Source organism: Eptesicus fuscus, chromosome 10, assembly GCF_027574615.1.
Source record: "Eptesicus fuscus isolate TK198812 chromosome 10, DD_ASM_mEF_20220401, whole genome shotgun sequence".
Classification (NCBI taxonomy): Eukaryota; Metazoa; Chordata; class Mammalia; order Chiroptera; family Vespertilionidae; genus Eptesicus; species Eptesicus fuscus.
Window position 1 is genome coordinate 18,978,416 of NC_072482.1, and position 72,089 is coordinate 19,050,504.

Consider the following 72,089-nt stretch of genomic DNA (forward strand, 5'->3'; position numbering starts at 1 on the left):
TCTCTTCTCTATTTAGGCCATTTTGCATTAATTTTCCATATATTTCAACTAAAATATTTCTGAATAATAGAGCACATAAGCCTTAAATGGATGAGTCAGGAGGTGTCAAGAAAATGATTAATGATAGCAAGGGCAAGAAAAAAGAACAAAATAACACACAAGAATTATCAATAGCAAAGTAAAACCTATTTTAAATTATATGAGCATAGAATAAAATACAGAAGGACAAATATCTGTCACTAAGGTAAGATCTCCATCAGGAGTTGGAGACAATAGGTAAAAGGACAGACAAGAGGGGAGATAAAAATTTTAGCATATTATAAAGAAAATATAATAAAAATAATAAATTAATTGTATTAAAGTTAATAAGGGTCCTGTTTTAAGAAATAAAAATTCATTTGAAGTGTCATTCTAAAGCTAAAGTCATAGTCAAGTGCAATATTATAAAAGTGAACCTTATCAAAGTCAAACTTGCTCTTTCCACACCTTATATCTTTCTCTTTTTTTCTTCTGCAAGAAGAAAAATTATTTTGGTTAAGTCAAAAAGTTTCAAATTTAGGGAGGGGTCCTTAGTTAGCAAGAAGTTCCTCATCAAGTAATTAAATACTACACAATGAGGTAAGTCCCAATGTAATTGATGAATATAAATTTTATTTAACAATTAATCAGTAACTATTTAGTGTCTGTAATATGAAGACCATTGGAGGAGAAACATTACCTTCTACCTTCCTTTCAGGAGTTATAGACAATCTGAGAGATATAATAGAATATAGAGTTTTACCCTCCTCATGCCCAGAGCATGTGATGCATAAATATATGCTAGTTAAATGCATAGATATAAAAATTCTTCTATATCTTACATTTCTATGGTATTGTGTCCAAAGACATTTTTTTTTCAGAAAAAAATAAAATAAAAAGAGGATAGGAGGAGGAATCATCCCAATATAAGAAAACAATTTCATATACTAGGACTTGAGACACACAGAGGGCACTAAAGAGACTCACATACTGATCATTCAACTTTAAAAATTTTAATACAATTCAGGATTTAACACTTGCTCATATCATAGAGGAGACAGAAGTCTGATCCATGCAATCATCCATCTATGTTTCTGGCATCTTGTGGGATCCTAGCTTTCTCACTGGATCATCCACATCTAGCCAGCAGTCAAGGAAGAAAGAGCATTAAAGGGGGTACCAGAAGGTTTCAGGCTCTGAACTGGCCTGGTAGTGGTATATATCAGTTCTTCCCACATCCCACTCACCAGAACTCAATCACATGGCCCCACTTAGATGCCAAGGGGCTAGGAATTAGGTGGGCAATTTGATCAGGAAAAGGAGAGCCCGAATTTCCATGCCTTTAACTCTCCAAAATGACCATTCAATTTCAACAATTGTTATGAATCAGTTCTTGGACACTTACTACTCTGCAAAATAAAAAACAGCAATCTCCTCTCACAGTACTTTTTGATTTGGAGAGACTCCTGTTGAGGTTATAGTATAACCGTTATACTAACCTCACAAGGAAGCAAAGTATTTTCTTCTAAGTTGCTGTTATCTATGCAATCATTTGTGGGGCACAGACCCTTCACAAAGTGAGAAGTGTCTTCATGGCAGTCAATCCCCATCCAGCCTGAAAGAGAGAGATATTTCATTTTCTCCTTCTGACCCATATACTACTCACAAATCCACAAATAAAAATATAAACACTTACCTGATAGGAGAGGGGAAATTACCTTTAAATCCTTTTCTTGATTACTAGTAGATTGCTCCACTTAAAAATCAATGACAACAACAAAAGTTCATTTCTATACTAATTTATGAATAAGCTCTACTGCTGTGTATTCATTCAAGGACACCATGTTCAAGGCCCTAGAGTACAATGGTGAACTAGACTATGGAAGACTTGACTTTCACAGAGCTAAAGACCTAGTGTGAATGACAGGTAAATAAATAAATAAATAACCACTGTAACAACTTTGACAATTTCATATGCTTGCTCCTTGACCTTGGTTATCTCACCCACTCATTTCCAACTAAAATGAGTAATCAAGTTCATATCTATTTTTACCATGTATTTCTTTCCTGAACATGGCATTGTCAATTTCAACTGATTGTTGAATGCCTACATAGGTATGTTCATCTTCTATGATATCACAGTAATCCAACACTGATCCAGTCATTTCCCTAGACAAACTGAGTTTTCTCGTGCCATTCCTTTAAACTCAGTTAACCATATTAACTCCCTTCTAAGTCTGTATAGGGTCATGTTAACAGGTAAGTTAATAGCTATTGACTCTTCTTGCTCTAAGACTCCACTGAGCAGTCATTTCTCAAATGTGTTATTCCTTATGAAGACTAAAGAAACTAAACAAAGGTATTTAATCCCAAATTCACTCCCAGTCCTTAGGAAATAATTTGAAAATATTTTTCTTGCTAATCAGAGGATTTGTGGTATCATCTTTGCACATGATGGATAACAAATTAATATTAGTTTACACATGTATTCCATGTTGGGACCACTTTGTCTTTTTTGAGTGATTGTTTAATACACACACACACACACACACACACACACACACACACACACTTGCTCACCCCACATTTTACTCAAGTATTTATTATTATCTTCTGTTCAGGCATCATATCTGAGAATTCTGACCTTATTTCTTAATATTGAAGAACTGAAAAGTAAGAATAAAGGAAAGTCAAATCAAGTGGTTGGTATGTGTTTTTTAGTAATTTTATTATTGCTTTCTTAAAGTTGTCCATGTACAATCTTGAACTTAGCAGGCATAGTAGTTATCAGGCAAAGGAGTTGGCATATCTTCCAGTCTTATTCAGATGCTAGTTTGCAATAATTTTCTGAAATCCACAGGGGATGTTTTGGAGAGAAGCTGTGAGACAGTAATCAGAAAAAGATATTCTAATGTTTAGTTATATGACAGTGTAGGAGAGGCTCCTGGGGGATATGGCAGAAGCCCCATTGGTTGATTCATTTTAACAGGGTTGAATAAAGCAGAGAAAACAACTATCAAAGGAAATCTCACACTGATAATTCTTGAAATGAGCTCAAACATGTGTTTTCTAATTTCTGTGTTCATTTTTTCAAGAATTTACTTTTATTTTACTTTCTCATGCTTTTATTCTCTTTAGTTTTATATTTCATATCTATCAGCTTCTAAGATTTACTTAATTTTTACTATGAGTACTGAAACAAAGGATACAGAGACATTCAAAAAGCACAAGTTTAAAAGAAAACAATTCCTGATGAATTCCTTAATTATCCTTATTTGCTTTCTAGATGTAAATAGATTACATGTATATAGTATGCATTGTTTTTGGAACATAACAAACCAGAATGTTGCCATAGCAACTTCAGCCATCTCCATGAGAAATGAATTCCCAATGGGTATGGAGTCCTTGGCAGTTTACACAGCACTTTCAAGCCATAAGTGCACTCATTATTTATTATAATCATGTAATTAAGTAAGGCTGTTAAATGAACTTTGTTTTCAAATGACAAACTTCAACTTAAAGAGGTTAGAAGACTTGTCCAGGGTCATGTTAACAGGTAAGTGACAGGTTCAAAACTGAAAGTCATGTCTTCTGAAGCTAAGAATCATGCATTTACTAGAGTCAGCCTAATTACTAAAAATAAGAATATGTCTCTAGTTGGACTAAATATTTTTAACTGTGGGAGTTATAAAATGATCTGGCTGAACATTCTCTTATTCTTGGTTTTGTTAAGGTAAAGTTAAGATCTAAAATCTGTAGGTATGGGGCTTCAAGTCCTTCCTTGATAGCTATGATTTGAGCAATTAGCTGTGGTGACTTCATTAATAGATAATCCTTTCAGAGTCAGTGATCTAAACCAGTCACAGCTTGTCAGTTACTCTAGTCCAATCTCTGAATTGGGGCTTTCTCTGAGAAAAGGAAAATACAGCATCTCCTCCAAGATGGAGACATGAAAAAACAAAATTTTACAAGAAGGATGAACATGTGAGAGAAGATAAGTGGTCTACCTATGAATTAAGAATGGTATCATTAGAATCCACATATAAGTGAGATCATGTAATATTTGTCTGGGAGGGGCAGGAGCAGGATGGAGGGAGTCAACAGGGGGGAAAATAGGACATCTGTAATACTTTCAACAATAACAATAAAAAAAAGAGTGGCATCAATGAATGAAGCAATATCTATAAATCAGTGGTTCTCAATTGCAGGTTTGTTTTGCCATTCATGGGGCATTGGGCAATATCTGGAGATAGATTTGGTTGTCACACTGGGGGATGTTACTTGCATCAGGGGGGCTGAGGTCAGGGATGCTGTTAAATATCTCACAATGCACAGCACAGCCCCACAACAAAGAATTATTTTGTCCAAAATGTCAATAGTTAAACTGTTGAGAAATCCTGCTATAAGCAATACAAATAATTTAATTTTTATTCATTTGACTATCTTATAAATGTAGTTCTTGCAATTGGCTTGTTTAGAGTTTACAATTAAAAACATTTTTTAAAGAAATTATTAAACATTCCATGGCCACCATAGAAAAATTTGAAAATACAAAGTGGCATAAGGAGAAAAAAATCAAGTCATCTTAAATCTCACTATCTATATATATAAAAGGCTAATATGCTAAGTGTCCTTCCCATTGTCTGACTGGTCGCTATGATGCACACTGACCATCAGGGGGCAGATGCTCAACACAGGAGCTGCCAAGCTTCAGTGACTTGGCAGTGGCAGTTGTCGGGTGATGCACCCTGAAACCAGAGAGGAGAGAGCGAGATTCCACCTTCAGCTTTGGGTTATGTTGTGGCTGGGGCACTGTCAGCCCTGAATCTGGTTTACTGCACACTTGCGTTCTACACCCTGTATGACAACAACTTTGCAGAGTGCCCTCTCTCACTCCAGGACCCCTCAGGGGATGTCAGAGACCTGGTTTTGGCCCGATCCTCACAGACCAGGCTGAGGGACCCCACCTGCCGGAGCTCAATCCACAGATGCTTTTTGAGCCACGGTGCCACCCCAGGTGTGGCTGGCCTGGGAGGGACCACGGGAGGTTGGCTCCAGAGCATGTCTGGCCCGTCTTGCCCAGTCCCACCCCTCCCACCACCTACTAATTAATTTCCTTTCAATGTGCACGAATTCATGCACTGGGCCATTAGTCTAGTAATAAATACTTTCTAGGGTCTCTTCTTATAGACTCTACATTACACAAATATTCACATATATACTGACACTCTGGGACAAAAATCAATCATATTATATTTTCCTATAATTTACCAATATATTGTCAATAATCCACTATGTCTAATAAATCAAGATTTACCTAATTTTTTAAATATGTTTTTATGGATTTTAGAGAGAGAGAGAAAGGGAAAAGGATAGAGAGATAGACATTGATTGGCTGCCTCCTGCATGCCTCCTACTGGGGATCAAGCCCAAAGCTCAGGCATGTACCCTGATCTAGAATCGAACTGTGACCTCCTGGTTCATAGGTTGACGCTCAACTGTGCCATGCCGACTCATGCTACCTAATTGTTTTTAAAGACTGACTAGTATTCAATGTATGGATATAACCAATTATATTATCTCTTTTTATTAGCTATTTAGATTAACTTCATTATTTCTTGCTGTTATAGGCAATATTGTCATGAATATTCTTATGCATAAATTTTGGTATACTTGTCTGATTGTTTTTAGCATTTCCCAGAAACAATATTTTCAGGTCAAGGGAGATGTACAGTTTTATTTGGTACACTTTGCTAAATTTCACCATATAAAGGTTACATTAACTAACAAATTCATAATTAGTGTCCATTGTAAATACATTTAATGGCATGTTGAAAATCATTTCCTTCAACTTCTATGCTAACATACAAATAGAAAAACTCTCATGATGCATGTATGCATATATGGGTGAATGGTCAGAGTCTATGATCTTCAGCAAGATCATAATCCTCAATTTGTGGAGCTAAATAAGAGGTTTTTAAATTGCTCTAATCCCCAATTTGTGTTATTTCAAGTCAATAAAGTTTTAAAAATGGCTGAATTCAATGTATATGTCCATTTGGGTGCTTTTATAAAAGGAGAGACATGACTGAGATCAGGATTCAGCACAAGCAGAATTCATGGCAGAAATTGAATAGAAAAAAATGTAATACCTCAAACATCCCTCCCAAATATTGGGAATTGTGATGATTTTTCTATTGTTGTGAGAACATTTTTAAAAATTAATAAAAGGGAAGCCTGTCCCTGTTGTGCTGGAAGATTTGGGCACACCCAGACCACTGGCATTTGGGTTACTCATAAAAAAAATATTCAACGGGAGAGAATAAATTTAAGGAAAATGTCAAGGCTTATGCATTACTGTTTGTTTTCCAAAGCCAGAGGGGAAAATGCCACTGTGGGGCAAGAAAAATGTTTTGCTATTCCCCTCTTCCATTTGCTATAAAAAAGAAATTTATTTTAAAAATTTAGTACATTTGCTAAAAATTAACACGGAGGTGGGTTTTCAGCTAATTAACCTACTCTCAAAAAAAGGCAGTAGGGAAATACTTGTTAATGCTTAAGCCATAAGATATACAAAAATGCAGGCAATATTTCATTGTGACACCCAGGAGACCTGTGTGTGACACAATATAGAGTCTATGTGTATCTCACTCTCCACAGGAATTAATTTTGAAGCACCAGAATGCTGTGAATTGGCTGTAAAACAATGTTGAAGAAACTCAACATAGAACAGAAGGCACACTTTCCTTAGGAAGAATGCTGATAAAATTTTAATGAACTAACATGTTGTCATGGGGATTTGTTGCTATTCATTAATTCATTGTGCAGTTCCTCTATAGTTTTGCTGAAGTTGAGTGACAAATTGTCAAGTAGCTGTTCTGGTGGTTTACATTGCCTCATTGATACCATAAATTTAGGGGGTAAATTCTTTTAGAGATTTACCCCATTGCATGTGGGGGTAACATTTTTCAGCACCATGTGCACTCACTTGTATTTCAAATGAAATTCCATCTCTAGGGTAGGCCTTTGACTCTGCAAAACAGTGGAAATAATCACAAAATGATTGACAGCTCTGGTCACAGATGGGGACTACCATAGGAGCCAGGGCTGGGGAAGTCTCTACCATACAAAATAGTCAACTGGCTGCCTATGTGTTAGAGTAAAATTCTCAGTGTAAAAGAATAATTCAATCATAAAATCAAAGAATGCCAGAGCTTGGAGGGATCTCAAAATTAGTCTAATGAACCAGTTGGGTTCATTATTCATATGAGAAAAATGAGGAGGCCCTGAGTGATAAAAACTTGTAGAAGATGTGATAGGCAGAGAAAGGATTAGAAACTAAGTATTTTGATTTACATCTATTTTTTTTTTTTTTTTACCAAAGGGCCTCCTTAGGTTTCTTCTCTTGTTCTTTTCACTTCCAATAGCCTTCATGTTTTCTCCTTGAAATGAGCCTTAATGGCAAAATAATGTGAAACAATTCCCTGGGGTCTAGGGATATAGCCAGAGATGGCTTATCATCAGCTCTCATATTGTTTTTTTAAATGCATACTAATGTTATGTTATAAAGAACTAAGTTTGTAGAATTCCCCAAGTCTTTGAGTAAAATGGATGCTTTATGAAGATTTGGAAAACTTATCTAATACTTTATATTCCCCTTGGCTACATAGCCAGTCTATGATAACCAGGTGAGGATGATAGACAAAAAGCAGTCAGAGCACAGCTTTTTAAAAAAATTTTTTATTGTTGAGAGTATTACAGATGTCCCCTTTTTTTCCCTCATTGATCCCCTCCGCCCTGCTCCCACACCCTCCCCAGGCCTTCACCGCACTATTGTCTGTTTCCATGGGTTATACATATATGCATATAAATTCTTTGGTTAATCTCTGAGATTCATCAGTCTGTTGCATGCTTCCATGTCTCTGGATCTATTTTGTTTCTCAGTTTATTTTGTTCATTAGATTCCACATATGAGTGAGATCAAGTGATACTTGTCTTTCTCTGACTGGCTTATTTCTCTTAGCATAACACTCTCCAGGTCCTCACCGAGTGTGTCCTTACCCTGGTCACCATTAAACAACATTGAAGGGACTCGATTCCTGCCTCTGTGCCCCGGTGGAGGCCAGACGAAGGGACAAGCACACACCATTCTGTGGTGAGGGTGGCACTGGGAAACAGCCAGTTGTGAAAACACCCACCACCTGGCTCCAAACAATCATATTTGCAGAGACAGCCAAAACTGAGGATGGAGAGGTTTTTGTTTTTGTTTTTATCCTATCTTCCCCCCCCCCCCGACCTGTGAATTGTTTGAGGGTATTAGTTTTACATAAATTTGTTGACTTCCCACTTCTGCAGAACACTGAGGAGACTCAAATTCATAATATGCAAATGCACTAAATGCCCAAAGCAAAATGCTAGAGAAGAAAAAATTTTTCAAAATATTTAAGAACTTGGTATTAAACTCCAATAGCTTCATTTTTTATTCTACATATTTGCTACTCAATGTAGCCATTGGACCGTCAACATCACTTGGGATCTGCTAGAAATACAGCATCGCAGGGCCCACCCCAAACTTAACGAAATCAGAATCTGCCTTTTAATAAGATCCCCAGATGATTCATATGCACATTAAAGTTTGAGAAGCTCTGGGCTACATAATACCAGTGGAGCATCCTTACATGTAGAGCTAATAACATACATAACATATAACCCAAAAAGTGACACTTACTAGTATCTTACCTCTCTGTTGTTCCCAGCAGGCAAGAATAATTACTACTCTATTGCATTCTACTTTTTAAAAGAAGTTTCTATTGCTACATTTAAAAGCTTGTTTAACCTGTATTGTGTATATAACAAAAATATTTGCTATTTTTTACTTCCTCACAAGAAATGCAATGCTTGTAAAATACCAATACAACTTTCTTTGCTAATGGCTATATTCAATTAATAGCAGCTGCTAACATTCACTGGGGGCTCTTTACGTGCCAGGCACTGCACAACATAGATTACGTACATTACCCCAATTCATCTTCTCCACAACCCAAAGATGTGGGCAAAAATAGCATCTTCATTTTATAGGAGGAGAATTTAAAGCACAGAGGTTAAGTAATCTGAGAACACAGCAAGTAAAAGTGAAATATAAACCCACAAAAGTGGGATCTGCCATACATCATACTAGTTTTGGGTTAAGCCACTAGAACTGGAAAACAATGCCTAGACCAAAATATAATAAGTATTTCTTCATCCTAATATCAGTCTTCAACCATGACATGTTTTTATTTTTTAGAAACCCTAATGACTAATAATAACATGTCTGCTATACCTTTAACAGGTTTTTTAAAAAGAGTGATTAGTGCCTGGCCAAAATGGCTCAGTAGTTGAGCATCAACCTATGAACCAGGAAGGCACGGTTCGATTCCTCTGTCAGGACACATGCCCAGGTTGCAGGCTTCATCCCTCGTGCGGGGCATTCAGGAGACAGCTGATCAATGATTCTCTCTTATCACTGATGTTTCTATTTTCTTCTCCCTTCTCTCTAAAATCAATTTTAAAATATTTTTTTAAAAACTATATTAAGCAGTTAAGAAGATTTATAATGCTCATCATTAACTTTAAGATTTGAAGGCTTCAAAGACGATAAAAATTATTGATTCCCTTTTTGACTTAGTAATTTTATCTGAAGCAACTCCATTCTAGAATAAAAAGCAGAAATAAATCAGAAATAAGAGTTATTTCTCACAGTCATTTATGTCTTTTCAAATTTAACTAATATGAACTCCAACATTAGAGTATTACATAAGTGAATCATGGTGTATTCATATATTAAAATATAAAGTTATATTTGCAAAGAATTTGCTATGATATGGAAATTTAGTTCATTAAATAAAAAAAGGTTGGGTACTATCTACATAAAATGTGATATATTTTTCTCTGATATATATTCTAAAAGTAATTACCTATGAATGTTGATGTTACGTTTATATTGTTCTTTATTCTTTATGTTTTTGTGTATTGCCCAAAATACATAGGCATTATTCTATAAGTAACTTTATAATTTTTCAAACCAGGAAGATTACGTTCTCTATTCATTAAGTGCCAAGAGTCAGTTTGACTATTTCTTAAAATTTTACAAAATACATTTAAATTTCAAACATTTTGCACTTTACACAGCAGAAACGTTGGCTCATTCAACATTTTCCTGAGTGAACACATGCAAGTAAAAGGCCTCGTTTGGATAGAGCCAGCAAGCACTTATTCGAAGATCCCAGGCTTGCATATTGTTAATTATGGGCTGCCCTTTAGTTTATGTACATAGTAGATATTTGACTTGATACATAAAACACAGAGAGACTATGAAGTAGAGCAGAATAAAGCCTGCGTAGATTTTAGCTGATGTCACTGGAGAGTTCTATTGGGCCCTATTTGCAAGCAGTTAGAGATTTAAAGCCTCATTATCATTTTCTCATTTCAAGACAGAAATTATTGCCATTAAACGTCCTCTTTATTTCTTCTCTTAAACTATTAATGCTCATGAGTGGTTCAAAACAAATTTCCCTTTGAAATTCTCAGTTCTGAGTGCATTGTTTGTCATACACAAGGCCCAATTTCACTCCCCATATTTAGGTCCATTTCCCTGTCAGTGGGGCTCCTAGTAACTTCCCAAATAATTTCCGTGAGCACACACATAGTTCCCAAGTGCATTTTTTCCCCTACAGAGATTACTATAAACATCAGGCAGGTGGGGAAAAATAAAAAGTTAACTAACAATCAAATTAAATTCGGGTGATCTAGCTATTTTCAGCACAGAGCTATGTTCCAGAACCCTATGTTAGCAAAACTTACATGAGCAGTCAAATCCTTGCTTTTTAAATGTAGACACAAAAGAATGTCCAAAGCAATGGATGACATGCCATCATGTGATCCCCAGTAATTAATTTGTTACAAGCCCCACAAATAAAGTAAATGCTGAATAATACACCGACCTCTGTTGTCAGAAGCATCCCCCATCTCGTTCCTGCCTCTCTGGCTCCTGACATTATTTTTTGGTTACTGGTTGACAGTTCAGTGCCTTGAATGTTGCTCTCGCTGTAGGGTTAGCAGGATAATTGACAGACCACAGGGATCCGATCCCTGGATTAGGATGACCGGACTGTCAAAACAACCATGACATACTCTCACATCTGCTGCAGCTGCAAGTCAGGGCTGTGAGGAAAGCATTTACCTTGGCAGGGCCAGATGGGAAGTATTTCGTTTAAAATGCTTCCCACTGTAAAGTATATTTCCGCAAGGAACAGGAACAATGTAATATCATTTTTAAATATAATTCATGAAAAGATATAATGCATTGAAAAATATAATTCACAGAAAAAATTCACCATTGTCAAAATGAATTCAAGAATGTATTATAGCCCTAACTGGTTTGGCTCAGTGGATAGAGCATCGACCTGCAGACTAAAGGGCCCCGGGTTTGATTCCAGTCAAGGGCACATGCTGGGGTTGTGGGCTTCATCTCTCTCTCCCTCTCCCTTCCTTTCTGAAATCAAGAAAAAAAAATGTTTTTTTAAAAAAAGAATGTACTATAAATAAACATCCTAGAGTTTTATTTTATTTACCAAAACATGTCATTTGAATTTCATAAGATGTCTTTAACTTTTATTTGGAGAATGACATGTATTTGGGAGAACTCTATCTATAATGAAAGAATATGTTTATGAGATAATATGTATGTATGTGTATATTATGTATGCACACAATCAAGGAGGAGTGTGTTAACAATCCATTTTTATGCTGCAAGTATAATTTTGTTTAAAAACTATCTCGTAAACTTTAAATAAAATTGATGCATATATGCAATTCATGTTAATGAGCAGCATGCCACAAGTTGTGATGATCAATTAGGGGGCTATAAACAGTTCCATCTTAAGGAACATAGTTAAAAATGGTTCAAAAACTCTAAATTTGCCACTTTAAACATTGTCTCTAGATTTTCAGATTCCTATCATAGATCTTTGAAATGACAGCTCAAGTGACATCTATTTATAATGCAGGCATATTCTCTGTATGAAAACATAGATTGCAAAACCGTTAAAGGGAAATTAAAATGCAAATACAAAAAAGGGTTATTTACTTAGTTCTGTGCCAGCTAACACATGGGATGTGGACACCTAGGATTAGAAAGATCCAATTATTTTTAAAATATGAAACTTAAAGAACTTATTCATGCACCACTTGGGTCTTGGAATATGATCAAAATAGTTTTGGTAGTTAATCAGTATTTTTTCCATTAGAGTCAAATTTTTCAAAACATTAAAAAGAAAGAGCAAGAATCCTGAGTGAATATTACCAGTATTTACTGACAGACACTTCAGTTTAACAAATACTCAAATGTTCAAAAACAAGGATTGGAATAAGATGGCTTTAAATTATCCATTTTTATCTTGAAAATATGACATTTTTTTAAAGTTTCAATAACATTTTCTTCAATAAGAAAAAAAAATCGCAAAATGTGTTAGTCTCAAACAAGTCAGTCTTATTTTTCTAGTACTACGCCTCAAAATATCATTCTGGAACAAACATTAAATATCATCACATTTTAATACATATTTTGCCTTTTTTTTTTTTTAAAGAACTGGAGTCTAGAGTTGGAAGTAATATTTAACTACAGTGGTCTAAAAGATAGAGTACATTTTCAGAAACTTGTAATTGATAAATACCGATCTTTAAAAAAAAAAATACTACAAGCAATCAGAAGCATTGCTTCATATGGTAGAGCAACACATAGACTCTTATACGTCAAAGTGATTTTGTCCAATGTTGGTTAAAAGAAAAGATACTGCCGGCTGCATGGCCAGCGTGGCTCAGTGGTTGAGTATAGACCTATGAACCAGGAGGTCAAGGTTTGATTCTTGGTCAGGCCATATGCCCGGGTTGCTGCTTGATCCTCAGTAGGGGGCATGCAGGATGCAGCCAATCAATGATTCTTCCTAATCATTGATGTTTCTATCTCTCCCTCTCCCGTCCTCTCTGAAATCAATAAAAATATATTTTTTTTAAAAAAAGAAAAGATACCAAATGCAATTTAATCTTAATTATGTCACCATGAATTAGGCAGGGCAGGTATTAACACTGTTTCTTTGAGGCCAGGAAAATGAAAGGTTAAATGACATCTATATGTTGCAGAGCCAGGACTTGAACCCTGTTTGAGTAACATAGTTTGCTCCTTTTCCTAGAACATAATTAAGGTGTGTTCCCCACACATGAAAGTGAAGTTCTTTCATATTGCATTTTTTCTTTATGCAGTTTATGCATCATATCAGGACATTTCCAGTAAATTATGAGAGCCAACAAAAACAGACTCGTAGAAACAATGACTAAAAGTATCACTCATTGGCAGAGCAGAGGGGAATGGAGTAATGGGTGAAAAGTGTGAAGGGGAATATAGTCAATAATATTGTGATAATTTGGCACAATGAGAAATGATTATTAGAATTAGTAGGATGATTGTATTATAAAGTATAACAATGTTGTATCTCTATATTGTATACCTGAAACTAATATAACTAATATTTCATACCAATTATACTTAAATTTAAGAAGGAAAGAAAGAGAGAGAGAGAGAAGAAGGAAGAGAGAAAGGAAGGAAGGAAGGAAGGAAGGAAGGAAGGAAGGAAGGAAGGAAGGAAGGAAGGAAGGAAGAGAAAATAGGCATAACCCAGATTATTTGGTGACAATAGCAGTAAATTTTTAAGAATATCCCAACACACCCTGGCTGGTGTGGCTCAGTTGGTTGAGTGTCATCCTATGAAACAAGAGGTCGCCAGTTCAATTCCCAGTCAGGGCATATGCCAGGGATTGTTTTCCAGTTTTACAGATGAGCAATACAAACTTTAAATTTATTCAAAATGATCCCAAGGTCATCTATAATGATAAAAGTGTAATAGGCTAATTAGACTGGACGTCCTTCCAGCCAACCTTCCAGACGAAGCCAGGGCTGCGAGGGAAGTCCAGGTCCCGGGTGCCAGTGGGAAGCCGGTGCCGGCAGCCGGGGGAAGGAAGGCCTACCCTTACACGAATTTGTGCATCAGGCCTCTAGTATTATTATAATGGGGGGGAGGGGCAGGAAGAGTCTTCTTTCCATTCAATTACCCTGCTTGTCCATGAAATTCGCAACATTATCACATTACCCCCACATCACTATTATCATATTACCATCTATGATGCAGTTCTAAATATTTAGGTGTTGGACCAATAGAAGTCCTAAAACTTGATGAAGAACTCTACCCCCAGGCTAGACTATATTTTAACTGTTGAAGAACAATTAAGCAGTTATTCAGCTTTCAAATTCTTCAGTATCAACCTATGCTTAGAGTTCATATTTGTGGTACTCCTAGAAAGTGTCTTATACACAGTAGGTGTTCAACAACATTTCTTTTCTTTTCTCAAGCACGTGGCTAAGAAATTTTTTTATTACACTATGAAAATTTTCTTAATTAGTAGGATTTTCCAAATTAAAAATTCAGTAACAACCAAAAAGTGTATGAAATGGAAGTCAAGTTATAACAGGTATAAAATTCATAATCACACCTGTTTTTTCTCTGGTTGGCAAATAATTCTGTTAGAAGTAGAGGTTTTGATATTTGTGAATTTGTTTAATGAAATTACTGTCTACTTCACCTGAAATAGCCTTTCTAATAAAAACAAGTAAAAAGAAAATATACAAAATTAATAATTCAAATTAGCACATCATGAATATGTCAATAATAAAGAAAACAAAGATTTCTGAATACATTAGACAACTAATTTTTTTACTAAAAAAAAAAAAAACAGACTTGTTTAGCTACTTATATAGTACTGATCTTGATCTTTACCAAAATATTTTCAGTGGGAAAAAAAGAACAGAGAGAGGAACAACCCTGATGAAAAAAAGGATAGAGCAGTTAGGGTACAAAGATGTCGATAAAAAAAATAAAAAGAGAGAAAATGAAATATAAATTACAGAATGAAATCTAGAAAATGATGCTGAAGAGCAAGACCAACCCCTTGATTGAAGGAAGTTGTTAAATCCCCTAACAAAAACATTCAAAGCGTTTGAATGACTTCTATATGATCCAAATTTTAACAATTAATTTCTTGCTGGCAGGAACTACGCGTCTGGATTTACTCTTCAGTGCCTCCCAGAGAAGAGTGTAAAGAGCAGAGGAGAGCCCTAACCGGTTTGGCTCAGTGGATAGAGCATAGGAACACAGACTGAAGGGTCCCAGCTTCAGTTCCAGTCAAGCCCCAGTGGGGTTGCGCAGGAGGCAGCTAATTGGCATTTCTCTCTCACCAATGTTTCTGACTTTCTATCCCTTTTCCTTCCTCTCTGTAAAAAAATTAATAAAAATATATTTTTAAAAAAATAAGAGAAAACTAGGTTTTTTAAAAAGAGCAGTGGAGAAATACAACTCCAGATGGTGAACAGTACAGAAGGGTGGTGAGAATGGCCCACATCTCTCTAGTTTTTATTATTATTAAATTTATTGGGGTGACATTGGTTAATAGCAACACATAGGTTTCAAGCGTACATTTCTATGATACATGATCTGTATATTGCATTGTGTGCCCACCACCCACTGTCAAGTTGGCTTCCATCACCATATATTTGGCCCCCTTTTCCCTTCGCTACTCCCCCCACCTCCTTCCCTCTGGTAACCACCATACTCTTGTCTATGTCTATGAGTTTCAGTTTTATATCCCACATATGAGTGAAATCATATGATTCTTGGCTTTTTCTGACTCGTTTCAGTCCATCCATGTTGCAAATGACAGTATTTCATCCTTTCTTATGGCTGAGTAGCATTCCATTGTATATATATTCCACATCTTCTTCATCCAATCCTCTATCAAAGAACACTTTGGTTGTCTCCATGTGTTGGCTACCTTGAATAATGCTGCAATAAACATAGGGATACATACATATTTGTGAATAAATGTTTACAAGTTTCTTGGGTAGATACCCAGAAGAGGAATTTCTGGGTCATACGGTAACTCTATTCTTAATATTTTGAGGAACCACCATACTATATTCCATAGTGACTATACCAGTTTACATTCCCACCAAAAATGAATTAAGTTTCTTTTTTCTTCACAACCTCTCCAACACCTGTTATTACTGTCTTATTGATAACTAGCGTTCCCGTTGCAGGAAAAATCCTGCAATAGGGTTTCCTGCTGCACTCTACCCCACCCCGCCTGCTTTTCTCCCTTCTCCCCTGCCCCGCCTTCTCTGCCAGCCCTCCTGCTCTCCTTCCTTCTCCCCCAGCCCCGCCTCCGCTCCTCCCTTCTCCTCCCCCCGGCTTGCTTGCTTCTCCACAGCTTTGCTCCCTTCTGCAGCTCTTGGCTTCTTTCTACGCTGTCTTGATATGCAAATTAGCCGCCATCTTGGTTGGGGTAACTTGCATACTTGTCCTGATTGGTTGGTGGGCGTGGCTTGGCTGGTGGGCGTGGCTTGGGCATAGCCAAGGTGCAGTCAATTTGCATATTTGTCTATTATTAGGTAGGATAGCCATTTTAACAGGTATTTCATTGTAGTTGTGATTTGCATTTCCCTAATAGCTAGTGAAGTTGATAATCTTTTCATTTATACCTGTTGGCCATTTGTTGGTCTTCTTGGAAGAGGCGTCTGTTCAGGTCCTCTGCCCATTTTTAAATTGGATTGCTTGGTGTTGAGTTGTATGAGTTCTTTACATATTTTGGATATTAACCCCTGTTGTTTGCAAATATTATCTCCCATTCGGCTAGTTGCCTTTTTATTTTGTTGTCGGTTTCTTTTGCTGTGCAGAAGCTTTTTAGTTTGATATAGTTCCACTCATTTATTTATTTTTTTTTTACTTCCCTTACCTTTGGGGTCAAATTCACAAAATCTTAACTAAGACTAGAGTCCATAGTTTAGTACCCATGTTTTCTTCTATGTAATTTATTGTTTCAGATCTTATATTTAGGCCTTTGATCCATTTTCTATTAATTTTTGTACATGGGACACACTGTAATCTAGTTTCATTCTTTTTGCATGTGGCTTTCCAATTATCCCAGCACCATTTATTGACGAGGCTTTCTTGTCTCCATTGTGTGTTTTTGGTTCCTTTGTCAAAAATCATTTGCATATATATATATATATATATATATATATATAGTTTTATTTCTGAGCTATCAATTCTGTCCCATTATTCTGTGTGTTTGTTTTTCTGCCAATACCATGCTGTTTTTATTATTGTAGCTTTGTAGTATAATTTGAAGTCAGTTAGTGTGACACCTCCAGCTTCGTTCTCTTTACTCAGGATTGCTTTGTCTATTCAGGGCCTTTCGTGGTTTCATACAAATCAGATGATTCTAGTTCTTCAATCCTATTCCTTCTAGTTCCTTGAGTGAAATAATACCAAAAAGGAAGAGGTTTCTGAAAAGAAGGGCTAGAGAAAGGGTGGGGGAGAGGAATTAAGAATAGAGTTTGAACACCACAAGGACCCATTGATTTCATGCAGACCTAGCCAGAATATGTTCACTGTAAATTTATACTATCCTATATAATAAAAGGGTAATATGCAAATCAACCAAACGGCAGAACAACTGGTTGCTATGACATGCACTGACTACCAGGGGGCAGATGCTCAACGCAGGAACTGCTCCCTGGTGGTCAGTGGGCTCCCACAGGGGGAGCGCTGCCCAGCCACAAGCTGGGCTGATGGCTGGCAAATGCAGTGGTGGTGGCGGGAGCCTCTCCCACCTCCGCTGCAGAGCTAAGGATGTCCAACTCACGGCTTAGGCTCACTCAAGCCATCAGTCGGACACCCCCTAAGGGCTCCCGGACTGCTAAAGGGTGCAGGCTAGGCTGAGGGACCCTGCCCCCCTCCCCCCAGTGCACAAATGTCGTGCACTGGGCCTCTAGTGTGTGTGTGTGTATATATATATGCATGCATATGCATAACACATATATGCCCTTTAGTAATTTTATCATGTATATATATATAACAAACACATATTTGTATTTAAACACACACATATTTCTTTTAAAGAAAATAACTACTCAAAGATTACTATTATCATTTATGAATATTATTCCTTGGTGTAAACCAAATGTTATGTTACCAAAGCAGGTATACATACCAAACATTTAGAATTTCTTACATTGATTTTTGTGTGTATTTTTAAAAGTGTCATAGGCAGATGGAGAAACCAAGATGGCGCCATAGGTTAAACACCTAACCCGCAGCCGGGCACAACAATTTCAAAAATACAACTAGAGGTCAGAACGGTCATCGTCCAGAACCACAGGAAAGCTGGCGGACTGAAATGCCCACAGCTGGGGAGAAGGAGAAGGCCACGGGGACAGTCGGGGGAGCCGCAAAAGCCTGAGGTATGGAGAAACGGACGGAGACACGAGCACGCGCGCCTGCGGGGAGGATGGAGCCGGAGAGGAAGGGGCGGCTGACGGCCTGGCCGGCGTTCACTGGCAGGAAGGAGATAAAGGCTCCGGATTGCGCTGAGCGCCGGCTCCGACTGCACTGAACCCCGTTCCGGGCGAAACCCTGGGAAGCCAGGCGCAGGCTGGGGGAATGAATCTGGGCTGTGGGGCGCAGGCACAGAGGAGCGGCGGAAGGCAGAGCTCCAGAGGCGCGCGCAGGAAGGGGCGCAAAGGACGGACTGTTGCCTGCGCCACTGAACTGCCCTAGCGGGAAGGAGACAAGGGCTCCGGACCGTGCTGAACCCCAGTTCCGACTGCACTGAACCCCAGTTCCGGGCGAAACCCTGGGAAGCCAGGCACATGCTGGGGGAATGAATTTGGCCTGTGGGGCAGAGGCACAGAGGAGCGGCGGCTCCAGAGGCGCACACGGGAGGGCGCGCAGAGGAGGGACTGTTGCCTGCGCCACTGAATGGCCCTGCTGGGAAGGAGACAAAGGCGCCAGACTGCGCTGAGACCCAGTTCCAACTACATTGAAACCCAGTTCCAGGCAGCGGGCGAAACTCCAGGGCGCGTTTCTCTCAGAGGTGTTTGCAAAGAATACAGAGGGACACAGACACAGGAGCCTCATGTCTCCTGCACAGCAACTCTTCCTATATAGACAAAGAGGGTCCTCATGGACAAATGGCCTGGAGGACAATTCCTCCTAGTGACACCAACAACAATCAAGACTTAACTGTAGATACTCACTCAGTTTCGCAACTGCGCCGCCCCCGCAGGCCGCCCGGCCCGGGGCACTGGGGACGCCGCGGCGGCAGCGGCGCCCGGAGCCCGGCGGCCGCCCAGCGCCCATCCCCGCCGCGAGGCCCCCGCGCGCCTGGTTCCGCGGGCCGCGCGCCCCGCACACCGGACGGAGGCCCGGGCGCCCTCTCCGTGCACCTCCCGGTGCCACTAGACCTCAGTAGAGTTGACTGAATTCAAGGGATTAAGAAGAACAAATTGGGGAATTCGAAAAAGATGACGGCGGAGGTGAAGGCTGATGTGTTGCCTCACATGGCAGTTTCGGAAATACAACTGGAACATGGACTAGTGAGGGTGGCGACTGCTGCTCGCGTCTCCCCAGACCGGGCGGCTGCTCCTCTCAGTCAGCACCGCAGCCGGGGCCATGGGCTCGTGGGCGCCGCAGCAGCTGCTGTGGCGGCAGCCGCGGACTCGGCGCAGCGGCTCTCTGTGAAGGAAGAGACCATCTTTCTGCAGGAGGGGCGCATCCGCGCCACCGACCTGGCCGAACTGCGCAGTGAGATCCTCGAGGCCCCGGAGGCCGCCAACACCGATTTGGAGGATTCTTAGGAGTTCTCATCTTACATTCAAGCCCTTTAAGCCATTTTGACAGAGGAGAATCAAGAAGGCGGCTAAGTTAAACAAAGGAACTGCGAACTCCACCGCGCACAGCAATTTCAGAGGCACGAATGGAGGACAGAGCCTCTGCCATCCAGAACTACAGGAGAGATGGCTGAATGGTAGATTTATAGCTAAGAGGGAAGAGGAAACCAGCGAAATCGGAGGGGATGAGGTGTGGAGGCGCGTGGGTCTGGTTGGTGGCGGGGGAAAGGGGCTTTTGTTCCAAACCTAGGGGAGATTAGCTCTCCATCACACTGAAATCCAGCTTCTGGGGACCCGTGGGAGACCCAGATGCCTGCGGGGAGAGGCGGGACTCTTGCGGAGGTGCCAAGCGCCCCTGGGTCTGGGGGAGGCCGCGCTCCCCTGGGTCCGAGTGAGGCCAGGGGTCCATAGATCCAGGTGAGGCCTCGCGCATCTAGGCCCGGGTGAGCCCAAGTGGCCCTGGGTCTGGGAGAGGCCAAACATCCCTGGGTCCAGGTGAGACCATGTGTCCCTGGATCGGGTGAGGCCTCGTGAACCTAGGCCCGGGTGAGCCCAAGTGGCCCTGGGTCTGGGAGAGGCCAAGCGTCCCTGGGTCCGGGTGAGACCATGTGTCCCTGGATCCGGGTGAGGCCTCGTGCACCTAGGCCCGGGTGAGCCCAAGTGGCCCTGGGTCTGGGAGAGGCCAAGCGTCCCTGTGTCCGGGTGAGACCATGTGTCCCTGGATACGGGTGAGGCCTCGTGCACCTAGGCCCGGGTGAGCCCAAGTGGCCCTGGGTCTGGGAGAGGCCAATCGTCCCGGGGTCCGGGTGAGACCATGTGTCCCTGGATCCAGATGAGGCCTCGTGCACCTAGGCCCGGGTGAGCCCAAGTGGCCCTGGGTCTGGGAGAGGCCAAGCGTCCCTGGGTCCGGGTGAGACCATGTGTCCCTGGATCCGGGTGAGGCCTCGAGCACCTAGGCCCGGGTGAGGCCACGTGCCCCTGGGTCTGGAAAAGACCAAGCGCCCCTGGGTCCAGGTGAGACCATGTGTCCCTGGATCCGGGTGAGGCCTCGTGCACCTAGGCCCGGGTGAGCCCAAGTGGCCCTGGGTCTGGGAGAGGCCAAGCGTCCCTGGGTCCGGGTGAGACCATGCGTCCCTGGATCCGGATGAGGCCTCGTGCACCTAGGCCCGGGTGAGCCCAAGTGGCCCTGGGTCTGGGAGAGGCCAAGCGTCCCTGGGTCCGGGTGAGACCATGTGTCCCTGGATCCGGGTGAGGCCTCGTGCACCTAGGCCCGGGTGAGCCCAAGTGGCCCTGGGTCTGGGAGAGGCCAAGCGTCCCTGGGTCCGGGTGAGACCATGCGTCCCTGGATCCGGATGAGGCCTCGTGCACCTAGGCCCGGGAGAGCCCAAGTGGCCCTGGGTCTGGGAGAGGCCAAGTGTCCCTGGGTCCGGGTGAGACCATGCGTCCCTGGATCCGGGTGAGGCCTCGTGCACCTAGGCCCGGGTGAGCCCAAGTGGCCCTGGGTCTGGGAGAGGCCAAGCGTCCCTGTGTCCGGGTGAGACCATGTGTCCCTGGATCCGGGTGAGGCCTCGTGCACCTAGGCCCGGGTGAGCCCAAGTGGCCCTGGGTCTGGGAGAGGCCAAGCGTCCCTGGGTCCGGGTGAGACCATGCGTCCCTGGATCCGGATGAGGCCTCGTGCACCTAGGCCCGGGTGAGCCCAAGTGGCCCTGGGTCTGAGAGAGGCCAAGCGTCCCTGGGTCCGGGTGCGACCATGTGTCCCTGGATCCAGATGAGGCCTCGTGCACCTAGGTCCGGGTGAGCCCAAGTGGCCCTGGGTCTGGGAGAGGCCAAGCGTCCCTGGGTCCAGGTGAGACCATGTGTCCCTGGATCCGGGTGAGGCCTCGTGCACCTAGGCCCGGGTGAGCCCAAGTGGCCCTGGGTCTGGGAGAGGCCAAGCGTCCCTGGGTCCGGGTGCGACCATGTGTCCCTGGATCCAGATGAGGCCTCGTGCACCTAGGTCCGGGTGAGCCCAAGTGGCCCTGGGTCTGGGAGAGGCCAAGCGTCCCTGGGTCCGGGTGCGACCATGTGTCCCTGGATCCAGATGAGGCCTCGTGCACCTAGGTCCGGGTGAGCCCAAGTGGCCCTGGGTCTGGGAGAGGCCAAGCGTCCCTGGGTCCGGGTGAGACCATGTGTTCCTGGATTCAGATGAGGCCTCGTGCACCTAGGCCCTGGTGAGCCCAAGTGGCCCTGGGTCTGGGAGAGGCCAAGCGTCCCTGGGTCCGGGTGCGACCATGTGTCCCTGGATCCGGATGAGGCCTCGTGCACCTAGGCCCGGGTGAGCCCAAGTGGCCCTGGGTCTGGGAGAGGCCAAGCGTCCCTGTGTCCGGGTGAGACCATGTGTCCCTGGATCCGGGTGAGGCCTCGTGCACCTAGGCCCGGGTGAGCCCAAGTGGCCCTGGGTCTGGGAGAGGCCAAGCGTTCCCGGGTCCGGGTGCGACCATGTGTCCCTGGATCCAGATGAGGCCTCGTGCACCTAGGTCCGGGTGAGCCCAAGTGGCCCTGGGTCTGGGAGAGGCCAAGCGTCCCTGGGTCCGGGTGCGACCATGTGTCCCTGGATCCAGATGAGGCCTCGTGCACCTAGGCCCGGGTGAGCCCAAGTGGCCCTGGGTCTGGGAGAGGCCAAGTGTCCCTGGGTCTGTGTGAAGCCAGAGACTGGGTCCGGGTGAGGCCGTGTGCCCCTGGATCCATCCGGGTGAGGCTGGGTCCCAGGCCCGGGTGAGACCACGCGCCCCTTGGGTATGGGTGAGGCCACGTGCCCCTTAGTCCGGGTGACGCCGTGCCCCTGGGTTCGGCCGAGACCAAACCAGAGGGAGTCGGACCTCCGTTACCGCCATTTGTCCACCATCCAGAGCTGGGGGGTCAGTGCTGACATGTACACATAAGGAACTACTGGACATTGATATTGAGTCTCAAAAGAACTGTTGGTCCAGGGGGAAGCTCGCTACAGACTGATTCATTTGCCTGTCAGCATAACTATTATTGCTCGTCTCACATTCAGTGCTTATTAGTATATATCTAGTGACATATGATCTCGCTCATCTAGGGGAAATGATGAACAACATAGACTGAGGAACAAGAACAGAACCAGAAGCAAGGAGGCATCGATCGGACTATCGGGCCTCAGAGGGAGGATAGGGGAGGGTAGGGGGAGGGTGGGGGGGAGGGGGAGAGTTCAACCAAAGGACCTGTATGCATGCATATAAGCCTATCCAACGGTTAAGTTCAACAGGGGATTGGGGCATGCGTGGGGAGAGGGGTGGGATGGGAATGGGGGGATGAGGACAAATATGTGACACCTTAATCAATAAAGAAATTTAAAAAAAAAATAAAATAAAAAAATAAATAAATAAAAGTGTCATAGGCAAAAAATTCAAATAAGCTTTAACTTTTATAGCCTGAGAACCAATATAGTCAGAAAGTTGGCTCTAAGATGCCTGAGGGGGCAAACAGTTATTTAATGAGGACAAATGGAATAAAATTAAAATGCAGCCTAATAAAATAACTTCTAAATATAATGTTAACTAAGTCATGTGCCTCAAATAATACTTTTGCTCAAATGTGCATACATGTAATCTGAGCAAAATAAAAATATAAATGAAAGAGAAGAAGGAAAATACTAGAGAATTCTTAGCCATTATATTATAGTAATAAGGAAGAGGTAGAAAAATATAAATAAGATTATGAGATTTTTATTATGATATATCTCCATCCCTCCCAGATAAAATTTTCTCATACAAAATCAGGATGCTTAAGATATTAAAGAGATCTGGGCATAAGCCTCAGACATAAAGAAATTCAACTCTCATTTGTGAAGAGAACTTCAACACAGAATTTTTACAAATAGTTCATTAGCTTCAAGTCTGATTGGAATTCTATATAGACCAAAGCCCTATAATTATTGTTTGATTTTAATTTGTTGAGACATATACAAGCCAGACCTCAGCAGTCTTTAAATGTCACATTAAATGTATTTCCTAGAAGACCAGGAGTATCTCAGCATCTTATAGTTCAGTCAGAACTGGCCTCCAGGCCATCAAGAAAGAGCCAATAAAATAAAAGAATTCATAATAATTGGCATTTAGGCTAGTTAAATATATTTGTAATTCCTACTTCCCAAACACTCTTACGGAAGCACATGTCAATAGTTTCATAAAGGAGTCATTACAGTTTGGGACATTTGGACTGGGGGCTAAGCTCTGCCTCCCTGTAACAGTCAATTGGTGAGACCCCCTAGCGAGAAAATTCTGTGCCTTCCTCCAACCCTCAGTACATACATTTGCAGAGACATTTAATTTTTTTATATATTTTTAAAATATATTTTTATTTCAGAGAGGAAGGGAGAGGGAGAGAGAGATAGAAACATCAATGATGAGAGAGAATCATTGATTGGCTGCCTCCTGCATGCCACCAATGGGGACCAAGCCCTCAACCCAGTCATGTGCCCTGACTGGGAATCAAACTATAACCTCCTGGCTTATAGGTTGACCCTCAAACACTGAGCAACAGTGGCTGGGCTTGAAGGGGCTTTTAACCCACACATAGAAGACTTCATGAGGCCAGGGAAGATGTGCTGATTGTTCTACCTGCCCAAGCCATAACCCAGTGGTGGCGTTGCTATGGGGCTGCTTGACAATGCAGTCCTGGGACACTATGCAGGCCTCACTCCAAGATCTACCTGGCAAAGCTTCTCCTTCTCTCATCACTGCCTGCTCATTAACATCAAAGCTATTTCCTGACCACAAAAGAAGGCACATTCATAACCCACTTTGCTGGTGTGCCTGCATCAACTCCGCATTGAACAATTTCCTATTCTGCCACCCAAACACCAAGCAGCCACCAATCTGAATGAACTTAGACTCTGTGTGTTAACAGATAAATTTCAAGAAATATTTTTGAGCAAATAAATCAAGTTAAAAAATTGCCACAGTATAAGTACATGTACAAAAATACATAAATAAATAAAAAGTGAAGACCAGTGAAAGAGAGGGGAATGGGACCAGGGAGGATTCATAGAAAGATTCCAAATGTCAATGTTTTCTTTCTTTAAAAAAAAAAAAAAGATTGAACTTCTCCTTCTGGGAAGGTGGCGTAGATACTAGCATACTGTTCCTATACCTCCTACTCAATAACAACTAAAAACCCTGAACATTCAATTTAAAACAAACATAAGACTCTGAAAGGTGGGAAGAAGAAGAGAAGGCAAGCAAGCTAGGAATCTCAGCACCCCGCCCCCTCAAAAAAAAAAAAAAAAGACAAGGTAGAGAGATCTCTGTGTTTTCTTTATACCTTATACAGACATTCATTTTCATTACCTGTTAGGGAAATACAAATTTAAAACATATGAAACATCACTACACACCTATCAGATTGGCTAAAATAAAAAATAGTGACAACATCAAATGCTGGTGAGAATACAAATAAACCAGATCTACCATAAATTGCTGGTGAGAATTAAAATAATACAGCTTCTCTGGAAAACAGTTTGATAGTCATTTGGAAAAACATAGAATTAAACGTGTAGCTACCACACAACCTAGCAATTGCACTCCTGGGCATTTACTCTGGTTTGATGGCTAAAAAACTGTGGTGTATCCATATCATGGAATATTATTCTGCAACAAAAAACAAATTAGTGAAATGTGAAACAACTTAGATGACTATCTAGAGAATTATACTGAGGAAAACAAAACAGTCCCAAAGGGTTGCATATTATATAATTCCATTTATATAAGATTTATGAAATTACAAAATTATAGACAAGTTGACAGATTAGTGTTTGCCAGGGGTTAAGGACGAGGAGTGGGTTGGTTGGGGGACACTAGGTCTAACCATAAAAGAACAATGTGGTGGATTATTGTGGTGATGGAAATGTTCTGCATCATGACTGTATTAATGTCAATACATTATTTATGAAGTTGTACTATAGTTTTACAAGATGTGACCATAGGGGTAAATTGGGCAAAGGCATATGAAATGTCTCTGTATTATTTTTTTACAACTGCATGTCAGCCTACAGTTACCTCAAAATAAATAGTTTATTTAAAATATATGTAGCAAAATATATATATACATGGAGCAAATTATGAGATATTTTGGCATAATTTTCATTCTTATGTTAGATTTTGGCCATTTCTGAGGATATTCATGTTGCAGAACTCATAAAGATAAAAATACATATACACTTTTAAATTGTATATTATTCTTTCACTTTAATTGAAATAAACTCTCAAAAGCTTTTTGAGCCATAAAATCCCATTTAAACGTGAGAGTTTTTTCCAAGCAGTTTATATTTTAGATATACCATCTTATTGCACACTCACAAACTCAAATGACTAGTTCTCTTCATATCCATTAGGTAAGTAAGGACAACTGGAGTTGGGGAAGGTGGCTTTATTGAAGTAATACCTTATAACTAGTTACTGAGCAACTTAGAGCAGAACCCCATTTTTATAAAATTATCCAGAGTTGCCACCATCAGAGGAGGATCACAGTAGAATACTTTCCTAGTGGGAATGTAAAATGATACATTTCAATTGTGAAAGTTTCTGGAAACTAGTTTGGCAGTTTCTTTTATATATATATATATATATATATATATATATTTATATATATATATTTTATATATTTATAATTTTATATATAAATTTTATATATATATAATTTTATATATATATAATTTTATATATATATAATTTTATATATATATAATTTTATATATATATATTTTATAATTATAATTTTATATATATATATTTTATATATTTATATATATATATAATTTTATATATATATATTGTTTTTATTTTTTATAGTTTTTATATATAATTTTTTTTTATATATAATTTTTTATATATAATTTTATATAGATGTTTTTATATATAATTTATATATATATATATATATATATATATATATATAATTGATTTTTTTAGAGAGAAAGGGAGAGGAATAGAGAGTTAGAAACATCGATGAGAGAGAAACATCAATCAGCTGCCTCCTGCACAACCCCTACTGGGGATGTGCCTGCAACCAAGGTACATGCCCTTGACCGGAATTGAACCTGGGACCTTTCAGTCCGCAGGCCGAAGCTCTATCCACTGAGCCAAACCGGTTTCAGCGAGTTTGGCAGTTTCTTTAAAAAATACACACAAAACTATCATAGAACTGGTAGGATAACTGTTAAGGAGTAGAGTCAGAGGATAATAGAGCCGTTCTATTCCAGTGGAGATATGAAAAGGAGACTGAAGAAAGCTTAGATAAGAGATCAGTCATGGGCACCCACAAAGGGAGTGGACCTTAGGAATGTGAAAACATCCAAGTGCATCTGAGGAAAACCGGAGATCATGAGTGACAGTGCCCTACTTCCTTGGGCATTTCTTAGGAAAGACAGCAAACATCTTTGAGAAGGCAGGCATTGGGCATGATGCTATAGTCAACGTGGCAGCAGGTGGTGAGTTACAATGAAATGAGGTAGTATGCTAAGCAAAATAAGCCAGTCAGATAAAGACAAGTATCACATGCTCTCACTCATATGTGGAATCTAATGAGCAAAATAAACCGATGAACAAAATAGATACAGAGACATAGAAGTATAGAACAGACTGATGAATCTCAGAGGGAAGGTGGAGGTGGGGAAGGGGGCTTCATGATTAACCAAAGAAGTTATATGCATAACCCATGGACACAGACAAAAGTGTGGTGAAGGCCTGGAAGGGGGAGTGAAGAAGGTATAGGGTGGCAGGGGCCAATGGGGGGGAGGGGTAAGAAACCATCTGTAATACTTTCAACATTAAAGATAAATTAAAAACAACAACACACAAATAAATGAGGGAGCTGCTTAGGTGGGTAAGCCTGGCAGAACCTTAAACTCCACAGTGATGCAGAAGTAATAGCCTTGAATGGGGCAGGGAGGCTCAAGGACAATCAGAGTATTAGAGAAGGTCAAAGATCAAGAAGCCAGAAAAGGAAGTTTCCCTCAGAAAGAAACAACCCTCAATATGTGTGAACTTTAACTTTATCCAAGTGACACTAAATATTTACAAGGTAGACACTGTTTTAACTTAAAAAAAAAAATCTAGTAATTTTTATTTGTAAAAATACCTTCATCTCCCATAAGATACATGAAGCTCCAGAGCAAGATACTCAAACTAATCTTAACTCGCTCAGTTCTCTTCACTTCCACTACCACCATCCTGGTCTACTTCACCATTAATCTGGACTCTTACCAGCCTCATAACAGGTCTACATAAGACTGTTTTTGTCCACTTCCAATCTATTCCCCATAACTACTACAGTCATCTTTGAATACTAGTATACTATCCCCCTCTTACTCTAACTCCTAAATACATTCTCATTGATCTTGGCTCACATCTAGCTGCTTGTCATTGCCTTTGAGACGTTTAGTGGTCAAGCCATACCTGCCTCTTGACCTTGTCTTGTTCCACTCTCGCCCTCACCTAATTTGCTCAGCTATGCTGGCCTTCTTTACGTCCTCCAGTGGTCCAAAAGCTGTCCCTCTCAGAGCCTCTGTGTAGGGGCTGCTCTTACCTACAGAAGTCTTTATCAACCTCCATCTTCCAATCGTAACTCCCCTTTATAAAGAGAACTTTCCCTGGCCCTCCATTCTAAGTTAAGTTGCTCATTTTACTCTCCTAACACTCTAATATATTTCTTTTATAGCAAGCACTAGAGGATCAGTGCATTGTGCACTGATGGAGTCCCTCGGCCTGGCCTGCGGGGATTGGCTGAAACCAGCCTGGTACATGGATTTTTCCAGGGGGTGTCCGGCCCGTCTCGCCCAGTCCCAATAAGGACTGATTGGGGCCAGCTGGGGAGGGGCTGCGGGAGGTTGGCCAGCCAGGGAGGGACCATGGGAGGGCTCCAGGATGTGTCCGACCCGTCTCGTTCAGTCCTGATCGGCTGGACCCCAATAGCAAGCTAACCTACCAGTCGGAGTGTCTGCCCCCTGGCGGTCAGTGTGCATCATAGCAACTGGTCGAACAGTCAAACAAAAGATTGAACAAATGGTCAAACTCTTAGCATATTGGCTTTTATTATATAGGATTCCTCAACATGTAATCACTTGCTTATTTGTCTGCTTATTTAAGTCACACTAGCTGTAAGTTCTATAAGAGTATAAGAGTAGGGACACTATTTTGTACATTATTACAATTCCAGAACCTGACACAAAAAATGTTTCTCAATAAGTATCTAATGAATATATGAATGAATTAATAATGAATTAATGAAATGTTTGTCACTTGATACATGAATAGCAGCATTAGATTAAAAGAATAAATTAAATAAGTAAATGGACAATGAAAGTGTCTTACCTGTTGAAGGAGGTCATCAAGAGGACTTGATCACCAGTTGACCTGAGAGCTGGACCCCAGCAATCTAAGGCTCCCACCCCCTTCCTTTCTTATCTTAGAATGTGAATTTCACTTGCTTCCCTGCCCTAGAAGCTACCCCAGGGACACAGATTTGAGATCATAATATGTTGCTGAGACCATCTGGACGGTTGATATATCTGACTCTATAAACTTTAAGATTTGGGGGCTGGGTGTGGAGATCTACACCTCATGCAACTGTCAAAGATAAGCTTCCTGCCTCCTACCATTCTGGAGCAATATGACTCTCCCTCGTTTCTCTCCTGGTCTTCTGGACAGCGCCAGTTTTCAAACCAACACTACCCTGCAAATAGGAACACCAACACACACACAGCTTCTCTAAAACCTAATGAAACCCAGTCAGTGAATATTTGATTAGTGAATAAATTATTACTGATACATTTAGAAGATGTCTAGATATATGCATATATCCGAAGGCTCTAATTTCCACAAGCAGCACAAAATTAGTTAATTTGGTGACTCAAACGTATTGGTAGTCAAATATTTTATATGGCAATGTTGAATGTACATACTGGAGTTTTTTTTACAATTTTTAAATATATGTAAAAAATAAATTTCAAATCAATCTTTCATAGAGTGCCCTGGAAGGGGTTCCGAGAATAAAAGGTAAAATCCATCCTCAGATATGAAGATGTTTCTCTACAGGAAAAAACAGTTGATAATACTTCCTCATATAAATGACAGGCAGTACTTTATGGGAGAGAAGAGTTAAAACATACGTGAGTATAGTAAAATATTAGGGCAGCATTTATATTTCACAGTTGTTGATACTGATACTAAAGCTGTGCTAAGAGGATAAAATAACTTACAAAATAATCCAGTCACAAAGCAAGAGAACATTTAATTAAAAAAGAAAAGTGAGTTCTTAGAGAATTATTTGCATTAGTAGAAAAAGAATTAACATTTTAGTGCACAAAATGATGATAATTTTGCCTTAATCCCACCATTTAGCCCATTTAAATCTCCTCTGATTAAAGATAATTCCAGCATTTTAAAGATCAAAGCCTCTCTGCTGGTTGATGAGTTTCTAGGCCCTAATTTTACAATCTTAGTCAAACCATACAGTCTTAAAAAAAATTTTCAATTTGAAAAAGCAAGAGTATTACCTCTCCCAACAGAGAGAAAATAACAATTGTCTGTACATAAAATCACTTTTCCAGTAAGTGACACATGCTAGTCAAATTGCAAATTAATTATTCCACCCCATGCCCTGTGGCAGGAACTCCCTGTTTTTATTAACTTGCCAGGAGCAGTTGCATTGGACACTAACCTGTAAATGTGCCACTATTTCTCCAAACTCAGAACATGTAACACATATCTCCCCTTCTATCACCATCCCTTTAAAAATATATAATCATCATCCAGGAGGGATTATTTCAAAATAGTCCTTCAAAACCCTTAATTCTACAAATGAGAAACTAGATTCTTCATGTAAATCACACAGTTTATCTTATTCTGGACAAAGATACAGAAACTGAGGGCCAGGGTTGTATTTGGCTCCAAAATGCATGCTTTATTTTTCTCACCTTCTTTTTCCAGGTCCAAGGACCCAGCTTCTTCTAATTGTCCACAGGGAACCCACAGACCTCCTTCAACTGGTTCAACTTCTTAGCTAGACTCTCTCCAACTCTTCCATAGAATGCGTACATTATGTAGCCAACACTTAGGTACACATAGTTTGCTGAGGTCAGTGGCATCTGTTCACCAAGGGCAAATCCATGTCTTTAACCTTGTACAGTATTCAGGACAAAGAGGTTGGCACTTATCAGACACTTTTTGATGTGATTGAGGATTCTAACACCTCCTAGAAGATTTAAGAAAGACTCAGCATTTGTTGCTTCCACAAATTCTGACACGTGAGGGGATTCAGAGGCTCCCAACCAGTTCTGAAACTCCATGGTACCAATTCAATTTCTTGCGATGTGAATATTCTCAAGTTTCCTTCTTTTTTCTTTGCGGTGAAAGTTTTAGGAAGTTTATATGAATTAATAAAAATCCTGAGCTCTATGAAGCCAATCTAGCTTTGAACATGCTTTTATTGATCTTTCAGGTAAATCTACTGTGAATGTGATGAGCCAAGCCCAGATCACCAACTTCAAACAGAATTAGAGGTACCTGTAGAGAGTTATGCTGGCAGCCGGGCTTTTACTAAAGCCAGCAGAGCAGAGGTGAGGATTAAAAAAAAAAAAAAAAAGTTGCTTAATTAACATTTTAGCTGTGTTGTAGGTTGAGTGATTTAAGGCAGCTTATTAAATTCTCCCTGCTGCATCCTGGAGGGTGCAGTTTCCTTTCTTTTCTGTTTTACAGATGTAATCAATGTGTTTCTCATATCCAAGCACATTAGCATAGGGAAGATTTTTAACATGCTGGGGTTCTTTTCATATTCATTCTTATGAGTCAGTTATGTGGCTTGAAGATAGCAAAAATTTTACTACAGCCAATGCAGTGGGAAGATATTTTCTCAGTCCTCACTTCTTAGAAACAGAGAGCATTTCTCAACCACTAAAAGGAAGTATTTTCATTCGCTATTTTGCATATGGATGAAGGGAACAATAACATGATTACCCATCCCTTTCATCTCCAAAATTTAGTCTTATGTCCACTTGGAAGAACGGTGATCATTCCTAAATGTTTCCATTTGCCCAAACAGTTTCAACTCACACGTAGTGGGAATCTAGAGGCATAAGCCATTGGTGTTACTGTTGTTAACAAAAAAACAACAACATTGAAACCTGTAAAGAATTTTAGTGAGTTTATTTGAGCCAAACTGTCGACATATGCCGGGAAGCAGAACCTCAATGAATTGAGATAATGCTCCGAAGAATGGTGGGTTACATCTGTATTTATACATTGCCATCAAAGGAGGGACATAGGTCGGCTACATGAAATTCATTGGTGATGGATTAAGGAGGTGGGATAAAGTCAAACGGTGGGAAACCCCTGGGATTGGATAAAAAGTAAAATGATGGACACATACTTAGGTGGGTACAGGAACAATTAACATGATAATGAAGGAATTTGAAGTATCTGTCCTGGAGCCCACCACATTTGGTTGTGCCCCAGGGGCTCCAGCAAAAGAAGGAAGTTACAAGTTACCCAGACATCTCACAGATATGTTATCTTAGAGACAAAAAGGCAAATGGGCTCAGGAAAGAAGATCTAAGTTGATCTTTGTCAGGGAAAATATCGGCCTAGGACATGACTGCCCACTATAACCTGTTTGTAGTTAAATATTTAATTTTCAGACCATCTTTTGTGGTTATTTTAGGTCTCTGAGTTTTCAAGACTGCCACACAGGCCTCCCCTGAGCTTGTCAGGTTAGCAGGTGGCTTCTTTCGTTCACACTGTCATTTGTTCTTTTTTTCTTTGCCGAGACCTAATTTGAATCTGCACGCATCAAATAAGCCATGAAGTTTCTTGTAAATTACGTATGAATAAAACTTTGCCAATCATGCTAGATCACAACACCCCGGTGGAAATCTCAGCCCAGGGATATATGTCATGGTGGCTAAGCACAGGGCCTTGAACCCAGAGTACCTGGATGTGGAACTTTATCTTGACCTCAAGCCATAGTGTGTGACCTTGGGCTACTCACTTTATCCCCTCTGTCTGAATTTCCCTATCTGTAAAATGCAGATAATGATAGTAACAACTTCCTCTTTTTTTTCTCCCTACTGAGCAATTCCTACAGCATATCCTTGGGAAAAAAATCGCCTCTAGTTAACATTGCAGCTAGCTTAATCTGTGCCTGTTCTCTTGGCCAAGCCAATGGCAGGAAGATTTTTACTTTCTCATTCCAAGGTAAATCTTAATTGCTCAATATAAAAACAGACAGGATATCAATAAAAATTATATTTTAAAAAGAAAATTTGTGCATCACCTAGATTCAAATATTATCTACTTATGGTGAGTCTTGTTTCATCTACTTCTACTCCCTCTCCCTATTGGTATGGCCACTGCATTACTTAATCTGTAGTTATTTTAATATGTCCTTCTAAAAGATAAAAATTCTGCTCAATTTTAAAATAACCACAAAATATTACAATACCTAAAAATAGTAATGTCTTAATACTTACAAATATCCAGTTAATGCTCAATGTCCCATCATGTTATGTTTGTTTGAATCAGGATTCAAATATGGCCCACAAATAGCAATTAAGTAACATAAATCTCCTTTAATGTATAGCTTTCCTTCTTCATCTCATTTACATTTCACTAGAGGCCTGATGCACGAAATTCATGCACTCTGGAGTGCGGGGGGGCGGGGGGGGAGAGGGGGGGGTCCCCTCAGCCTGGCCTGTGCTCTCTTGCAGTCCTGGAACTCTTGGAGGATGTCCAATTGACGGCTTAGGCCTGCTCCGCATGGCAGTCAGACATCCTTAGCGCTGCTGCGGAGGCAGGAGAGACTTCCACCACCACCACTGCACTCGCCAGCCAGCCATGAGCCCAGCTTCTGGCTGAGCGGCACTCCCCCTGTGGAAGTGCACTGACCACCAGTGGGCAGCTCCTGTGTTGAGTGAGATCAGGCCAAAACTGGTTCTCAGACATCCCCCGAGGGGTCCCGGATTGTGAGAGGGTGCAGGCCAGGCCAAGGGACCCCACTGGTGCACAATTGGAGTGGGGGAGGGGAGCGGGAGGCTGGCCAGCCAGGGAGGGATGAGCGTGGGAGGGCTTCAGGGTGTGTCCAGCCCATCCCGCTCAGTTCCGTTCTGCCAGACCCCAGCAGCAAGCTAACCTACCGGTTGGAGCGTCTGCCCCCTGGTGGTCAGTGCACGTCATAGCGAGTGGTTGAGTGTCCTTAGCATATCATCAGCATATTACACTTTGATTAGTTGAATGGATGACCGGACGACTGGACACTTAGCATATTAGGCTTTTATTATATAGGATTATACTTATTAACAAAATTAGGTACTTATTCTATAAATTTTCTAAGTCTGGATTTTTCTGATTGCATCCTGTGAAACTTATTTTTTAAATGTGTTCCCCTGATTTCTTATAAATCTTTAGTTAGACCTAAAAGTTTGATGATATTTAAGAATGATATCTTTGGTAAGGATATTCCCTCCATTAGGGGGCTTGTAATATCTAGTTGTCTCTTTTTTTATGATGTTAGCAACTATTAATGTGCAATATTTAGACCCATTAATTCATTAGGGGTTACAAAATGTTGATATTTAAATTTTATCATTTATTCCTCATTTATTAGGTAATGTACTTCCATAAAGAGAAATGGCCCCATCTATCATCTACCATTTACTTGTATAGAAAAGGCAAAATAAATGCTCAATTCTATCATCTGTTTATCAACTTTCAAAACTCTCCACCCTCTAATGATGACCAATTATTTTTTAATGTATTCTAGGAACTCATGGATTTAAACATACTTGACGTGTTTAAATCTATGAAAGATTTTATCTTTATTGATGCTCAAATTGCCCCATGTTTGGCCAGTGGAAGCCTTTCAAGGCGTCTCCTGAGTCTTTTTTCTGAAAAAGACTGATAGTTTTCTTGATATCTGCCACAATAAATATTGAGGATTATCTTGTAAATTTCTATCCCAGATGTAGAATCACCCATATCTCTAAAGAATTATTTTTCCTTTCAGTAGGAAGCAGTATCATTGGTAGAATACTTCACCATAATTTCTCTCCCTCTTCTTATACTGTACCATTTGAAAGTTGCAACATCATCGCACTTTATCATTAAATATTTTAGTACACATCTTCTAAAAACAAGAAAAAGCATAAAAGTACTATAACCTAAGAATCAGTAACTGTTATATAATAACACTTAATATTTAGTCCATATTTAAATTTCTCCAATTCTCTAAATTTTTTTTATAACTGTTTTCTTTTGACCAGAACCAGGATCCAACCTACATTAGAATAATGCAAGTCATTCTATCTGTTTAGTTTCTCATAATCTACAAAAGTCTCGCTTTTTTTTTTTTTTTTTTTTTTGCTTATTTTTATGTTATTAACTCTCTCAAGAGCCCAGTGTTCCACCTTTTGGGATTTTGGATTGCTTAATGATGACATTCTGTTTCAAATTTTGACTCCTCAAAAAAAAAAAAAATTCTCACCTTGAGCTATGTGGTTAGCCATATATGTAAAACCTGGAGCAATACTGATTTTTTTTTTCTGTGTAGAAAGTACATTTGAATTACAGGAATATTTTAAGTTATTGACATAGGATTATTTGCTTTTTTATGAGGTACAGAATATTTTAAAATCCATAATCCCTGATTTTTATATAATGACTTATTTTACAGAATATCATGGAAAAAAAAGAATATTCTACTTGACAATTTAGACAACAGATTAACCCCATGAATATCCATATATAAAACACCCCTGCCCTAATTATGATCAGTGCCAAAGTTCTTGGTGTTGTGGAGCGGATGCGAGTGAATGACCACTGGAGCCCAGACCAAATTAAAATTTAGGGAGCCTTTATTAGCCGGGCGGCTGGGCGACCCGGCGACTGCTCTGCCATTCTCCACGCAGGGAGACTAGAGAGCAGCAGCGACCCTTTGTGTAGGACCGCTTTTAAGCACATTAACCACATCTGGTTTTTGCAGAACAAGTAACCCAAGACAAAACAGTTTTTCCCAAGCAACGTCAGGATCATGCCAATGACGACCATGTTATTCACAGGGTCATCCTGTTCTTCAGAAAGCTGACAGTGTTCTATGAAAGAAGGCCTACGTGCTGGGAAGGGGCCATGAATCCCTATCTCAAGGCCTGGCTTAGTGTCAGCACTGACAACTCTATCTGGGGCATAGTCCACGGCCTCAGTAGTGCTCAAAAATTTCCACTCTCCAACACTTGGTAGATATGAAATCATAGTTACAGAAGACGTTACAATGACAGCAACTAGGCTCCCCTTTATTTCCAAACTATCTCTAATATTTTAATTACATAACGATTATTTTAGTTATATATGCTTTTCTTCCTTCCAAAATCTCAGAAAACTCTTCCTCTTAGGTCTCCTGAGCTTCCTTACCTCCTTCTACTATGAAAAACATAAAGATCTTGATTTTAGTTTATTCTAACCTACACAGGAAGACCATATCCTTGCATTTTTTCAATACCTCTTAAAGCAGGGGTGGGGAACCTTTTTTCTGCCAAGGGCCATTTGGATATTTATAACATCTTTCATGGGCCATATGAAATTATCATCTTAACAATTAGCCTACTATATTTAGTCAAACATTTAATTAACTCACCCCAAGTGCCTTGGCAGAGCCACACCAAATGATTCCGTGGGCCTTATACGGCCTGTGAGCTGGACTTTCCCCACTCCTGTCTTAAAGCATTTTTTCCCCTATTATTCCTGGTAAGAATTACCCAAGAAGCCTCCTAATTTTACAGATGACTGGAATCCACCCCAAGGGAGGGACCTGAGAACGGATATTTTGAATAAGTCCCCTAGGGTCATGCTTATAGGCAAGTCTGGGGAATACTGTCCTAGTGTGTAGCCCCTAAAAACAACAACAAAAAAAGCTCTCTGGTGTGACACAGGAGTTCCAATCCAGACTTCTGAAACCACACTGCCTAGGTTCAGATTTCATCCTTACTCCTTTCCAACAGAGAGACAAGTTAGTCTCCTGACCTCTGCGTTCTATTCTGCATAATGATGAAAAAAATAGTGCCTACCTCACAGGTGAGAATCAAGCATGATACCCATATTAAGTACTTAATGTAACTTCAGTAAATGTAGTCATTCATTATTATTCATATTATTGCATTATAGGCCAGTGGGATCCTAAAGTTAAAAATCTTAATGCATGAATTTTTCACAGGTTTTAATAATATATGCTTGAAATACATTTGAATTTAAAGAAAGTGCTTTTTCTCTTATTTAAGATTTTGAAACATTTCGCCTTTTTCTCTTTTAAAGGAAAACATTGGAAGGACTCAGTCACCAAGTTTCCTTCCCATGAGAAGACTCAACTATATTTTTGTCATGGTGTGGCACTTGTAACATTTTTAGCTATAATTTACCTTAAGAATTGCATTCCTTTCTAAAAGGACACACTGCTTGCCCAGATGACTAGTTGTATATTGATGGTATTTTACCCCTTTAAAAATATATATCCCATAGAATAGATAATCATCTCTAAATATATGAAGAACAAGAATAAGATATGAAGCCCTGAGGGAAAAAGGATTTGCTCCCATGGGCCACTCCTCTGGAGGTAAGGAACCTTCAAAGACAACATAGAAGTCCATAGTAAATGGAGTATTATTAAATGAAACATGGCAATACCAAAAGGTTATTTTATTCTTGGAGTCAGAACTAGGTTAGAGTTCATCCTCCCCATCTTTATTCATATATTTTAGATCAGAAGAAAGGGTATTGTTATCCTTGCCTTAACCATAACAGGACTGTTGGAGAGCCAGTTTTTATTTATAATAGAAGAAGAAATTTAAATTTTTTATTTTTCATGGGTCTCTTAGAATTTAGTCTACAAAGTGCGTATAGGTTACCAGAGGACCTTGTTAAAATGCAGATTCTTATCCAGTTGGAATGGAGTGGGGTCTTCCTATACTGCGCCAGGAATAGCACTTTGAAAAACAAAACCTTAAATAAGTGGTTTTCTTTCCATTTTAGGAAGATTGTGGGTCAACAAAATTGAGTCTGATCCTTGACAATTGCTTCAATTCTACCATGAATATGGACCCATGTGCAGGGAGTCAGATGCAGCCTGTCTTGTTTGGCTTTGCTTTTTTTAGAGGTAATTGTCTACTGAGAAAACACAATCTAAAAATATACACCAGGAAATCATTCCTTGACATAAGAGCATCTTACTGCTTATCCCAAATCATTAGTAGAGATATAAGAGATGAGAATCCAGAGTTTGTCCACAAATGGGCATAGGATCCAAATTTGTACTCATACATTGTCGAACGTGAAACCCTGAGCCAAGACGCAGACATAAAACCAATTCAATATTGGGTAATACAACAGGGCTTGGGCAGACAAAAGGGAACTTTATAACCACCTAAGACCTAAGTGATCCTGCATAACCAAAGCAATCTAACAAGGACTTTAAAATAAGGGTCTTTAAGTATTTCAAAGAGCTAAAGGAAGAAATAAAACCCAGGGAACAGGTGATTAAGAAAAAAAGACTGATATTTAAAAGAATTAAATAAAATTCCAAGAGATTTTTAAAAATGAAGTAGAAATGAAAAAGGTAGTATTTTTGTTTTTATAAAAGGGACATTACTAGAGTAGCTTTATCGGTTGATGGAAATGATCCAAGAAAGTGGAAGATAGTAATTTCCCAGGAGAGAAGAAAAGCTGAGCATACAGAATTCCTGAGTAGGACAAAGCAGAACACAAGAGGAGAGACCTGCTTTTGAAAGGAAGAGGAACACTTTCTTAATGTAACAGGAGAGAAGAATGAGGAGATGCCTGTGGAAGCAGTGAGGTTGGTGGATTTTGTGGTAGAAAATAAAGGAGTTCTTATCTAATGGCTTCTTTTTCTTTCCTGAAGTGTGGCATAGAGGTAGGCTCCAATGAGAATGAGTAGAAGGGATGTGTGTGAAGGAGACTAGAGAAGAGATGAAATAGTGTTTTCAACAAATGAGAAATATAGCTTTCTAGTAAACACAGGATTACAGGAAATTGTTGAATACTCATGTGAGTTTATATATATATATATATATATATATATATATATATTGATTTTATGGATTGCATAGTATTTTATCATATGAAATAAACCATAATTTAAAAGCCTCTCCATGTTAAATATTTAGTGTGGTTCTACATTTTTATTAGTACACCTAACACTATAACAAATGTCTTCACATAAAATAAATCTTGGTGCTTGTCTCGGGTCATTTTCTTAGGTAAATTTATCTAAAAGTTGAATTATTGGGTTAAAAGCATTGAAATTGAAGGTTTTTGAAGTTGACAGAGTTTTTCAGTAAAGGGATTAGCATTTCCACTTTTCTGAGAGGTTCCAACAATATGTGGCCAACACCACATTGTTGCACTACCACCAGCATCAAGTACAGTGATTTCAACAAGAATTTGTCAACTTGACATCAAGAGGTGTATGTGTTTGTTACTTTGGTTATTGCTTGAGCTTCCTTTTTTTTTTTTTTAACATATATTTGCTGATTGAAAATAATTTATAAGTCCTCTTTACACATTTAAGAAATTATCACCTATTGAAATGGGTGAGAAGAAGTTTTCTAGACTGTCGTTTGCCTTTCATTTGTTCATGATGTCTTTTGACACATAGAAATTCTAAAATCATAGGTAATTATACACCCATCAATTGTTTTCATTGTGATTTTACTTCCATTGCTTTTATACTTTCCGCTCCTGCATTGAGCGTCTGCACTGGTTGGGTCCCTCGGCCTGACCTGCGGGGATCAGGCCAAAACCAGCTCTCCAACATCCCCCGAGGGGTCCCAAATTGCGAGAGAGTGCAGGCCAGGCTGAGGGACCCCACCGGTGCACGAATCCGTGCACCAGGCCTCTAGTATGCATATAAGATCTTTAGTTAATCTCTTCCCGCCCTTCCCCTTACCCCCTTCCCTCTGAGATTCATCAGTCTGTTCCCTGTTTCCATGCCTGTGGTTTCCACTCCTGCGTTGAGCATCTGCCCCCTGGTGGTCAGTGTGCATCATAGCTACCAGTTGGACTGTCAGAGAATCAGATGGTCGGACAGTCAGATGGCCAAACGGTTCTCCAGTCAGCCGGTCACTTAGGCTTTCATATATATAGATAATCTTTATCCCTAGAAGCAGGACTGCTGGTCTATAGAGAATATAAACAGCATATGAAATCAGGCACCCTTGGTGTACATGGTACATTCTTGATCTTAAAATGTAATAGTAAGCATGTTTAAAAACCTTGAATGGCCCTAACCAGTTTGGCTCAGTGGATAGAGCGTCGGCCTGTGGACTAAAGGGTCCCAGGTTCGATTATGGTCAAGGGCATGTACCTTGGTTGCGGGCATATCCCCAATAGGGGGTGTGCAGGAGGTAGCTGATCAATGTTTCTCTCTCATCAATGTTTCTAACTCTATCCCTCTCCCTTCCTCTCTGTAAAAAAATCAATAAAATCTCTTTTTAAAATAAATAAATAAATAAAAATAAAATAAAAACCTTGAATGGATTCCCATTGCTATAAATTTAAGACATAAAATCCTTCCTCTCATTCTCTACAGCCCAATAGTAATAGATTTCCATTTCTCCAAGGATAACAAATGATCTGTTTGGAGTCTACATAGCACTGCCTTACCGGTGGGCAAAATGTTCTTTCTAAGAACAAAGGAGTAGGGAGGAGCCTTAGATTGCTCAGGTCCAGCTCCTGGGTCAACCACAGACACGTCCTCTCAGTGACCTCCAAATGGATCCCATCTGCTTTTTGAATGCATAATGAGTTTTATCAACTCTGAGCTAGAAAGAGTAGCTTCTCTTCTCTATTGTAGATTCCACTTAGGACCTAAGAGAGGTCCTGACCACCAAACCCCTTCTCTCACAAAAGTCCACTTTATTCACATTGGTGAACAGCATATAGTAAAAATATATCAGAAGCTCTGAATAAGGGTTGACCTAATGGTCCACCTCCCTGATTAAGTATATGGATTCACCTTTGTCTTCGTGTCAGAGGAAATTCTGAAGAGCACTTATACCCACTGATGCAGAGAGATATTTTTTGCATAAAATGCTTTTTAACACTTCTATGGACTTTTCTGAAATATTTAGAAATCTTAATTTCTGGTCAACCCCAATTGGAATCCTATAGTCAGGAATGAGAAGCCAGTGCCTCCTTAAGCTCTCCTTAAATGGCTTTAAGGGCACATGTTCCTTTACGTTCTGCAGGTAACACAGCTTTAAGTAAAAGTGACTCTCCCTTGTCATAACTTTGGATTTAGTTTCATCAGCTACTTCTAATTATAGACTTTTTGTTAAAATAGATTTGGCTTTAAATATTGCAGTATTCTAAGTATGCTATAAGACTGTGATTTACCTACACATTCTTACATATATTTTATAAGGACACTCAACCAGCAGACACTTACCCTGATAGAGTAGTGACCCTTCTTTAGCATGTTTAATTACTGAATAAATTGAACTAAATCCAAACTACTGACAAATTTCCTAAAATAACAAGACATTAAGGACTAATAGTAACTAAGCCAGAGATTTACTATTAGTTGGAAAGATCAATTCTAACAGTAAAAACAAAAAGCAGCCCAACTCTTCATACCTCAGTGCTTAGAAGCAGGTTCCTCCTGAGGTAGAGTATATATAGTCCAAGTTACCATGCTGAATGTACAGACCAGGATTGGGCCCACAACCGGGGTATGTGCTCTGACCAGGAATGGAACCGGCAACCTTTCTGTGCATGGGATGATGCTCAACCAAATAAGCCATATGGGCCAAGGCTACATTGATTATTTTTATGATGACTGTTTCACTTCTCATGGGTCAGCGAGAATACTTTTTTTAAGCCAATGATGAGGAAAATAAGACATTTTGTGGGGGGAGACCAGCAGCCTTACTCTGTACCTAGTTAATCAGTACATTCTCGTTAGCCTATAGTCTAGTCACTGCCCCTTCCTTAATTATCTATTTGGTCTTGCAAGACCTATTTACCTAAATACTCACATTTTACAGAGGCCATAAACCATGAATAATACACAACCCCTGGAGGGGGTTATCAGTGCTGGCGCCAGGTCAGGCCTTTAGGTGTGGTCTCATGTCCCCCATGCCAACACACAGGGATTTTTGCAAAGCCCGAGAAAGATCTGGAAGTCTGATCCATATATGGGGGACAAAGAAACCAAAGGGTATAAAGAGAAAGTTTCCTCCATATTGGCTTGCTCAGGATTTGGAGAACCGACACCCTGAGTCACTGTACTAGTACAGGTGAAACATCTGGAAGTAAATGGGGTTTTTCTGTATCTCTGGGTACTCCTGTGTATTTTTCAGTCACCTGGTAAATTCTGTAACACCACAATTTCATTGCCTTTTTTTCCAGTCAAAACAAGGTTATTAAGTAGTTAATCTAAATTCATTTTTATTTGCAACTTTCAGTAAAACAACTTTAAAACTGAAATAAGTGTTTTATTTTCTATTAATAAAAGTGAATTTTGACCAAAAAAAAAAAAAAAAAGAAGTAAACATGCCATATATTAACTATATTGACCACTGGGTGATATATTATTTTTTCTTCTTTCTACCTTTTTGTATTCTCAAATGTTCTGTTGCACACATGAATTACCATAAAATCAGGGGGAAATACATGATTAAAGGAAAGAGAAGATAGTTCTCATTGTGCCGCTCTACAGGCTTGTTTGCTTCTGCCTTTAAGCCCACACACAGTAATTCAATCTAACTGCGCTTTTTTCCAGCGCCTAGTACACCTTGGAATCTAATTAAATGTTAACTCATTTAAAAAATAAAAACTTTGTTCTTTCATGCCCTCTTTTCTTTGCTCTGCACCAAGAAACTATTCTTCTATAGTTATGTACAAACATACCTAAGATAGATAAATTCAAATATCTCTTCAAATGTTCTGTGACATTAAATCATCACAACAGAAATATGAATTAGTATCATTTTAAAGCCTACTATCATGTACCAAAAATATAAATTATTGATCTTTCCTTTTTCTGCATTGCTGAGTAAAACCCTACTAAAACCTCTGGTTTACATTAAACCATGATCTTTGTTGGTAGCACATGCACGTGTGCTGGGGGGGAGGGGGTGTGTGTGGTATTTTGATCACATATTTTATCTTCATAAATCCACTAGTGGCTTACAATTTTTAAAACCTCCTCAGTGGATAGAGGGCATGATTATTATTTTATGGTATGAGAGAAAAGTTCTTAGAGGACTATTGTTTTTAAGAGAATACTTTTGACAAAATATTAACACAGGAGATAATTTTAAACCAAATTGTGTTTTAAATAACTTTTTAAATAATATTTTAAATAAAACAAAGCTGTTTTTACTTTTAGCTGGTTAATTAATTCATTTGTGCTTCAGTTTCTTCAGCAATAAATGTGAATAACAGAAATAGTCCTACCTACTATTTTGATATCTATGAAGGTAAATTAGGACCATAAAAAATAGATATAAAAGCTTTTGGGGAAAAAAATAGTATGTATTACCATCATCATTTATAAAACTAGAAGGAAACTTAGAGCTTTTTCCAGTCCCCAATTTTAGATAAGAAAATTGAAGAACTAAGAGGTGAAGTGACTTGCTTAATTTCTGATGACTCCCAGAAAAATCTAGGCCAACTTCAGAAAGAGCTCATGGAAATCAAGTTTTATATTTTTTTCAATAAAATCATTTGTGAAATGTACTAAGGGGATGTGCTACATACTATTAGCAAAGCAAACCAGAAATTGGCCTTAGAGTTAATATCAAATTTAAAAACTATGTGATAATGTTTTCATAATTCTAAAAAGTTTTAATTATTTGAATTCTATAGAAGCCAGCTGATCAATTAACTGTGAGAAATCAATACAGAGTTTTAGATACACAAAGACCCAGAAAATGTGCTTTTCAATCAACAGTTCTTAAGAAAGCATACTTTGAAGAAAATGAAATGCGGAAATTAAACTGAAACGCGTGGTTTTCCTCTGAGTAGGATGCAAAGGTAGCTTCTTTCCCAGGTCCTTGTCTAGGTGGATTCGAAGAATGAAGCCACGGACAAAAGGTGGTATAGGAAAAGGTGAAAATTTATTGGGAAATAAGCACAGACTCCCATGTGGGGAAGGGGAGAGACCCCCTATAAACCTCTTTCTAAAGTTTATAAACCTCTTTCTAAGGTTTATAAGGGTTTCGGTTCTTTGTATCCTGATATCCCCTCTGCTCAGTCACTATAGCAGCTTCAAAACTCAAACCCCACGTGGGTTCTCCTCTTTTTCTCCCCCACTTGTGGTAGAATTTGAGTGTCTTCCTCTCCCCTTATTCTGTGAATGTATGCCTTTTGGTAGCTCCCTGCCCCCAGCTTTGCAGATCTCCCCCATGGGCCCCCTAATTCCTAAAACTCCCTAAACCTGCCTATTTTATCCCTAAAAACTCCTTTTAAAATGAGGTAAGATAAAAATATGATATTTTAAAATATACTATAATAATATATTTTAAAAGCAGGCAAATGGAAACTTTAAGGGGAAGAGGCTCAATAAAAAAGAAAATTTATTCACAGCACACTTTTTGCTTTAGCAATGATCAACAAAAAATAGATGAGAATAAGCATCATTAGATTGTCAAATCAAACTCTTAAGGAACAGAAATCATACCTAATATCAAACTTTCATATTGACTGAAAGAATATCAATAACTGTGAGATACAGAGGTACATGGAGAAATCTGGGACCACCCAAAAAGCTCCCCAGTTCCTTTCCTACAACATTAGAACATACTCTGGCCCAAAGGGAAACGAAGGAAAAAAAGTAAACAAATGGGACTACACCAAACTAAAAAGTTTTGCACAGCAAGGGAAATAATCAACAAAACGAAGAGTCAACCCACTGAATGGGAGGACATATTTGCCAATGATACATCTGGTAAGGTGTTAATATCCAAAATTTATAAAGAACTCAAATAACAACACCAAAAAAAATCAAACAATTCTATTTTTTAAAAAATGGGCAGAGAACCTGAATAGACACTTCTCCAAAGAGGACATACAGATGGCCAATAGACATATGAAAAAATACTCAGCATCACTAATCATCAGAGGAATGCAAATTAAAACAACCATGAGATATCACCTGACACCTATCAGAATGGCTGTCATCAATAAATCCACAAATGACAGGTGTTGCCAAGGATGTGGAGAAAAGGGAACCTTTGTGCACTGTTGGGAATGCAGACTGGTGCAACCACTGTGAAAAACAGTATGGAGTTTCCTTAAAAAATTAAAAATGGAACTGCCTATGACCCAGTGATTCCACTTCTGGGAATATACCAAATAAACCCGAAACACTGATTTGAAAGAATATATGTGCCCCTATGTTCATTGCAGCATTATTTACAATAGAAAAGATTTGGAAGGAGCCTAAGTGCCGATCAGTACAGGAGTGGATAAAAAAGCTGTGGTACATTTACACAGTATAATACAATTCAACCATAAAAAAAAGAAGGAAATCTTCCTTTCACAACAGCATGGATGGACTTAGAGGGTATTATGCTAAGTGAAATAAGCCAGTCAGAAAAAGACAAATACCATATTTTACTTACATGTGGAATATAATGAACAAAATAAACAAAATAGAAACAAACTCATAGATACAGATACTGACAGCTATCAGAGGGGAGGGGGCTGGAGGACTGGGTAAAATAGGTAAAGGGATTAAGGAAAAAAAAACCTCATAGACACAGATAACAGTTTGGTGATTACCAGAGGGACAGGGTGCTGGTGGCAAATTCCAGCAGGTCATAATTATGCAAGAAGTTCATCAGAAGGCTGATGGATCTTGGGGCTTCAGCAGGGCTGAAAATCTGCATATTATTACCTGCTGCTGAACAGCTGTAGGCATTTCCCCTAACCTGATAATCTTTTCCTGTTTATCAAACTTGACCTGTTTGCATTCCTAAAGGGCCAATGTGTTTTCCAGCAAATAAAAGCCGTGGGTCCAGACATTTAGGGAGCCCCACTTCACTAGAAAGTGGAGCCTCCCCTGGCTCCCCCATGCCTCCCAAATTGTATATTTCTTGTCTAGTCTCTCAATTCATTTACGTCGCAGCCCCTTCTCCAGATTCCTGAACCCTAGCAGCAAAAAAGACTGCAGCATTTAAGCAAAGGGGGTGAGGGCAGGTAGAAGAGGGTAAATGGGGGCTAAATGGTGAAGGAAGGAGACTAGACTTAGGATGATGACTACACAATACAATATACAGATGATGTATTATAGAGTTGTACACTTGAGACCTACATAATTTTATTAACCACTGTAACCCCAATAAATTCAATAAAAAGCATACCCTGGTCATAATTTAACATATGACTAATGAATTATTTAATCAAAGGGAGCCCTTTCATTCATGAAATGTCTCTCTTTTATATTCTGATCATGATATAGCTGACCCTGACATTTTCCAACAGGAAATTTCAAGTTTTCCATCAAAATTTTTAAGTTCCCAAGATTTTCAAGTTTTAATCAAAATTTCAAGTTTTCTATCTATAAATTTCAAGTTTTCCATCAAAATGGGTTACTTCTCTCACACCCCCCAATTTTTCTTTCTCTACCACAGTAGAGTAGAAAGGCTAGCATACAAACAGCTGCTAACCTATTAGCTCTGTACTAGTCATAATAATGTAAACAATATTTGTTGATCTTCTGACTTCTAGAAACAACATATAACAAATTATAGATTCTTAATTATGGTTAATGATTACAATGTAATCAATCTTGACATGTAAGACTAGAGAGGACACAAATTAGAGTTGGAATGGAAGATAAAGCTGAAAGAAATGTCAGAAGTGCTAATATCTTCACCTTCAAAGTAGATAATCAAGGAATACTGCCTATAATTTACTAAATATGAAATTAATATGAAAGCATATTAGTTAAATTTACAGAGACAATGAGTAGAGGAACTATAATTTTAATATAATTATATTGAATAAGAGGTATGCCATTACTGTTGAGCTAAGACTAAACAGATGATGTCTAAAATTAATTAACTAAAGCATCTATATACACTGAGTGGCCAGATTATTATGATCTCTAAACGCATAATAATCTGGCCACTCAGTGTATATCCTATATAATAAAAGGCTAATATGCAAATTGTCCCCTCAACCAGGAGCTCGACCAGCAAGCAGGCCGGCCAACCACCCATGTCCCCTCCCTGGCCAGGCTGGCCGGACCCCAGCCATGCACGAATTCATGCACCAGGCCTACTCAGTATATATATATATACTGAGTAGCCAGATTATTATGCATTCAGAGATCATAATAATCTGGCCACTCAGTGTATATAAAAGGCTAATATGCAAAGTGTCCCCTTGGGAGTTGGACTGGGAGAATGGAAGTTCAATTGCTTGCTATGACATGCACTGACCACAGCGCGGGACATGGTGGGTGACCAGCCATGGCAGCAGGGTGCTGAAGGAGCGAGGGAAGGAGGAGGTAGGGAGGTGGGGAGGTGGGGAACCTGATCAGCCCTGATCTCTGGCCAGGCCTAGGGACCCTACCCATGCATGAATTTCGTGCACCGGGCCTCTAGTATAGACATAATAGTGCTTAAGATATAGATATACTTGTAAATGTCAGAATATGTAGCTAAAAAAATTTAAAAGGTGTCCCCTTTTTCAAATGGCACTGTGGGGCAGGAGACATGCTTTTCCTTATAGGTCTACCTGTACTCTATGATCTTTTTAAATCATGTGTAAGAATCATTTTTGGACTATTATGATAATTTTTTAATTACTAAAAAAAGATAAAAATGTTCCATTCTGGTATCATCAGGGTCCACATTGGTGCAAGATCATTGAAGTATAATTGACTAATGCCAGTTTCAAAACCACAGATATAATCAGGAAGATTTCTCTAAAGAAGAGGTAAACATCAGTATTAAAAGCTAAGGCTCTACAGCCCCACTGCGCCTTCCAACACTGTGGCTCCTCCTGAATCAGAGCTGACTATTGTACATTTCGCAGCACCCCTTGCAAATAGGTGTGACTGTGCGATTTTAGTTCTTTTGGAGAGAGAGATGAACAAAACTGATGTTTGTCATTTCCAGGCTGTGCCCTTAAAGGGAATAAACTTCCTTTGTCCTCTCTATCTTCCCTTTGCAAGAATTGATTCCAGGGATGGAAGCCATATTTTGAGGATGACAAAGACTCTACTGGGCTTAGACTATCTAACTCTATTCCGTTATGTGAGAGAGAAATTCACTCCTGAATTGTTTAAGCTGCTGTATATTTGTATTTCCCTTATAGCATCTTAGACTACATCGTAATTAATGTCCCTTGTCTTCCCTGCCAGCCTTATATTTCATTCAGTTTGTGTAGGTGTTTTTTTTTCTTCTGGATTAACTGAATTAATTACTCTGTCTTGTGTCAAATGCTGCTTGTCTACTGACAGATCCACATATAATTTTATCAGTATCCACGGATTTATTTGCAGTTTCATACAAGTATTGTTGTGTAGGTTCTTAGTTCAGTTTTGGTCAATTGCTTTTCCTGATTGCTTTATTCATGTCAAAAGCATCACGCCTTTGATAAAACACATTTTTAATTGGAAATTGAACAAGTACTAAACATTTCCAAACTGAATTGCATAGCACACCAATGTAATATATGAAGTTTCCCTTGTCTTTACCTGGTTTTCTTCTTTCACTCGAAAACCCTAGGAAAAAAAAAATTATTGGAGGCTGAAATAGTTTCCTAGTGGGATACACAGGCCTCAATTCAGATTTTCCATTAAGGGACTCACTTGCCACTTCCCATTGATCTTTAATATTGTGAGATTCTGGCTTTTTGTGACTATTTATTTACACAGTGGCAAACAGCCACTTGATGTAATATTTATTGTTATTTTAATTTGATTGTTATAGATTTCATCCTTATTTTTCAATTGTCGCCCTTGGTTGCAGAATTCTCACTTATCAACTGAGTTTTCCTTCTTAGATTCTCTAGTTTTATTGCTAATAAATTAAACTAGATGATTTCCAAATCATGAGTCTTCTCAAATATACCTCTGTTATAATTCTTGTAGCATTTGCCAAGTTATCAGTTAAGATACTTTCGATTGAAAGGCATAGATTACCTAACTGAAAATCACTCAGGTATTTGGCATTCATAACTACCTCACATAACAGAAATATTGAGGTAGACAGTTCCAGGGTGGAATTTGTAGATCCATTATGTCATCAAACACCCAGGATCTCCCTATCCTCCTGCTCTGCCATCCTCAAGAAGTTAGTGCTATCTCTTCATTGTTACAGAATTGATGCAACAGTTCCAAGTGTTACATACATCTTTACACGAAGCAGGTGCTACATCAATAGGGAAGGCAGGAGCTTCCATTTGTCCACCTTACCTTTCTCCTTTTATCCAGAAGGAATATTATTCCAGAAGCCACCGCATGATTTCCTTCATGTGTCACTGGCCAGTTCTAGTTCACATGGTCTCCGTTGGTTGGAAAGAAATCAGAAAAGTACACATCTGGTATTTTCATCCTCTCTCCTAGTTGTTGTATTTTGCCAATGGGAGGAGTCAGGGAAGGATGACTTTGGGGTATGTGTCAGTGCCAGCTAGAGTAAAGGAATAAATGCTGCAAGGTGATTCAGGAGGGTTGCAAATAACAGGTGCTTTTTTACAAGCCTCTTTCCAACTGGTCTCAGGACCTTCACAACAGGAATTAAAGGAATGGATTTTTTTCTCTCACTAATAGAAATGCAAAGCAGAACATACAGTTTCATTGTATGGTTTTCTGTAACTATTGTACTATTTTATTTTATGTAACTAGTTAGAGAAAATTCCTAAAGCAACCAGAATGCATGATTTCAATTTTTGATAATACTTTGTTATAACTTCACATGGGTTAAGAAAATGATTATTTGGGGGATGTTAAATATAGGACTACTTTGTTTTTCATTTTTTGCTATGTGCCACAACTCCTCTGATACTCAAAATTCTACTAAATTACAATTTTCTCTACAGAGTTTTTAGAATTTCATGAGCCTTTGTTAACAAATGTAATCTACATATCACCAATCGCATTCAAATTCAAAGGAAATAAATCATGTATTATATAAGCATGCTCTTTTTCCTTCCTCCTCTCTTGTTCTAAGATGAAGCAAATAGTACATAGCTTTTTCAGCCATTAGTATACTAATCCAAGAAAAAAACAGATAGTTAATAGAGAAAACATATTAGTCAATCCATCTGCAAATGCCAGCTTAGAGCAGTGCCTAATTACAAAAGTTCTGTTACATTTACTTGCAATCGTATCTATTTTGTAGTAGAAAGAGGTGTAAAATAAAGGGGAAAGACAGTGACACATAAAACAAGAATTATGAAAAGAAGCTGTAGCTTATAAAGTGTTATACCGTCATCTGGAACTCAATGCTCTGCGGTAAAGCTGTTGTCAGACTCAGGTATCACCAGATTACAGAAGGAGGTAAAGTGTAAGGCCAGAGACGAAAGGGAATGCAACCCTTTCCCTAATTGCAGTCACAGGAGCGGGAATGGCTGCTCTTAAAGGCAACATGTCCACGAGAAAACAGCCCTAGCAAACCTCCATCCCAACAGCAGCTGGCAGGCAGCAGGGCTTTATTCCTGGTAGACCACAAAAAGCTCTGATCCTTGTGGAAAATGCCGAGAAGCATTCTAATTCAACTCATGGAGCTTAAATTTTAAGCATTTTTCCCCCCTCTGAGCAGCAAGAACAGATGAACTCTCAAGAAATAAAGATCTCATTTTCATGGAAATCATCTCCCAAGAACAAGAGAGAAAAATAAAGAAAATGTATGAGGTAGACTTGGGATTGCTGTAAAAGACAACAGGTGTCAGGGTTTTTCCAGGAGGACTTAACTATTCCTGGAGGTATATTTAAATGACTTTCTAACAGTTGACACAGTTTATCTTCCCTTTGGAGGAAATGGGATTTTAGTAACCAAGTGCAATATAATCAGCCCTGAAAAACAAAGCTTGGTTATAAAACTGCCATAAACGCAAGACTGCTCCAAATCTGAGGCTAACACATTATGACATGCAGGACACGGAGTAAGGACAAAAGTGCATGGTTCCCAGTAACTAGGCTGGCGTTCTAAATACTAATGTGACAGACCCATATTTCTGATCAAATAATAAACACTTAATAAAACTTCACAGAGTCACAATCTATAGTACATCAGAAGCACCGTGGAACTCTCCACAAGACACTCACCAGGACCCCAAGCCTAGGACTACATTGATTCACTAGGTCTGAATGCAGTCCCAGGCAACTGCGTATTGAAAATGCTGCATGATGGTCTGGTGGGCACCAATGTTTGCAAATCACTGAAATACCCACTGGTTGAACAGAGATGTTGGAAGTGTTTACATGCCTATCTCAAACATGGGGTTGGTATGAAATGAAACAGCAGACACTCATGAGGTCTTTTAATTTATTTGCTTATTTCTCTGTCTCTTCCAACCCCTGATCCCATGAATCCATGAGCTCCACAAAGACAAAGATCGTGTCCTTTCATTTTTGTATATCCAACAACAAAGTCAGTTGCTTGTGCATGCTAAACATTCTGCCAATGTTTTTCAAAAATATATATATATTATTCCTGGCCTGGCCAGTGTGGCTCAGTGGTTGAGCATTGACCTATGAACCACGAGGTCACGGTTTGATTCCTGGTCAGGAGACATGCCCAGGCTGTAGGCTTGATCCCCAGTGGGGGCATGCAGGAGGCAGCCAATCAATGATTCTCTCTCATCATTGATGTTTCTATCTCTCTCTCCCTTCCTCTCTCAAATCAATAAAAATATTTTTTTAAATGAATGATTCCCAAACACATTGAATCCCCATATATTCTTCTTAGTATTTTCAAGGAAATGATTGAAATGTGAATTTGAGGTACCAAATATTCAATCCTAGCTTTTATTGACAAAAGCCAGAAAGGCAACAAAGATGGAAGGCTTACCATGCAAACAACAATGTTTTAGCCTTTCAAGATCACACAGATTTGGGGGTAGCTTAATGAAGGATTTCTATAGAAGATGTTTCCAGAACAGGAAGCCCTTGATGAAAGTGTCCACAAGGGTAAATATGTTAAATATATTCAAGTATACTCTGTTAATGTGGAGCATTTGTAGCTTAGAAAAGTGGGTGGATTCACCTGCATCTTGGATGGCAATGAGCATCAGCTCTGCTTTATATAATCCGAAAGTGCTATAAGCCTAGCTTTGGAGGCTTCCTAAAGGCTTCGGCCCGTTTCTTCCAACACCTCCCATAACTGTGCACTCTGAAGTCTTCTTAAACTCTTCCAAAGAATTTGCCAGGATATATGGTACCCTGAATATTTGTGTGGCGGTGAACAAATTACACCTATATACACCTGCTACATTTATCGTTCTGAGTATCTAGTGAATGCTGTGAGCTCTGTGATGGAGGCAAGTGAACTTACAAGCAGAACCTGCCATTCAATTCCAGAAGGTTCACAGTCATCCTAAAGTCCATCCACATATCTTCTAAGGATCCTTAAAACCTAGGTTGAGAAACCATGAAGAAGTATAACTGAGTAAAATTTGCAGCCTATCTATACAAAATGATACACAAAACACAGGTATTTTCAATACATATACACAGCTCACTGCCACCATTAATTCCAAATCATCTTCTCCACTTACCCTCACAAAATGCTTGATGAATTTCCATGATTAGAACTTCAAGTTGTAGCCTCATCCATTTCTTCTAACTTCTTCCTTCCCACATGACCTAAACCAAGGGGGAGCTTGGCACCTGATTCACCAAGTTGCCAAATCCACATGCATTTAATACTAATGTCTCCAACATGATTGTCAAAGTCTCAATCACAGTGTTAATTCATCACAGCGACCACTCTTAGAGATGAATTACAGCCAGCAACGGGCACATTTGCTCAGCATTTGTGACAGCTCTAGGTTGTTCATTGCATAATTGAGGGGAGAAAAACCCTTTAGGTTTAAATTTTCTTCCATCTGCAGTTCATTTTCAATATTTGTGTTTATGTGGTTGAAAACATTTTACATTAGCAACATAATCATTCAGGCATTCAGTGGTGCCTCAGCTTTTCCACATTTCCTCTTCTTCAGCCAGTGATCTGAGTGCCCACACAGTGAGTGGGGTGCACTGTTGTGGGGAGTCACGTGAGAACTGTACCTCCAATGTGACAGATACCAGGCACTGAGGCAGCAGCTACCACCATTTAATCTCAGTGTGAGCCCATTAAACTCATTCAGTTTATGAGGTTCATTCCTGCAGTGACTAAAAAATGAAATATTCTTTTTTTTTTAAGGATAATAAACTTTTTCAAGTTCCCAGGGCAACATTTATTGCACAAAAACATCCATTTTATAAAATAGCACTTTAATGGTCCTGAAAGTTCCACACATGGGAAAACTTTTACCCATTTTCTCCTTATGGTCTAAAATGAAACCCCATATTGGTGAAAACCTCTAGATGAGTTCCACTGCTGTAAAGGTGACTAAAAGTTAGGGCTAGATGACAGATGGCTTTATGAGACAGTTAAGCAAAGTTTAATTAGCCATCACTAACTTCACCATGATATACATTAACATCACACAAACACACACACAGATTCTCAAATATTTCTGAATACTGTATTTAAAAATATATTTTAAATACACAGAGCTAATAAAGAATAGGAAGAGACATTTAATTTTAAGTGATATTAATTGATTCATTTTATTTTAAAATGAACTAGTTCATTTTAGGACTTGTGCAAGAGCTTCATTTCTTAATGGCTTCATAGCATCCCATATATGGGTGTTTCAGAATATATTCAACTAGTCTTCTCCAACTGATGGACCATTCGGTTAGTTTCAGTATTTGGCTAGCACAAACAATATTACATAAACTTTTCTTGATTACCCTTGAACATGTATTTTCACACACAGGGCCAGGCATATCCATTAGATAAATTCCTAGATATGAAATTGTTAGCTGAAAGGGCATGTGATTTTAATTTTGATTTTTTAAGATTTATTTCAAAATTGTCCTTGAGACAGGATACAGCAATAATGTGGGAGAGTGTCTATTCACTTTTATACTCAGTGTATTATCAAATTGATTTTGGTGTGTGTTAGTATGTCAGGTGGATAAATACATTTTTGACAAAACTTTAATTAACCTTCTTCTCATCCTACCTAATAATAGACAAATATGCAAATTGACCATACCTCTGACACACACAAGCCACGCCCACCATCCAATCAGAGCGAGCATGCAAATTAACCCAAACCAAGATGGCTACAGCCACAGAGAACAAGGTTTCCTAGGTAACAGAGGAAGCCAAGCTTTCCGCCTGCCCTGGCCAGGCCTAAGCCTCCACTCAAGCTACAAAGTTTCAATTATAGAAGGTAAACAAATTCAAACAAATGGCGGCAGAATGGAGCTTGAGAGAGCAGGCCAGGGTTGCCGCCAACAACAGGGGAAGCAAAGCTTTCCGCACACCCTGGCCGGGCCCACCCGATTAAGGCAAAAAAGTTTCAATTATAACCCCAACACAAATGGCTGCAGGCCTCAGAGGGAGCCCCAGGCTTGGTTCTGCTCCAGGCTACAAAGTTTCAATTGTAGAAGGAAAATAAATTCCAGATATCAGGGCCTCCGCTTGGGTTGCCAGGGGGCGTGGCCAGCCTGCAAACCACCACAGGCCCCTCGCTCAGGCCACCCCATGCCCCAAGGGAACCCCCACCTGATCCGGGACACCCTTCAGGGCAAACCAGCTGGCCCCCACCCCTGTACCAGGCCTCTATCCTATCTAATAAAAGAGTAATATACAGATTGATCATCACTGCAACACACAATATAGCTTCCCCCATGTGGTCAAAGATCCTGCCCCCATGTGGACACAAGATGGCCACTACAAGATGGCCAGCAGGAGAGGGCAGTTGGGAGGCACCCAGCCTGCAAGTGAGGGCAGTTGAGAAGGACCAGGCCTGCAAGGGAGGGCAGTTGGAGGTGATCAACCCTGCAGGAGAGGGCAGTTAGGGGTGACCAGGCCAGCAGAGGAGGGAAGTTGGGGGCAAACAGGCTGGCAGGGGAGTGGTTAGTGGGTGATCAGGCTGGCAGGCAGAAGCGGTTAGGGGCAATCAGGAAGGCAGGCAGGCAAGCAGTTGGGAGCCAGCAGTCCTGGATTGTGAGAGGGATGTCCGACTGGCAGTCCGACATCCCTTGAGGGGTCCCATATTGGAGAGGGTACAGGCTGGGCTGAGGGACAACCCCCCTTTGTGCACGAATTTCATGCACTGGGCCTCTAGTATATATATATATAAAAACTTTAATTAACCTTCTTCTCATATATACATATATATGAGAAGAAGGTTAAAGTTTATATATATAAAGAGCCAGGGTCTGTAACGTCCAAAACCACAGAACAGACTACCAAACACCAGAAATCAGTCCTGCAGTCAGTGCTGGGTCGCCGCAGTGACCCAGCACTGACTGCTGCTGCTGCAGCAGGTGTGGCGACCCAGCACTGATTGCCGGGGAGGCTGCGGATCAGGCCCAGAGAGAGGCCTGGAGAGAGAAGCAGGGTCTGATCCGCAGCCTCTGTGGCAGCTGTTGATCAGCCCTTGCATCTCTTTTTCTCTGGGCCTCACCAGCAGCCGTGGTGGCTGCTGATCAGCCCCGCCTCTCTGATCAGGCCTGGAGATAGGCCTAGAGATGCTGACTGGCATAGAAACCAACCAATCAGAACCAAATCTGGGTGAACTGTGAGGAACCAATGGCTGCCTAGGAGGCAGAGCTTTTGATGCTGACTGGCATAAAAACTGATGAATCAGAACCAGATCTGGGTGAACTGCGAGGAGGCAATGGCTACCTAGGAGGCAGCGCTTTTGACACTGACAGGCGTAGAAATCGACCAATCAAAATCTAATCTGGGTGAACTGCAAAGGCAGAACCTAAGGTAGGGGCCAAGGAGGGGTTTTAAAGGCAACAGCTGTTTGGTGTAAGGTGTAAGAAAGCAGTTCAATTTTTTAATGACTGGTTTGGCAGTATAGTACATAAGGCTGGCTATCAGTCCAGATATAGGGATTATGTATTTTTGTCTGCCAAGAGCATCTCCTCCTGCTAAAAAAAGCTTCCCTGCCCCCCATTTAAGCAATCCTATCCTATATAATCTATCTAATAAAAGAGTAATGTGCTAATTAGACCAGGTTGACTGGCCATCTTCTGGATGTCTGACTTTCTTCTGGACAAAGCCATGGTGGTGGGGGCCAAGGCAGAGGCAGTTAGGGGAAATCAGGCTGGCAGGGGAGTGCAGTTGGGGGTGAGATCAGGCCAGCAGGGGAGGGAAGTTAGGGGCGATCAGGCAGGCAGGTGAGCGGTTAGGAGCCAGCAGTCCCAGATTGTAAGAGAGATGTCCGATTAAAGAGGGTGCAGGCTGGGCTGGGGGAACCCCCCCCCCCCCATGCACAAATTTTGTGCACTGGGCCACTAGTTAAATATAAGCTAGAGCACTTTAGCTGTATATATACTTTTTTTTTTTTATTGATTTAGGGGCTTTTATATATTAAAGAAACTGGCCCTTACCTGTCAAATATGATGTAACTTTTTTCTACTTATAATTTGTATTTTGACTTAATTTATGTTTTGTTGTTTTTCTTTTTTAACGCAGAAGAGGTTACTATTTCTGTATTTCAATATAAATTATTTTCTTATATGGTCTCTGGGTTTTTGGTCTTGCTTAGAAAGGTATTTAAATGGAATGAATATTAAAACCAAAACCGAAAATAAAAATCTTCTCCTGTGTGGTCTTCTGGAAGGTGAAGATGTCTTTATATCTAGATAAATAGTGGTGTTATAACAAAGTATTTCGTTTACTCAATCATTAGTAGTCAGTGAGTTCTCTTCATAGAGGTGGTGGAGCTCAATAAAAACAAATGATAACTTTTTAACATATTTCTTCATAAGACTAAGTGAGTTCAATTTTAAATTTTACAATAGAACAATAGATTCATTGCCCCAGGCCCCACTGACAAACCTTGCATTATTTCCCATTATTGATGGGAAAATTTTGGAGAGGTTTTAAGAACTACAAGTAAGAGTTTAACTTTTACATCTAAATCCACACAAAAAAATTACTCTTTCTGGATTTTTATTAACAGACTCTTCCTGTAACCACCAATTTAATGATAAAAGTACATTCAGGTATCTGAATTAATTTAGTCAACAACATTTTATTGAGCAGCTATTATGGACTAGGCTTCTTTTAGGCACTTGGGATACAGAAATTAATAAAATGCGAAGATTCCTAACCTCAGAGGTACTGACGAAAATTTCTACAAAGCTAAGAAGATCACTTCTATGAAGAAAAATGAAGATAAGACAATTGTATTTTCAAATAATTAAGAAAGAATTTCTCCTCCCGAAGGAGACTCATATTCCTAAAATTCTAAATTCTGCATAGGTTTCTTTAGAGGCCATATCTCTGATGAACCTTAGAAAGTATCATATAATTAAAGTATATAACAGATGTTGAGACGGGTGAATATTTTTAGATCTTTCCTAACTCAAGATTTTGAGAACTGTTCAAAACAATTGAAACTTGGTAATCGGCATTTTACTCCTGTTTTTTAAATATTAAGTCAACTTGCATGTGAAATAGCAATAAGAAATAAATCTATGGTACTGCGCTCAGCACAGTGCTAGACACACAGAGAGATATTCTATCTATACATAAAGATCACGTAGCTGAGCATAGGAAATAAAGCCATATTTTCCATTCCATCTAAGACAGATTTCTTTGATCAAGTGACCCGCATCTCTAGAGAACAGCTCCTTACAGCCCTATTTGGGCCCTGGTGTGGATCTGCAAATTAACTGAAAAGACCATTAGAAAACATTTTGTTTAAAGTGCTAAATGGGCTGCAACTTTCAAAACTAACTGGCCTGCCAAATTGTGATTTAAAGTGAAATTGGCATGAGCAGACATTTCCACATCAGCCTGTAGCACATCTGGTCCAGACCAAACAAACAGAAGATTTATTCTGTCAGGGAGATCATTTAGCATTCCTTTTCATGCTTCAGAAGGAGCCTGTACCTGTCACTCACCAAAGCGCTCGGCTTTTGGTGGCGAGGCTCTGTTGCTCTCCCTGACTAGCCTTGATCTAACACTTCTAAGGAGGCTCATGTGCACCGCTCCACCTGGGAGCCCAGTGCCCATGCCAAGTTCATTTCCATAGTCTTATAGAAACCTCCTGGAGGATTTCAAACATCTGCTCATAAGTAAAGAAACATTGTCTTGAGCTCTAACAATAATATAAAGGGCAACTGAACCTTCTTTTGCAAATAAAGCAGAGCCGATAAATGATCTTATTTCACAGGACTGGGGGCAAGTTTCATTGTGTCTTTCTGAATTCAAATCCTTAAAATGAATATCGTCAATCATGGGGAAAATTGAATTGTACCCAGGGTTTTACCATTAACTTAGGGGGTATCATAGTCAGGACTAAAAAAAATAGGTTAAAAAAATAAAACGATGTCATTTTGCTGAAACTAAATGAACGTTTTTATAAAGCTGGATCATTATTCCTCTCTCCGCGTGTTTCTCTCTGTTCCTCTCACTGGCTGTAGCCTCAGAGCCAAGTGTAACACTGAGCACTGTTGCTGTGGGAGCCACACAGCAGCCTTCCGCTCGAGAATGCTAATCCGCTGCTGGTGGAGTCAGGCACCCCCGGAGAATCACTTCCTGGCTGGTCTCTTCAGACATACTATTCTTTCTCTCCCACCTCTGGAGAACTGTGAACTCTCAGAAGGAATCGATGTACCACCACTGAGATTCCCCACATTTCCTTAGGATGCTCCTCTATGTGAATGTAAAAGATTCGGTTTCAGTCGAAAGGACAACCGGAAAGGGAATAGACCGATATTTCTGTGTATTGATGTACACATTCTTCCTCATTTCTAGCTAAAATTTACCTCTGCTTCTTCTTTTGAGAAATAAGTGGCTTAGATAAAGTGTCCTAGTTGTGACCTAATTAATGTAAATTCCTGTGGTTCTTTTTTCCCTGAGGAACTCATTTAATTCATAAACACCATTACTTGGTTTTTCTACTGACATCTAGGTCTAGGCAAACATAGGGAAAGTTTATCACATAAACATAGAAAAGTGTTGCCTTACCTAAAATATAACAAAATCGATTATTTTTTTTAAATCTGGAGAAGGTCTATCCTTTGTGCAAATATTTTCATCCTATTGATTTGTGGCAGTAGCAAGATAGTATGAACAGGGAATTACATCTCTACTGGTTTCATCTACACTGTCCCTCCCATTGAGTTATTAATAAACATGATACCACCAGTGATGCATTGTTAATAGCCTGGTCTGTGGGACGCAGAAAACACTCTTCTCAAATTCACAGAGAACCATCTTAAATAGGTTACAGTCTACATACGGCATATGCCAATAAAAAATGTATATCTGTATCAAAATTCAGCCTTTTCTGAAGAAACAAAATCAGTCTTCCACAACAACAGAACTAGTTTCAAGCTTGAAATATATCCTGATGTGAAATATTGGTAACTTCTTAGTATATCTGAACATTTTGTCTACCTGGTAAATTTCAAGTGAGAAAAAAATGTATGTAATAAATATGATATTCAGCACCTAAATGGTTCACTTATGGTTAGATTTTTTTGTATTCTTATTCTTGTATTCTTATTTGAAGATATGAAAATAACATTAAAAGTAGCATGTTTGTATACTTTCACCACAATAAATTAGAGTAATAGCATACAGAGAACAAAGGGTTTGTCTTCTATAGAAATCTGGAGAACTTCAAAATAAGAGATAACAATTTTGATTAAGAAAAGCCATAATCATAAGTAATAAGCATTTAAAGGAACTCCACTTATGAATAAAAGAAATTCTAATTCCACTTTTTATTCTTTGAAAGGATGCATTTAGAATTAAAAAAAAAAAAGGAAGCTCGCCCTAACTGGTTTGGCTCAGTGGATAGAGTGTCGGCCTGTGGACTCAAGGGTCCCAGGTTTGATTCCAGCTAAGGGCATGTACCTTGGTTGCGGGCACATACCCAGTAGGAAGTGTGCAGGAGGCAGCTGATCAATGTTTCTCTCTCATCGATGTTTCCAACTCTCTATCCCTCTCCCTTCCTCTCTGTAAAAATTCAATAAAATGTATTTTAAAAAAAATAAATAAAATAAAAGGAAGCTCAAAGCAAACAAGAAGTGTCTTTGTTTTTAATAGGACGTTGCACTGGTTAATGAATTAAAGAGGAATAAAAAGTAAATCTGCTTATAAAATAAAGATATCCAACTCATGTAAAAATGATGGGCAACTTATAAACTGTATCTCAATGAGATTACTCAATGTCATTGGAATATCGGTATTATCTATCAAGAACATAACCATAAAGGGAAAAAAAAAACATAACCAGAGTTGATATCAAAATAATAAGGGATATATGTAGAAGAAAAAAATAGGAACAAAATATGGTCAGGATATATGAGAAGAAACTATAGTTGAAGATAAATTCAATTTCATTGAACAGGAATTCTCAGAATGGGGTACGTGGAAACTTTTAAGAACATACTTGTAGATTTATTGTGTTATTTTGGGTTTCAGTTTCCAAATATTCACCATATTTTTATGCATCAAATTATCTATAAAGCTACTATTTTTTCAACAAAGTAATTCACTGTATAACAATGTAAATAATTTTGTCATAATTTTTTTAAAATATTCAGTGTAATGCAACTGAATCATTGATTTATGATATTCTCAGTCTTCTAATAAAATCTACTCCTGCAAGTCAAAATCATAATCTGTATCAAAGTGACTAAAAACTTGTTTAGGATAAGGTTTAATAAATTACAGGGAGTTCAATTGTCTAACAAGACCATACCAAAGTTCATTCAATGTGTAGGAGTTTGACTATAGAGAGCTTACATATATGTATAACCAATGACACAGACAGTAGGGGGGCGAGGGCATGTGCTGGGGAGCAGGAACAGCTGGGGAGAGATCAATGGGGGAAAAAGGAGACATATACTTTTAACAAAAAGGAATTTTTTTAAAAGGCTATAGAGAGCTACTTTGGATTGAGGAATAAAATGTTCTATCAATAACTCTGCATGCAGTTTTCTTTTTCTTTTTTTTTTTTGTAGAATGTTCTGCTAATACAGTCATGGACCAGATGCTTTGGCATATCCAAAAGTCTGGTTAAAGCATGTAATTAATGATGCAATTACAAGTACCTGACCAAATGCTACTTATGCCACATAACAGATACTAAAAATCTAAAACAAATTAAAATTCAATAAAATATAATGGTATTACAGTAGTCCTGGTTTATTAAAACCTAAATATATGAGAAAGTGAATGCATGCAGATAAACTATATTTCATTGACTATGAATTTCAGAAGGTGTACTTTGAAATTTTTAAGTTTGTCTTTGTAGACTTATTGTATTATTTTGGGTTTAAGGTTCTAAATTTTTAACACATTCTATTTCCATCTAATTATTACACAGCTGATCATAATTTTTTTGCATATCACATATTTACAAATTTGCCTACTTGCTAAACTTTATTTGGAACCCCCAAATAAGTCAATTCTTACAGCCACTTTCATGGTCATTTATGAACATGTGCACAATGGCAAAAATTTGGAATCTTCCAACTCACACAATCCCAGCCTATTTTCTTGTTTTAGCTCTCATATTGTAAGGTAGTATCCTGTTTGTTGTATATTTACTGCCATGTTTTTTGCACTTTTGTGCTTTTTTTTTTAAATATGTTTTATTGATTTTTTACAGAGAGGAAGGGAGAGAGATAGAGTCAGAAACATCGATGAGAGAGAAACATGAATCAGCTGCCTCTTGCACGCCCCCTACTGGGATGTGCCCGCAACCAACTGTACATGCCCTTGGCCGGAATCGAACCTGGGACCCTTCAGTCCGCAGGCTGACGCTCTATCCACTGAGCCAAACCGGTTTCGGCTACTTTTGTGCTTTTTGCTAGAGATTTTACTGTTCAGAATGGTCCTCAGCCATAGGACTGAATAGCTTTTCAGTTAGTGTTCCTAAAAACAAGAAAGCTGCACTGAATGTGCCTTATGAAGAAAATATGTGCATTAGATCAGCTTCATTCAACATGAGCTACAGTGCTGATAGCCATATTCCATGTTAATGAATCAATAATATATGCTTAAATGTGCTGTCTTTAAACAAACAAACAAAAAAATCTATTGCTCGCTTAACAAAAATGTAACCAGAGGCTCACAGGAACCTAACCCAATATTTCTCCTAGGAGCAATGGTTCAGTATTTGCTAATTCTGTGCTTATGGTGACTTCATAGAACATAAATACTGTGAATAGTGAGAATTGACTGTGTATGTATATATGTATGTGTGTCTTTGTGTGGGGTGGGAGAAGGGTAGGGGTCCTTCTTTTAAAATAAAGTCCAGAAGTTATCAAAATTGAAAACCTTTAAAATGTCTACTGAGAAATTATTGTAGGGGAAAAGCAAAAATAACATTGGGTTTTGATCATGCATAATATTTTTAGCCATTAAAATTTCCATAAGGAGTTTTAGCACATGTAGTTAATTTGCATGAGAGGCAGCTGGAGCATACCGGCCTTTTCAAAACCACTATGATTTATCAGCTCAATAATGCATGAGCTTAGACAAAGTTATACAACTGTTCATATTTTTAACAAAGTGATGGAGTAAGAAATTTGCTAAAGCAGCCGTTCCAGACCCAGGTGACCAAAAGGAGGTTAGATCATTTAGATCATTTACACAAACTGGAACATAATTCCACAGTCTTTTTTTTTAATATATATTTTCATTGATTTTAGAGAGGAAGGGAGAGGGCTAGAGAGATAGAAACATCAATGATGAGAGAGAATCATTGATTGGCTGCCTCCTGCACACCCCACACTGGGGATCAAGCCTGCAACCTGGGCATATGCCCTGACCAGGAATTGAACCGTGACCCCCTGGTTCATAGGTCGATGCTCAATCACTGAGCCACGCCAGTCGGGCCAATTCCAGTCTTGTTTTATTTTTGGTCTTCATTTTTTTTTCCTGAAAATAATATTTCATTTGGATAAAGTGCCAGACTGACAAACAGTCTAAGACACTGAAGATACATATTCCTATATGTTATTAGAGAGTTGATTAAAATCTCCACTAAAGTGACCTCTGGAATTAGAGTCATCTTACATAGACAGCGTTTGAGGAAGAATAAACTATTTCTTTGTCTCTTCAATAAAATATAATGACATTTATTTATTAAACTCTAAATTTTACTTGGGGGAAAAATGCCTTATAAGAAATGTCTCTTTTTTGGAGTCAATTTTATGTGTCTTGCTGAAATTTGAGGAGAACAACAGACACCATCAAGAAGAAATTGTTATAGTCAAGTTATAGGTTACAAAAAATTCATATATGGACTCTGAGGTAAAAGGCTGCATTATGAAGAATATAGGGGAAATAATAGATTCAAAGCATTCAAATTAAAAAATTAATTGACAGAAACATTGGGAGAAAAGATAAATTATTTGAAGATTCCAAGATTTTGTAGCTAAGTGACTAGAAGAATAACTGTATTTGTTTTAGAGCTGATACAAAAGTTTGAATTTAACCATTAGAACTCATTTTAGGCATTCACATCTGCAAACTATAACTTCAATATCTAATATGATAACTATACAAGATACCAAGTGCCTATCTTATTCTATACACTTCCACCCTCTTTTCTATGATAATTTAAGGAAAAAAGAAAAATGAGATATGTATCTCATGAGCAACATTTGTACCCAGTCATCATATCTGCCAGAATGTCTTGGATTGGCAGGGTAAAGCCAGGAATTGGCCCCATAGCCTCACACAACAGGTATACTAATATGAGGTCAAGAGCTATGGTAAGCCTCTCATTCTACAAGGCCACTGATTGTAAGAACAAATTAAGCATCAAGTTATAAAGTTACTTTGTTTCATTTTGGTTAATCTTACATTGAATGCCAAGTCAGATGATTGCCAGGTAAACCAGCAATTATTTATTACTCAACAGTCACAAGACTGGAGGAAGCTTCCTTTACGGTTGGGTTTGAGAGTAGCCGCATTGGCAGAGTTTAGAGTTGTAGGGAATATTAACTATTACCTTGTACGAACCCCTCATTTTATAGATGTGAAATTTGAGACCCTAAGTTGTACATTTGATTAGTGCAGGGATGAAATTAGGAACCAAGTCCTCTAAGTCAAATATTCTCAAAGTTGGTTGACCTGTGTAAGATATCAACCACTCTCAAACCGCTCTGTGCATCAGAATCACCTGGAGGGCTTATTAAAACACAGACTGCTGCCTCCACCCCAACACTCTCTCATTCCATAAGTCTGGGATGGCATCAGGGAATTTACATTTTGACAAGTTCCCTGGTGATGCTGATGCTGCTAGTCTGGGGAGCAGACTCGGAGAACCACTGCTCTAGATTTTCGTCTAATATTCATTCTACTCCAACAAATTTCCTCTCAGGGAAAAATGGACCCTGTCCTAGCATGCCCATGTACAATGCTAAAAAAAAAAAAAACCCACAAAATACAACCCATTTGATCTGAGATATTATGGTAGTCAGAGCCTACAATCACGTGACCAGGGTAATTTTATCTACTCAAAAACCCAAGTGTGCTTCACTAGACATATACAATATGGCTGCTGTAAAGTGATTTTTAAGAGCTGTATGTCATCTGCTTCCCATTCCAAAATGAAAACTTCTTGGGCTTTGAGCAAACTGTATTATTGTCTGGATGCAAATAAAGTTTATATCATTTAGCTGCCTTTTTTCCAGATGTTGAAATAATAGTATAACTATCACATAGTCTAAGTGTGAAATTTTTGCAGAGATATATACACAGAAATGTTATCAAGAGAAAATAGAGATGAGGGAGGAAATAGGTGCAACTGAGCTCCATTGGAACAGAACACCTCAATACAAAAAGCAACTACTGTATGACAACCATGTACAAAGCTCCGCCTATGGTGAAGAGGGAGATGCTGAGATAGACCTAGCCCTACGCTCCAGGAGCCTGCCATAACTGACATCTTAAGAATACTAAGTGATGCTAAATGTAATATTATATATATTACTAGTAGCCCATTGCAGAAAGATTCCAGCAATAGGGCTTCCTGCTGCACTTTCCCCCACCCCGCCTGCTTCCCTTCCTTCTCCCCGCCCCGCCTGCTTCCCTTCCTTCTACCCCACCCGCCTGCTTTTCTTCCTTCTCCCAGCCCTGCCTGCTTCTCTTCCTTCTCCCCGCCCTGCCTGCTTCCGTTCCTTCTCCCCTGCCCTGCTTGCTTGCTTCTTCGCAGCTTCACTCCCTTCTGCAGTGCTTGGCTTCTTTCTATGCTGTCTTGATATGCAAATTAACTGCCATCTTGGTTGGGTTGATTTGCATACTCGCCCTGATTGGCTGGTGGGCGTGGCTTGGGCGTAGAGAAGGTGCGGTCAATTTGCATGTTACTCTTTTATTAGGTAGGATATGTGTGTAGGAGTATGTATCCATATGTATGCACACATTACATTGGGCATATTTTAACAACTTTCTCAGAATGAACATTGAAAGACTAACAAATACATCATTCCTACAAAGAAACAACAGTGGCAAATTGGGCATTCTGTAAGGTAATCATGATGAATTTAATTGATGATGTCAAAAATACCAATGGAGGACCAGTATCTCTGAGTAAAAGGCAACAAAAATAGATTAGAAACTATTGCAGACTTTACGTACTGTTTCAAACATTCTAGAAGTTTTTTCTCTACTTGCATATCTACATAATCAGAAACTTGATATTTGGTCATTAATACTTTGAACTATACAATTGTCTTTTTATATATCCCAAATTTCACAAGTTCAAATCCAAACATCAGTCCTTACATTTTATTTCAAAACGTATCTATGGGATCATAAAAAGCATACAGAATAGAATTTTATTAAACTCTTTAACAATCAATTTCAAATACAATGATCCAATAGAGTAAAATGACATCAAGGAATATCACATCATATGTCCTTCGTTTAATGGAAATAACTATGAACACAATGGTGTCTCCTGATATACATACATGAATTTTGTGATATTAATATAGAAACAGACGTAATTTCTTCCTGAGGTTGGAATCAGCCAGGGCCTTCTCAGTCTGTCATGTAGAAAAACTGCAATGTTGAATATATTTGCAAAAGCAAGAAAGCAATTCTTCATATAAAAAAAAATTGCAAGCCAACTGTCAAAAAAAATATATATATATGCCTTACCCACCAGTCACCACAGGACCTATCAGTGTAACAAAACAGTATCAGCTATGAATGACAACAGTTTTAAGTGTCGGCTAAAATGGAACTTTGTAAAAGTGTACTGCAAGGGATTCTCTGAGTGCTAAAAGAGAGGGTTGGGGGTGACGACAGGCACATTGAAATGAGAAAGGGGCTATCTTGAGGATAGTTGCTTGTCCCAACTGAGCTCATGATGAAAACTTCAACATTCACTTCTCCAGAAATAAATCTCTAATCTGAATACCTGTGCTATCCTCTCTCCAGGGCTAGTACTGAACCTCTAAATGCCTTCCTGGATTTTCACTGGAATTCCTAGCCAGCCTCAAGCTCAAAACAAAATTATCCTTCCCTGAGCTAAACTGCCCATGACTTTCATTGTTGCTGATGCTGTAAGTCTAGGTAAGCCGGAGTCACCTAGTTGAAGCACAGTAGCATATGTATAATAACTATATTATTAACTACCTCCTATATTATTCTCTTCAAATAGTATCAATGTGCCCTGATCACTATGGAATACTATCTGAATCCTTAAACATGGCATTCGGAGGTCCTTCCAACAATCTAACGCCATCATACTTCTGTTGTTATCTTCTCCTCCTATTATTTTATAGAAAGCTTGTGTCCTGGCCCTCCCCCAAAAAACATTTTTACTGTCTCAAACTCCTCAACACTTTCCCTTATTTATGGCATAATTCCTTGCTTAGAGTATTTATCTGCACTCTTCTCTGAGGCTTTTTTTTTTCAATAACATAAAATACTGCAGATAAATAAAATAAAGGTGAAAAAATGCCTAATGGATTTAGTCATGAAAAGCTCATAGATGACCAACCCCATTTTTGTAGAATTTCTTTTTTTTTAATATATATTTTATTGATATTTTACAGAGAGGAAGGAAGAGGGATAGAGAGTTAGAAACATTGATGAGAGAGAAACATCAATCAGCTGCCTCTTGCACACCCCCTACTGGGAATGTACCCGCAACCAAGGTACATGCCCTTGACTGGAATCGAACCTGGGACCCTTGAGTCCACAGGCCGACGCTCTATCCACTGAGTCAAACCGGTCAGGGCTCCGTAGAATTTCAACAGAAGGAGCTGGATGGCAGGGTTGAGGAGTGAGTGGAAGACTGGAAATTAAAGCTAGCCAGCACAGGTCAAGAACATTGTGAGAAACAGAAGGGAGGAAAAGTGGGGGGTGGGGGGGGACTAGAATACAGCGTAAGTTAATTTTTCTTTTTTTAAAGAAAACAGTTGAAAAACTGATTCCAAAGAGCCAATAGGAAATAAATTAAAGGTATGGGACTGAGGTTATGAATGGACCAAATGCCTGAAAAGGTGGGAATGGGTTGGAGCTGGAAAACTGGTGAGGGGGTCAGTCTCAGCATGATATGCCTTTTTCCATGATTTCAGAAGAAGATGAAAAGATAGCTGCAGATCAATATAAATTACCAGGGACTGAGGTGGAAAAGATGGGAAAGATGTTGTATAAGGGTACATACTTGCAACTAGTATATAAATAAGTTCGGGAGACTTAATACACAGTACAATGATTATAGACAACAAAACTGTGTTATATACATCAGACAAAATCTTAATTGCTTCCATCACCAAAAGAAATCATAATTATGTGATGTGATAGAGGTGTTAGTTAATGCTACAATGGCAATCATATTGCTATCTAAATGTATCAAATATATTGCATACCTTAAACTTACACAGTGTTGTTTGTAAAATACAGCTCAATTAAAATGAATAAATAAATAATATACTGGAGTTAGAAAAAGTTAAGAAATTCCCTCACCTGGCTGCTTCTGGGTGTCTTTTTATTATTGTTGTTAGTGGTGATGGTTTTGTTTGTTTAGTAATGTTGGGAATGAGAGGTAATCAGAAGGGTAGGTACTTTTTGTAGAAAAGGAGAGATTTCAAAATTTAGCTATGGTGAATTAGTGAGGCAGTGTTTACAAGAACCTATAGAATAAACTTCTCAGGTAGTGTCTAGGGCCCAATTGGTGTTGGAGACCAGTATTCAGAAAAATTAGCTTCAGATATAGAAGCTGGAGGGTTACGCAGTAGGATCCATCTAGAATTGAATTTTTGGAGTGATAAAGGACAAAAGAAGTTGAGCAATTTGGTAAGAGAACTAGAAACAATGGATCCTAGGCCAGCCAATAATAATAATAACAATAAGAATAAATAAAAGACTACAGAGAGTTGATCAAACAAACAAACCAAAATGTTGAGATATCAACCACATAAAATAGTAGGTATGATAAGACTAAAGAATTAAGACGGCTGGAAATGTATGAAATGTAGTCAGAGAATGAAAGTGTATATTACATTTTTAGAAATTAAAGTTCTAGAAAGGTCCTCTCACTGATTTATCATTGTCAAATTCTATTCCCTATTTTTTTCACAAGAACTCAATATTTGTTTGTTCTTTGCTCCCTGAAACCCTCATAGAATCAGATAAATGTTCACCACATTGGGTCTACTTTTTGGATCTTAACCAAACCCTGGATGCCTCCTTGAAAATCTAAGAGGGAACTTCATTCTCCCACAAAACATGGACCTCACAGTCAAGAGAAGAGATTGGTTATTGGTTTCTAGCCTTGCATCTAGACCATTATTTCCCCTCTAATGTCTCAAAATCTATCCTCCTGAGGCTCCTATTATTCCACTAAGTAAGTCCCCACTTAATGTCATTGATAAGGTCTTAGAAACCACCACTTTAAGTGAAACAACATGTAAAAAAAAAAAAAAAAGTCAATTTTACCACGGACTAATTAATATAAAGAAGAGTTAGTTTCTTATGGCATATTTCTGGTCTCAGAAACATCACCAAACTTCTAAATAAAGATCCAAAACCTTCTAATATTAAACAATGAAATAAATTTTCTCATACATTTAAGAAAGGTGAATAACAAGTAAGGTCATTCTTTTCCAACCTGCTTATTCCAGTTATTCCAAAATAACTGGTGGCCACAGCACAGCCTGGCAGCTCAGGACATCAGGGTGGACAGACCTGGACAGACCTACCTTTCCATTTCAGGATGCAGTTACACACACACCCATACTCACTCACGATGGGACAATTTAGACCCAACAATTCATCTCACATGCACATCTTTGGGACATGGGGGGAGTACCCAGAGAAAATCTACAAAGACAGTGACCCCAGCTGGGAATTGATATTTTTCCTCATCAATTTTATAACAAAATGATGTCAAATGAAACAATGTTATTTGAAGATCTGCTGTATAGCACCCTCTTTGCCTCCTCACTCTAGTCACTTTTCTCCCCAATATCATTGACAACTCTGTCAAATTTTCTCTACATTAAAATCTGAACAACATTATGAGAGTGTTCAGTATCCATGTGGGTGCTTCTACCTGCATATTAGATCCTCACTTACTTGCCTTATATTTCCTTCAAAGGACCACCAAATCTTGTTGGTCAAACAAAGCTGAGTTCGTTAAATACATTGAAGCATGATAAAACACTACCTTAGTCAAGTCCTAATAGTATCCCAAATGAGAAAAGAAATTGAAAGATTTTTGTAAGATTTGGGGGTTTGGATTCAGGTGATTTAAATGGTCTTTCAAGAGGTCACTAGTTAGAACTGCATATTTTTGTGACATATTAATTTTATGACGGTGGACACACAACAGGGCAAGTTTTGATGAGCTGATTTTTGTCCTGATGAGTAAGCTCTTAGTTGAGGTAAGAAACCTCATGTCCTGATTCTCAGAGAGCTGTTTTCCCAGGTAAGCATAATCTTTACCAGGATAAACTGGTGCACAAGAATATCCTGAAGCAAAGAGTGAAGTTATGTATTGGTTAGCAATCTGATCTTCCTGGTAAGAATTTCTAAGTGCAAACAGTTAAAGTATGTTTACACAGATGGTCTCAGTTTTCAGAGTTGACCAGAAGGAGAAAAGATTCTGCTTGTATAATTTTCTCAGGACAAAATTACTTCTTGTGAGGAATAAGAAATTGCAGCATCAAATCGAACCTGTTATTTTGTTCTTGACCATAAGGCAAACGGTTTCCATTACTTTGTCATTTGAGCTCACAACCAAAGTCAGTTCTCTAGATATAGAAGGAAAACAGACTTGATACAATTTTTCTCCATGGCCCAAGACTCAGCTTTCAGTTATTCTGCAATCAACCTCTCCCCTGTGGAAGAAAAGCATTTCCAAGGTTAGGCTCTCATAAGAGTTCTTCCTGTCCATCACAACTCCCTGGCTACTCGCACTCTCCAGCATTAATACAAGAAGACTCCTCAGCAAACCTGCCATTCCTCCTTCCTTCTTTTGATTCAATTTCTTTGAAAGCTGGCATGAATCAATTCTCCGACCATCCCCTTCCCTGGAGCCATTTCTTAGTCTTTCTCTTTTCCTTCCTCAATTGATAGGAGATATTTGCTGCCTCCCTTGCAGTCACTAGCTACATTTCCAAAAGCATTTCATCTTTTTGGCTTTCGTAATGGAAATGTTAAATTTTCCACAGAGGATGTGCTCTGGAGGGGAGTTTTGCTCACACCCTAGAATGGATGTCAGTTAATATTTAGACACAATTAATTAACAGTAAACCCTAAGGCAAACTTTGCTGTTAGGAAATCAGGCCATTTCCCTCATTAAATGAAGGGCTGCTTCCCTGACCAAGTCAGCAGATGTTCTGTTATCAGCAAAGACTGACATCACATGCTTGGTGGATAGGAATGTAGATTAATTAAGAATATTTAAAATGTACGGCTGAAACAGCATCAGACTCTTACACTAAGTTGCCAAAGTTGCCTGAGTTTATCTTCATACAGTTCTTCCCTTCCACCTCATCCCAGATTTCAGGTCATAATGCTATAAAAAGTTTCAAGACTTCTGAAAAATCTCTCTGAGTCATGGTGAGGTCTTCTCAGACCTTCACTTCATAAGTGCTTTGACGTTTTTATTGCCACCATATTCATTGAGAGTTTGTCATACTCATGTTTTTACCTCAGTAAGTACAGGAGACTAGATATGGTTGAAACTAATGCTCGCAGGTTTTATCTTGGCATTGTAAATATCATGAAAATATGCCCAAGATTGAATATACTTTTTACAAGGTAGTAAATCCTGGCATTTACTTAGTCCAAGAATGTTTGTTTCTTCTTTGTTTTGAAATGAATCCCTGAAATGAGTTTTTCTCCTAATAAATAGAGCTAATAAATACTAGTATTTAGTGGATACCTACTGTGTTCTAGCAACTCTGCAGGATTAAAAAAATAAATTCCAAATGGACCCACTGGTAGGGAAATAAAGTATGTTGAGTTGGGAACACTTCTTCTCCCTCCAGATGTGAAGGAAGCACACATCTGGCTTCTCATTTTTCTCATGTCCAGCTTGAAAGGATAAACTGGGCATGCACAGCCACCCCTTTGTTGACCCTACTAGTATATCTTGGGACCCCAGTGCTCTCCCTTTAAAGTTTTAGGGTTTGCTAGAAGTTCATTCTCATGCTGTTTGCCTTTTACTGTGTAAGTAGCTGCCTAATTTTGGAGTTCACAATTAGGAACCCCAATGGACCTACTGTCCATTTTTTAGTATTATCCAAATAAATATGACATTTCATATCCCATTCCCCTTACTGTTTTATCTCTGTTGGTTCAGACCTAAGTTGGAAGAAGGTTACTAGTTAATTGACCAACACCCAAACTTTCATAAAGTGGAGAAATAGCTATGATAAAAGTTTAGGGTTCAAAGCATTTACCAGAAATATAGAAAGGAGAGCAAGTATTTCTAATTGGGGCACAAGC

At 39.2% G+C, this 72,089-nt stretch overlaps 1 long non-coding RNA gene across 1 annotated transcript; it reads left to right on the plus strand.

Moving 5' to 3' along the window:
• Positions 1–3,425: 3,425 nt before the first annotated feature.
• Positions 3,426–37,258, plus strand: LOC114228345 (uncharacterized). The gene is made up of 3 exons (XR_008557274.1): positions 3,426–3,574; positions 31,334–31,451; positions 37,189–37,258. It is a non-coding gene; the product is annotated as an uncharacterized LOC114228345 (long non-coding RNA).
• Positions 37,259–72,089: the final 34,831 nt, after the last annotated feature.